This window comes from Diadema antillarum, unplaced genomic scaffold (genome assembly GCF_040938485.1).
Source record: "Diadema antillarum isolate AM-2024a unplaced genomic scaffold, OU_Dant_1.0 scf00000008, whole genome shotgun sequence".
Lineage (NCBI taxonomy): Eukaryota > Metazoa > Echinodermata > Echinoidea > Diadematoida > Diadematidae > Diadema > Diadema antillarum.
The window spans coordinates 3,751,835-3,823,923 of NW_027270897.1; the positions used below are offsets into that span (position 1 = coordinate 3,751,835).

General features: G+C 39.3%; 2 protein-coding genes across 2 annotated transcripts; both read left to right on the forward strand.

Moving 5' to 3' along the window:
• Nucleotides 1-22,932: 22,932 nt before the first annotated feature.
• LOC139718634 (C-signal-like) lies at nt 22,933-28,642 on the forward strand. The gene is made up of 5 exons (XM_071630097.1): nt 22,933-23,058; nt 24,339-24,390; nt 25,177-25,364; nt 27,198-27,344; nt 28,409-28,642. The coding sequence occupies exons 1-5, from the start codon at nt 22,933-22,935 to the stop codon at nt 28,640-28,642; spliced, it is 747 nt and encodes a 248-aa protein (XP_071486198.1).
• Nucleotides 28,643-48,229: 19,587 nt separating this feature from the next.
• Nucleotides 48,230-61,881, forward strand: LOC139718084 (4-hydroxyphenylpyruvate dioxygenase-like). Its single transcript, XM_071629579.1, has 10 exons — nt 48,230-48,397; nt 48,870-48,921; nt 50,048-50,130; nt 52,022-52,111; nt 52,967-53,070; nt 57,733-57,810; nt 58,650-58,812; nt 59,189-59,377; nt 60,077-60,199; nt 61,650-61,881. Exons 1-10 carry the CDS (start codon nt 48,272-48,274, stop codon nt 61,722-61,724), a joined length of 1,083 nt encoding a protein of 360 aa, XP_071485680.1. The 5' UTR covers nt 48,230-48,271; the 3' UTR covers nt 61,725-61,881.
• The last annotated feature ends 10,208 nt before the right edge of the window (nt 61,882-72,089 follow it).

The following is a 72,089-nucleotide window of genomic DNA, read 5'->3' on the forward strand; positions in this document are numbered from 1 at the left end:
ATCGTCTGCTGCCCATCTCCATCGATCGGGGTGTCCTCGTTATGATGACCCTCAGTATCTGCGTTGATTTCCCGGTCTGGCTGGTGGTGACCCTCAGGGGCTGGTACCGTGGTGATTTCCCAGTCTGGGTGGTGGTGACCCTCAGCGTCCGGTGCTGCGGTGGCCTCTCGGTCTGGTTGGGGCTGGGCGTCTGGTGGGGGTACTGGTTCTGGCTCGGGTTGTACCTGTTGTACCTGGTGACGGGTTTCAGTGAGGGTCTCTTGACGGCCTTCCTGCTCTCCATACCCACGGCTGTACCATTCATGATGGAGATCATCGTCAGAGCTCTCCTCCATGCAGGCATCGGAGGGATCTGGGGTCTCATTTCGGTGTCGGTCAGGAAGGTGTCGTTTTTGTCGTCTGCTCCTCTCCGGTGCTCCTCTCCTACTTCTCTCTACAGCCGGTCTTACAGAGGGAGTTTGTCGGTCGGCGAGTAGCGTGTCGCAGGGGAACAAGAGACTGCGATGAAGGGTACGAGTCCTACCCTTACCATCGTCTGGCTGAATGTCGTAGACGGGGAGGTCACCCTTCTTGGACACAACCGTGTATACTCTGTCCTCAAAGTATGACCGTAACTTTCCAGGTCCTGCTTTCGGGGAGCAGTCTTTAACGAGAACCCGATCGCCCGGCATCAGCACCGTACTCGCTGGTCTCTTGTCGTGGTACTTTTTTCCTCTCTCTGAAGCCTTCTGTGCATTCTTACGTGCAAGGTCATAAGCCTCTTCCAGTCTGGTTTTCCACTTTTGAACATACTCTGGAAGATTCAGACACTTTGCCTGTTCTGATGTTGTCAGACCGAATGCTAGGTCGATAGGGAGCCTTGGTGAGTAGCCGAAGAGTAGGTAGTGGGGTGAGTAGTTGGTAGCATCATGTCGTGTGTTGTTGTAGGCATGGACGACTTTATTGATGTGGCGTTTCCAATCGTGCTTCTGCTCCTCTGCCAGGGTTCGTAGCATGGCTAGCAGGGTCCGATTGAACCTTTCCACTTGTCCGTTGCCTTGGGGATGATACGGGGATGTCCTGGAGGCTGTGATCCCAGAAAGTTGTTGTAGTCGGGTGAAGAGTTGGTTCTCAAACTCCCTTCCCTGGTCGTGATGAAGCCGTTTCGGGAACCCGAACTTCAATATGAAGTCATTGAAGATTCGGTCTGCAGCGGTCTTGCCAGACTTGTTCGTAGTCGGGTAGGCCTGCGCAAACCGCGTGAAGTGGTCCATCACGACCAGCACATACTCTTCACCTCCTCGACTGCGTTCTAGGTGGAGGAAGTCGATACACACGAGTTCAAATGGTTCAGAGGTGGTGATGGGGACTAACGGGACTTTGGTGTTCTGAGCGGGTTTCTTCTGCATGATGCATTTACATTGCCTGGTGATGTATGCCTCGATGAAGCGCTCCATGTGGGGCCAGTAGAACCGTTGCCGGGCGAGGTCAACTGTTCTGTCAGTCCCCAGATGGCCCATCTTGTCATGCAGCTCGGTACACACCAAATTCCGCCACTTCAAGGGGAGAACAAGTTGTGTTTTCGTCTTCGTTCTCCGCCTGAGAATTCCATCATGTCCAACCTCTAGTCTCCTCCATTCATGCATCATTGCTCTGGTTTCTGGAGATTCGTCTGTGCGTTCATCTGCACGTGGCCACCTTCCCTTTCGCTTGTATAGGAGCACTCGTGAGATGACTGGGTCTTCCTGCTGGGCTGTTTTGATGTCAGTCATGGAGAAGGAGGTAATGGATTCGGGAGACATGTCTGTTTGGGTGTCAGCGGGCTGTATGAATAGTGCCTGGACCAACGCCATTTCATCCTGGGTCTGGTGAAGGGAACCTCTCAGTGCGGCCTTGGTAGTCATTGTCGTGATCTCTTGCGTACACGATTCCTGTCGTTGGGTGGGGGTCAGGGGCATTCTAGATAGAGCATCAGCATCGCCGTTCTTCCTTCCTGGTCTGTACTTGATTGAGAAGTTAAAGTCAGCGAGCTCACCAACCCATCGATGCCCTGTGGCATTGAGCTTTGCCGTGCTGAGGATGTAGGTCAACGGATTATTATCCGTATACACGGTGAAAGACTCAGCATAGAGGAGGTAGTTTCGGAATTGCTCAGTAATCGCCCACTTTAGCGCCAGGAACTCAAGTTTCCCCGAGTGGAGATGGTAGTTTTTCTCCGCGGGTGTCAGGGTTCGCGATCCGTAGGCGATCACCCTGAGCTTCCCATCACTCTCCTGGTACAGCACCGCTCCCAGTCCCTCCTGTGAAGCATCAGTGTGTAGGATGTACGGTGCACTGAAGTTCGGGTACATCATCACTGGGGGCTGCACAAGGTCATCGATGAAGGAGTTCACGATTTCCTGATGAGGGGGTGTCCAGGTGATTGGGGTGTTGGAGGGGGCTTGTCCGTGGTGCTTTGTCTTGTTTGTCCGTTTGGTAGGTCTGTGTGTCCGTGGTTTTGCGTCCCTTGTGGTCGCTGGTGCTTTTAAGAGGTTGTAGAGTGGTTTGGCACGCTTTGCGTAGTCCTTGAGGTATCTGCGATAGTAACCAGTCAGGCCAAGTATCTTGCGCAGGTCTCCTACCGTCTTCGGGGTGTGGCTCTTAAGTGAAGTGAGGGCCTCTGTTTCACTTGGGTCCGCCTTGTACCCTTCCCCAGAGATCACTTTACCCAGGAACTTCACTTCCTGCTGGAAGAAGCTGCACTTTGCTGGCTTCAGCTTCACTCCATTTTCCCGAAGACGCTGCAAAACTGTCTGGACATGCCTGAGGTGATCATCAAAGGTCTGGCTGTAGATAACAATGTCGTCCAGGTACACCTCACAGATGTTGTGGTTGAGGCCCTCGAGGATTGTCTCCATGCACCTTTGGTATGCAGCTGGTGCATTCTTCAATCCGAATGGGATTCTATTCCACTCGTGGAGACCCCATGGAGTGATGAATGCAGTCATCGGTCGGCATTCCTCGGCGATGAAACCTTGGTGGTACGCCTTACCCTGGTCAAGGGTAGTGAACCACCGGTTTCCTCCCAGTCCGTCAATCAGGTCCTGCATTCTCGGTATTGGTTGTCGGTCAGGTATTGTCTTTTTGTTAAGTCCGCGGTAGTCGATACAAAGACGGAGGCTTCCATCTTTCTTTCGCACACACACGACTGGAGAGGCATAGGGTGACTCAGATTTCCTGATCCACCCATGGTCAAGGAGGTCCTGTAGGTAGAGTTTCACCTCTTGGTAGAGTGGTCGGGGAATAGACTGGTAAGTCTTCTGTACCGGGATGTTGTCGGTGAGTCTGATGGTCATCTTGAGGTCGGGGATACATCCCATGTCCTGGTCACCCGATGAGAAACTCTCTATTTCCTGGTGAAGGAGTCCTTCCACAGCCTTCTTCTCCTCTGCTGCCAAGTGGTCAAGCTTGAAGGAGGGTCCTTCCATTTTCTCATCGGTACGTGACACTGAGGCGATGTAACCATCGGTTTGGGGTTGGTCGTTGGTGGGTTGTGGGTCACGTGGATAGTCAGGGAGTATCGAATGCATTGATTGTAGTCTTCCCAATTGCGTATACCGAGGGACTACAATCGTATTCTTGGAGTAGTTGTACACAGGAAGGTCTAGACGAGGGGACTGACCTTGGGAGACTTGTACAACACAGGAGGGAACTTCTACATCTTCGGGCAGGTTGCTGTTGATTCCTGGCTCGAACAGTAGTGTTTCTTCCCTCATGTTCCCAAGTCTCACCATTACTGTCACCTTCGTCCAGGACTCCGGGCGCAAGAGGATCGGGGAACGACCAGTTCTTACGGTGCACAGCTCTTCTGGTGGTCCTGTCCTCAGTAAGGAGATTACTTGGTCAGCTGCCCTAGGTGACACTTGCATTGAGCTTCCAAGCTGTCGTGTGATGCCAGGAAGGCTTCCAATTGGTGTTGCTTGGACCAGCTCACTGATCACATTGTACCCAATGATGGTCTCGGGCAGCTCCTCGGGTGTCACTAGGAAAGGTACGAGTATGGTTGATGATGTGTTGGTGTCAGGGTCGAGGCTAAACCAGACTTCTATCCAGCCTTTGTATGGTAAGGAAGTGCCGTTGGCCGCCTTGAGCTGGAGGTCAGTATCTAGTATTTCCTGGACTTCCCTCAGTTTGACTTGTGGAAGCACCTCTCGATAAATTCTCTCTGGCATCACCGAGACCTGGGCTCCTGTGTCCCAGAGAGCTGTAGACGGAATCCCATTCAAGGAGCATTTAACTAGACACCTATCACCAACAAGGTTCACAACACGTCCCCTTTGTTTTGATGTGGGGACATGGCCAGGGCTTTGTGGGAAAATCTGGTTTACGTTTGGTTGTCCGGGTCTGGTCGTGGTTGGGGATCCTGGTCTTGGTTGGGTTACACCCTGTCCCCGTTGGGTGCCCCCTGGTCGTTTCCCTGTCGTTTTCTGCATCCCCGAGCGAAGTGTTCACTGCTTCCACACTTATAACAGTGCTGACAATCATCCCCTGTCCCTTCTTGGCGGCATGATGGACAGCCCCTTGGTCGCTGAGGTGGTCGACGTCCGGATCCTTGTGGTCGTTGTTGTGGGGAGCGCTGAGATGTCGACATTTTCCCCTGAATAGCTTCAATACTCGCTCTCAATTCTGCAATCTGGGCAGCCATCTCTTCGCGCAGGTCTGGTTTCCGTTCCTTGGGGGTTTTGGGTGGGGGCTCCTCAGTCGTGATTGTGTTGATTCTTTGAGGTTTTACCCCAACCTTCTGGAGACGCTTTGCTTCTAGTGCTGCAGCCGTGGTCAGTTTCTCCAAAAGTTCTTCATCAGACACCCCTGGGGTGAGGGACTGCTTAATGTCCTGTCGGATGTTATCGTTCGTTAACCCCGTGACCACTGCATGTACAAACATGCTCTGGACGAGGTGGGGGTCATACCTCAACCCAGCGGTGGAGTCCTCAGATGCGAGGAGAACCCTTTGTTTCAGGTCAAGTGCCCTCACGACGAATGCTTGCGCTGTTTCGTTCTTCAGCTGGCTGATATTCGACAGCTCTTGGTAGACTTCCGTGGCATCCTTCTCCTGAAAATGGGCCTTCAAAACCGTCCTCAGAGTGACCAAGGTTAGGCGGGTGTGATTCTCAAGGTAGGACCTTAAGCGTAGTCCTGGGGTGATGGCCCTCACTACTGCCTCGATCACTTCCCTCTCACTGTAGCCCTTTGAGAGGGCAGCCTCGATCTGGTGGTTGAGGCTGGTGTAGGTTAAACGGTCTTTCTGGTTGGGTTCCCCGATCTGCCCACTGATCCGCAGTTCCTTCCGGAAAAGTGGAGGGACAGTCGAGGGAGTCGTAGTCGGCATTGCGTGGTCGGGGATGGTGGCAGCAGGTGGTGGGGTGGAAGGAGGCAAGGAATGCGGTTCATCTTTCCGATGCGTGTTCTCATCAGCCCGGGCTTCCAAACGACGTAACCTCTCCTGGAAGTCACTCTCCAGCTGGCTCATCCTGGCCTTGTGAGCCTCTATTAGAACCAGCATCTCATCCTTGTCATCACTGGAGCCTTGCTTAATCGCGTCAATCCGCGATTTCAAGGTCTCCAGTTTTTTCTTGTCTTCCTCCTCCTCCGAGCTTAATTTTCGAAGGGAAGACTGCACAATCCGTACCAGAGCTTGTCTGGTCCGATCCTCATCTGGTGTGGGTATGCCCAAGAGAGGACATACCTGCCGTAGCTCCTCGATTCGAAGACCAAACAGCTGCTCTTCTATTTTGAACTGAGATTCCTCGAAGGCTTCCATGTCGAAAGTGTCGAATCCTCGGATCTACAAGGTCAGGCTCTCCCGGCAGCTGCTTTGCTGATATCCTGCCCCTATCTGGCCTTGAAGACGAGTTGTCCTTCGCTTTCACCCAAGCCTTCGCCGTGGAGTCTCAGTACGTATAGCTGTTAGCCAATTCGTCGTCGCATCACGAGGTTAACTGCTCATACCAGGTTCAGTGTCCAAGGACAGCAAGTCTTCATCCTTCAAACCCGTTGATTTGCCGTCCTGGCAGGGTCGCCAGAAAATGTTACCCGGGTCTCGGGTAACTGGGTTGAATTTACACTCCAATATCACTCTTGATCTGTATGCAGAGAAAGATAACACACGTCCAGTCAAGATGGATGCAGGGATGAAAGTGTTTCTCTTTATTCTTGTATAAATCATATCAAGTTTCAATAATGATCATATAAATCGCAATCAAAATAATTATCAATACTTCTTTTCATCAACACAACGTGAATTACACATGCAAATTGTTGATATGAATATCTAATTCTTCTTCAGTGTAATTGATAATTTACCTTGCTCAATATTATGATGCTTGATTTATACCTCAAAGAGTCTCTAAAATCAAAGGTTAATTATGACACTTACTCGTAACAATTAATCTTAATATTCTTTTGTAGTAAGCATAATTAACTGTAAACTTCTCCTTTAACAAAAGCAACCTTATAGCTTAACATTAACCAGTCATTTAAAATACAATTGATTTAATCAAATAAACACAACTACATATCATTTGATTAATCTCTGTTTGTATCCACGAACCGAAACACAAATGATTAGATAAACCTAAACCTGGAATGCATTCACTTCTTTGGCAAGAATTGTTCTGAAAGCAAGCGGGAAAACTAGTCATCTTAGTACACTGCAAAACAATTCTAACTTCTTTAGTTTTCCTTTGTTTCTCTAAAAGCCAGGTTTTCTCTCTCTTTCCTGCTCGTTCCTATATTTTATTCCTCTCATATAAAACAAAACGCTTCTATAACATCTTTTACAGCATAAACTTTAACAACATCTGAGATGATCCCTGCCGTCAGGCAAAAGCGAAAGTATTTCGGGAATGTTACTACAGTCGCTCTGAAGACCAAACTTTGGGGACGATCCCTGAATAATTCCTTTTTAGTTTCTTTATACCAAGTGAGGGACTGGCCAAAAAGTGAGGAACTGGGGGGCTGGGAAAGTGAGAGAGACACTGACCACAACTATAAACACACCTTCCAGAGAGCTGGTGGTCAGAGCTCTGGCCGATAAGGTGCGGAGGTTGGCGTGAGTCATCCAAACTGTGTTCACACCGGCCCTCCGTCTCTATCTCTATTCTACCTGTATCTACAAATGTACACTATTATCATCATCCGTCACTGTTTCCATTCTGCACAATGCTACACTACTATTCCACAAGCATCATGCCAAATATCCATGTATTTACAATAAGCATACTCGTTAAGGCATTTGGGCTTTCAGTCAGAATAACATATACAATGTATGTCAGTCACTTCACAGTCATTCCCAAGATAGCCTAAAGGTCAACGGACTCTTACACGGCGCACGGCCTAGGAGAGTGTTTACACTGACCATTCTACTCTGTCTCTTCCACAGGACAGTACAGCCTATGGCTTGTTCACACTCGCACAAGCAGCACTTAATCCGGCATTAAATCAGCTTAAGTTGTAATTTCAACTCTTACATCATGAAAACTACTAAATCACTACACAAATATAACAGTAACACCATTTCTATTATTCACCAACACTGGCATACCAGTCTATCTAGCTGTAAGTGACAATAGGTTTGTACAAATACATGTACTTAATAACTTCACTGAGAACACCATTGGTGTTCAGAATTCCTTTTTTCTGAAGGAATAATTACTACATTCAACTACAAAACACTAAATGTCATAGAATCACCAGATTTACCAATAGGAAGGAATGATTTTGAATACAATTGTAATTGAAAAGGGGTAAAAGCAAGGTTTCTTACCTGTATGCAGAGAAAGATAACACACGTCCAGTCAAGATGGATGCAGGGATGAAAGTGTGCTCAAAACCACATCCATCTGAGTGATGTCATTTTTCTCTGAATTTCAAGCAGTTTGGTTAACTCCACTCCGGGCTTTAGGGGTGGATGGATCAAGTTTGTGAGGGTATGTTCTTTCTTTTAAATCAGTGCAATTGTCCAAAACTTCTAAAAAATGGGGGGGGGATCTATTTTCTTGGGGTATCACAGTAGTATAGGTTCTGAAATTTATAGTAGAGTACATAGTGATATCCCTATATATATACAAACATTTTCGTGAAATTAATGATTTGTTTAACCCCTAATTTAGGGGGGGGGGGGGATGGGACATCAAGCGGGGAGAAATGAGACAACCTGGAGAGAAATTGGATAACCATCATGACCAAAATAGGATTTACATGTGCCGCGGGGAGAAATGTAACACTGGCCTATTAAATTACTCTCAGTGGTAACAGAAACAGTAAGAGATCCCTGCGAATTTTTCATACCTGCATGTCTGTATCAATCAATTTTATTTTCAGAAGTTTGCACACTTATTAAAATACCTATAGGACCTACCAGATCTATAGTAAGTTTGATATTTTACTGACAAGATACCTGTAGAGCTGTATATAGTGGTTAATATGTCCATTTTCAGGTGTACCGAGGTTCATCTTTTCATTGATATAATTGGATTGTTGACTGGCCGAGCATTTTTCAAGTTACATGAGTGTCCCATATTTCTCCCCCGTCTCGACCGTGCTTTATTTCAGGAGAAGGCACGAAAAGCGCGTATTGCGAGAAAAGTGTCAGAAACATGAAGAAAAAAAAATCTCTGTCACTTTTACCTCGTCCTCTTGTATTTATACAACCAAATTATTAGCAATGACATTTTTATCTCTGGCATTTTGACCACTGACATTACGACCACTGACCACTGACATTTTTACCACTGACATGATAATTATTTACCTCTGACACTTTTACCTCTGACATTATTACCTCTGCCATTTTTACCTCTGCCATTTTTACTTCTGCCATTTTACCTCTTCCATTTTTGCCCCGGCTATTTTTACCCCTGCCATTTTTACCACTGCCATTTTTACCTCTGCCATTTTTACCTCTGCCATTTTTACCTCTGCCATTTTTACCCCTGCCATTTTTACCTCTGCCATTTTTACCTCTGCCATTTTTTTCTCTGCCATTCTTACCTCTGCCATTTTTACCTCTGCCATTTTTACACCGAACCTATTGAAGCTGGACGGAAGTTAAACCATTGAAATTAACACCACCAATATCAAATCAACACCATGCGGTGTCATTATTGAATTAACTCTAGCGCAGTTTCAAAAATATCACCAGCCACAGTGTCAAATTAACACCACGAAGTGTCAGGTGAACACTTTTTAACACCGTCACAATACATTTTCTACACCTGTTGGTGTGGTCCTCTATTGAAGTTTGTAAAAACATCGGTGTTAGATTTAACACCATGGGTGTTAAATCTAACACCGATGTTTTTACAGTGTATGGTTATTTATATTCACATTGCATGTATAGTCGTGATACTTTATCCAGTCTGTCTTTTAATTATACCTACACAAATCTTGACATTTTCTGTAGTTGCATGTTTTTCACATGACTTAAATAAAATGTATTACAACCGTTGCCGTGTGTCAGTATCCTAGCAAGATACTCGGAAAAAATGGATCCCCCTTTAAGGACCGCTTTGTTTTACTAGTAATTTGTTTTTGGATATTCAGCCATTTCAAAACCAATGGTTTTCATCATGTAAACTTTTGGTTCATCGTAGAATTGCATGCATTTGAATATGTTATATAAATGGTTTCTAATTACCTAAGAAAAAATACAATCTGATTCCCTATCTCAACCCAAACTTATATCATCCCTTTAACAACGCTTCTCGCAGTATCTCTTGACATCTCGTATCGTTTTGTATCCAGTGGAAAAGGCTCTATATGAAAGCACTGCCTATTATTTATAATTTAATCTATTATTATCATAATGATTTCCTTCTCATATGGGGGGGGGGGGGGGGTTGCTGCATAATCAGCCATGGTTATAACCATGGACCATACCTGTTGGGTCGTTCGTGATATTGTATTATTCGTAGCTCCAACCACACCACAAAGGACACCTGTACACCAAGCTGACTAGACAGACACGAATAGTGAAGACAAACATCGATTCCATTTTTTTAAACAATGTTCTGTTGAAACACTTTATTTATCAATAGATACCCCAACAGTTCACAAACCTCAAGAGGCCGGAAAGCGGGGCATTTCACTCGCGATATACAGTATATCGTAAAGTACATTTACAGTGTATTGTAAAATTATATTGTAATATTTCGAATTGGAGCCGACGGTCTTTTTCGCAGCATGACATTTTCGCGAATTGCCACTGGCATTCAGTGAACATAATATAATGTAGACAAGAACTTTCACGAGCATTTCGAGATTGTTGGCTACCTCGTTTCACAGTACATGACGTGTATTGTGTCTCCCTGGCCGGACGTGCCCGATTATTATGCACAGCTGTCATGGTTTACAGCGAACGCACTTTTTAATGTAGAATGGCGTTTTGACAGAAAGGTTGATGAAAATGGCAAAATAACAGGCAATACCATGTGGCTGTGTACATCAGTAGTACCGTTGCAGTAAACCTAACTCGACATTAATAGTTTTTAAAAAAGCAAACAAAAACAAACTAACAAACAAGCAAACGCCTAACATACACTGAAACAAACGCATTTCAGGTACAGCAAAATCAACAAGGTGATTTTGACAAAGTTGTATAGAGTCAGGCACTGCATTATGATCATCTGAATACATACTAGGTGTTTCAAAAAACATTTCCCACTTTTGATCATAAATATTTCAAAAACTATTCATTCGATAAAACTGTGATTGACATGAATAATAGCTGGATAGTGTACAATTTGGTTGAAGGTAATTTGCACGTGAAAGCATAAATCAGTTTCATTAAATCTAAGATTGATTTTGAAGTACGGTTTCAGATTTTGGTCAAATCCTCTGTACAAAAATTGAACTTCGCACAGGAACCAATGATGTGTATGTGAGTGTGTGCTGACAATAGCCCTGAACAATGGACATGCCTGAACCACCTGTTGACTAGGCGTCAGTCGGGCGCTCCCTGTCACTAGCAGTGCCCAGGGCAATTCATGTGGATTGCCCTGGGCACTGCTAGTCTGAATTCATGCACGGTAAAGTGCTTGCAAAGACCACATTTCATTCCAGCTGGCAACCATTTTCAAATTTTGCTTCACATATCACTAAATTTGGGATATAAATAAGCATAAATGATCTAAAGTTCCTTATTTTAGTAGAACTGTCTACTAATTAAATAGTCTGACAAATTTTTCGCTTTTTCGATAAAAAGAGATCTCTTTTGGTAAAGAGTTAAGCAGCATTTATCATTGGGGCGATTTGTTTCAGAGTAGATTTATTTAAGGCTCCATATACACAAGTGTATACTCTAATGGATTTTCTTTACTTCCTGTCACCACGTTTACCATAGAACAGAAGGTATTCATTGTAATTTTGTTTTTTCAGAAGTAGGGAGAGCACTGACGCGACTCAACGAGAGTATCGACAGGCGTTTGACTTTACACAGATACTGCCAGAGGCTGAATAAAGACTAGCTGTGATAGTGGAATTTCTCATGATATAATGAAGTATTCAAACCCTGGCCATTGTTCAGGACCATTGTCAGGGTGTTAACCACACACTCCCATACACACCCATTGACCCCTGTGCAAAGTGAAATTTTGTACAGAGGGTTGAAAATAGAGCAAAGTCTGAAACCTAGCTGTGAAATTAATCATGGATTTCATGAAACTTATTTATGCTTTCACATTTAAACCATCTTCAACCAAATTGTACACTATTCAGCTATCACTCATATCAATGACAGTGTTATCTGATATATAGTTTTTGAATTATCAAGAATCAAAAGTGGGAAATGTTTTTTGAAACACCTAGTAAATGCTGCTGAACTCTTTAACAAAAATGATCTCTTTTTATCGAAAAAGCGAAAATTTTGTCAGACTATTTAATTAAGTAGACAGTTCTATTGAAAGGAGGAACTGAAGACCATTTATTCTTATTCATATCAAAAATTTAGTGATATGTGAAGCAAAATTTGAAAATGAGGGCCAGCTGGAATAAAATGTGGTGTTTGCAAGCACTTTACCGTGCATGAATTCAGACTAGCAGTGCCCAGGGCAACCCACATGAATTATTGATTAAGCATTCACGTGCCAGGGAGCGCGAGACTGACGCCTAGTCAACAGGTGGTTCAGGCATGTCCATTGTTCAGGGCCATTGTCAGCACACACTCACATACACATCATTGGTTCCAGTGCGAAGTTCAATTTTTGTACAGAGGGTTAAAATTTGACCAAAATCTGAAACCTTACTTCAAAATCAATCTTAGATTTAATGAAACTGATTTATGCTTTCACGTCCAAATTACCTCCAACCAAATTGTACACTATCCAGCTATTACTCATATCAATGAAAGTTTTATTGGATGAATAGTTTTTGAACTATTAATGATCAAAAGTGGGAAATGTTTTTTGAAACACCTAGTACTTCATGTACAACGAAGAACAGAAGGTAATCATTTTGCTGAAACTGTTGACATTAAAAATAATTTCAAGAAAAAAAATCCAATGTTGTTGTGCTTCATTTATCTTTATCTAGATCAATGCTCAACTTACCCCAGATGTTGAATCAACTTACCCCATAGGCGGAGCAAGTTGAGCCATTTGACCTCTGTCTTTTTTTTTCAAAGGTCATACTGACCTTCTGTGTTGGCATGGGGATAGTAAGTAAAAAATAGCTACAAAATGTTTCCAAAGTATCAAATAAGATGGCAGAATATTAATTTCTGCAAGAAAATCAGTCATTTTCGTTGTAACACGCCATAAGCAAAAATTGACTCAATATACCCCGCCTTCCCCTATACCAAACAGAAATGGTAGGAAGTGACCTTTGACTCCAGACCACTGTCGTGCTGATGACCTGTGGATATGAACCTGTATGCTCTATGCACGACTAATATCAAGAAGTGGTTTCGTGTCCATAAGATATCATCACAATTTCAATTCTGTCAAAAGAAGATTTATAATGGGAGATTGATATATTCTCTTCCGTGAAATCAAAACTGTCAACACTCAGTACTAGCTCAGGAGAAGTCAAGTTTACATACTATGTTTGCATCTGTGTAAACGCGCCATAGTTTTACCAGCTCAGATTTACCCACACCATGGACCGTCATAGCATTTCTTAGGGAACATACATCATGCTTTCCGCCATAGTTCTTAAAGCCTTGATGATCAACGGGGGTCATTCCGATTTTCTTCGCTAAAATCCCCACGAAAGCATCTTCGATGTTAATGATGACGGTTGTCAAGGCTTCCTGAATAAGTTGTGGCACGACATCGGCGGATATTACGTAACTGCCTCCGCTACAATAGGGTGGGTAGAAGCGCCCGTAATACATGGTGTCGGGAACATGGTACCTCGAGTACAAATGGTGTTCCGGTATACTCGGAGAGAAACGGATACTGGCAGATTGCAATAAGCCAATATAAAATTTATCAAAACTTTCATTTCGATTCCTGAGTGATACCAATAGAGATGCGATGTTCCTAAAGTTGACAAACACGTCTGCATCGCCCTTGTAGACATAGGTGGCATGCGCGCAATACTTTGTCACCCATTTCAATCCTAGTATCACCTTGAGAGTGAGGTTTTTGTAAGAATCGACGAAATTTCCTTGGACGATGTCCCCGTATTGGACAAACTCCTGTCGGAGTCGGTCTCTCATCTTCTGCGAGTCGCGTCGCGAGACTCCCATGAGAAATACACACCGAATAAACATACCGAGAATGATGCGCTGTTTGCACCACGTGCTCCTGATCGCTTGTCGCGTTTCGCCTGCTTCTGGTGGAGTGTTGACCAAGGCAATGATGAAGATGCCCCTCAACTTGTCGTGGCAGATGTCATAGTTATCAAACTTGGAAGCAAGAACCCTTTGCAGATAGAGACGGTTGTCAACGTTGGAAGGTAGGACGAGGTCCAGGTCAGGGTCGATACACTCTCGAAGCCGACGAGTGTGATTGGTCCAAGCTTGCAGAAGTCCATCTCGACTCTCCGGTCCGTTCATTGTCACCATAGCTCTAAATGCACACGGGTGTTTCACGAACTCGGTGTCAGTGTAGGCGTTGTCGATGACAAATGTCCAATCTCTTTCGTGCGCTAAGTGTCGCAAAAGTTCCTGGGCTCTTGGGGTCACCGAGGGATCTTTGATCACCTCAATCAATTCGTTTCCCGCACCACTGTCTAACACATATCCATTTCTATCAGGACAAAAAGGATGACTGTCATCTGATTCTGCCATTTGAGGGGATTCATTTTTACGTTCAGAAAGCTTTTCTGATATTTTCCCTGTCCAAGAACACTTACTTATTATTCCATGTCTCTCAGAGTACTCCAACCGTTCAATCATTTTCTTGAAGTTAACCACAGTACTGTCAAGACCAAAATAGATATAGCGGTGGGTTAAACACATTTTTGTCGCCCACTGTATTCCAAGAAGAATTGGGAGAGTGGTGCATTCCTTATCTGCATGCAAAAAGGATCCACGCAAGATGTCCCCATATTCCATCGCCTCTGTCTCCAGTACGTGGTCAACAATTGCTGACCCGGTGCCTGTAACGAAGACCATTTTGACTCTCTGGCTTTGACGTGCTGTCACATGACCCCAAGTCTCCCTGATAGCCTTTCTCATCCCGACATCTTCAGGGAGTGATGCTACTAGGGCAATGATGTATGTGGCGTTGTCGCATGCCACGCGGATATCCCCATAAGACGTCGATTGGTCCTGCGATGGGGGTGGTGATATTATGGCAGCTTTGGAGCTAGGCACATGACTTGTTTTGCTTATGGTGACTACGTGGCGTCGCAGCGGTGGATACGTACTCCTGGCAAAGTCACCTGATCTGATATCTTCTCGAACGACTTTTCTAGGCCCATACACCACTAGTATGAAAACCACGTTTGTAACTCCAAGAAGAAACATTAATACCAAGACAGACTTGCGGTAGCGCTTGATGAAATGCATTTTGCCAAGCTACAAGATGCACTTGTTCTGTCACAGTATGCGACGAATGTCCTCGAGCACTTCGACGAGGGTAATTGTGAATCGCTCATGCATCCATGTCCACTAAGTAGCATACAGAATACGTAGTATCAAGGAACTCACTTACTATATCATAACATGCGTGTTGATTCTGCGCTAGATGCCGCTATTAGGGAATGGTTAATTCCTCGGCAAGGATGCTCCGTAATCACAAGTGAACGGATTAAAGTGTTTATCAGTCGCAGAAGAATAGGACGAAATTTCCTCGCTCACGTTTTCCAGGTCGCTCTTAGTTACCGATGAATTGTGGTAAGCGTAAACCCGTTAGATAAAATAATCACTGCTGGTCATAACGGATACTTTTTGCGCATGACCGACACTTCTTGGAGTTCTTTCATGAAGGGGAGCCCCGCTCCGTCTTAACACTCAACCGTGACAGATCAGCAGGGGTTGATTATGAGTGAGTAATTGCTCCTATCTGGGTAAAGAGGGGGCATCTGCCCGGACTGGTTGCGTTGTCGGATATGAAAAGTGCAGCTGTCGAAGATGACTTCACCTTTTATATGAGAAAAGTGAGAAGGGGTTTATACACACAGGCATACGTGCACATACTCGCATATTCATGCATTATGCATTATACATACGTATGTGTATATTTGATAAATAGGTGCGTGTGTGGGTTTTAATATGTGCGTATACAATTAGTAAATGTGTGTTTTTGTGTAACGACCACGACACAGGTCGTCATGTCTATCATTCATAAAACACTTCGGTTCATGCAGGGATGTGTTAGAAAAGGAGAGACAACTCCTGCTCTCCTTTGAAGTCATGCGCGGCACCGCCGAGAAGTTATGCGCTTAACTACAGATGGAAATCAGGTGCTTTGAGAAATGAGAGCATCAAAAATCGGGGCCAGCACTCTCACATCTAGAAATACTTGCCCCTACTGCATTTCGCTCTCTCTCTTTCAATGTGATGGCAACAATGAATTTATGTACCTTGAATTGGAGCAGCGAATCAAAATGCAGTGTAAAACTGACAATTTTAACAGCAAATAGTTAAAAAGCACGCTGGTGCACGCTTTAGCGGAGTACTTTAATTGAAAGATCAAAATATCCCAGATTAAAGGATAGAAAAATAACATGCGGAAATGTGCGCATTATAGAAAAATATTAGGTTTTTAAGATGGCCTAATTTTTACATTACAAAGAAACTAGAAATACATATTTATAATATAGAATTCTTTCCTAAACTACTCTTAATTAATTCGAGTATTTCATTTAAAATTTTACGGGGAAATAAAGCTTGTAATTCAACGAAAGGTGAAATGCGTTCTTCGTCTCCGAACTTCGCCTTGCAACTAGAGCGGTGCAGAGCATGACTTCAAAGCGTATAGTGGAATGCTAGACATCCCATTGTAACGCTTTGAACCAAAACGTGTTTGCATGAATTACGAAGAGTTGTATCTCCTTTTCTAACACCTCTCTGGTTCATGATTTTTTTTTGTGACTAAAATGTGACTGATTGTACACACTGATTCATACACAGCAGGCTTGTTATGCCGTCAAACTGTCAGTTCGCAGTCTTGATAAATGATAATGTTCCTCGTCCTTAATTGATTAAGGCATCTGATGACAATCCCAGATACAGAAATTCTTTCGTGCATCTTAATTATCACATCTGCCTAAAAGGTACAAACGAATTCCGGAAAACCTGAGAATTTCGCTATAGGTGTTCTGTGCATTGACAGATATAAACCCCGAGGTACACAGAGTGTCTTGCCTTTTTGTCTTGCGTCTTTCTATGTTTCTTTCTTCTGTCCTCTTAATCTCTCTCTCTCTTTCTTTATCTTCTTCTTCTTCTTCTTTTTCTTCTTATTATTGTGTGGCCGATCACAAAAAAGTTCCCAATTTATTTTGGACAATATACACTGTAAAAACATCGGTGTTAGATTTAACACTACGGGTGTTAAATCTAACACCGATCAAACTTCAATAAAGGACCACACCCACAGGTGTTAAAAATGCACTGTGATGGTGTTGAAAAGTGTTCACCTGACACTTCGTGGTGTTAATTTGACACTGTACTGGTGTTAATTCAAAAATGACACCACATGGTGTTGATTTGATATTTGTTGGTGTTAATATCAATGGTTTAACACCCGTCCAGCTTCAATAAGAGACCACACCAGCTGGTGTTACTTTGGTGTAAATTTATTTTCACATTCTTTTAAAAATCTAGTATTTTAATGTAAAATTCTTGATCGTCTTGTTTAAATTAAAAATCAACAAGAAGTGCAGTTACTAAGAAACTCTTCAAAAAAAAGTTTAAAATTTGTAAATGACACCCGGAGGTGTTAATTCAACACCATAAATGAGCACCGAAAATTTAACACCAGCTCGGTGTTCACTATTTAACACCGGACTTTTTGCAGTGATACTTTCTAGGTACAATCTACTTCATTGTAAGTTTGTTATTGTGATTCCATGCGGGCACTCGGACGTGATATGAACAACACTATAATGACATACTTTTTACGGTTCTCACACGCTGTGATTGGTCTCCTCTTAGCTTCTTCACCCATGCATAGCGTTCTGTCATCGTTAAGAGTTGGCACCCTCTGCAATCCATATGGAGTTTTCCATTTAGACACCACGATGTGAACGTTTTCGTACTTTGCTTAAATTGAATTATCGTCGACGCTTCTGACCATTAAAACTCTTCTGGTCAGTGTGGATCCACATCATATTCACGGTATCTCTGTTCAGACAAATAGTTTAGTTTTCATCACCATTGGACCTAAAATAGTTAGATATTTAAGACTATATTAAAACTATACATATGTTATGTAAATTGAGGTAATGTATCAATAATGATGGAACACATCAACAAAATTGGAGGAAAATTGGACCGTCCCTTCAAAATTTATGAATGTTTAAAGTTTTGGTGGAACCATTGCTTGATGAGAAGGCTACAACACTTTGTGACGTAATGAATAAAAACAGTTATAAGGAGAAAAGACAATTCAACATAATCATTTTCACTTCTCTAGGATACTGAAAAAGCATCGGACTCCCACTTTCAGAAAAAAGGGAATGGTAAAACCGTGAAATTTCAAAACTCACAATTCTTTTCAACTGATTGTCCGATGTTCCTTAAACTTCACCAATGATAACGACACTAATGATGATAAAAAATAGTAGTAGTAGTAGTTGTAGTAATAATAATAATAATAATAATAATAATAATAATAATAATAATAATAATAATAATAATTATTATTATTATTATTATTATTATTATTATTATTATTATTATTATTATTATTATTATTATTATTATTATAAGGTCTTCTTTGTGCAGTGTAGCTTCCTCAGTGTTGTCCCTGCTCTACTAGAGAACCCTGCCATTATCAGTACCGTAGCGTTGCCAGGTACCCATTTGTACACCTAAGTCGAGAGGGACATGGTGGGTAAAAACATTTTGTCCAAGGACGTAAGTAGGGCGGAAATCGAACACGGGTTCTCCGAGTCTTACCCACTGTACCACAGCGCCCCCATTAACCCTATCAAGCCCAAGCTATTTTGACCCTTCCGAGGCCCAAGGGGGGGGGGGGGGGGGGGTTGTTATTGTTTTATGTTTCATCGTCATATTTGGCACATGGTTAGAGCAACTCATACTCTACATGATCGCATACTTAATTCTTTTCAAGGTCACCCATAGAGGGCGCTATTTACCAAGATATAAAGATATACATAGGAAATATGCTAAAAACATGATTTTTCTGTATAATTTCTTTATCCCCAGTATATATGTCTTATCATAGACCAATATTTTTCATATTTGCCACAAATGATGTGCAAGTCAAAGCTCATTATTTGTTATGGTTGAAATTTCTCAAGGTCACCACTTGGGGGTGCTATTCATAACAAAATAAAGAAATACATTATGAGACCTGTGATGTATTGTTTGGGAAAGGTATATGCATAGTTATCCTATTTCATATTCCATAATATTGGAATTTTAAGTTTGCAGATTGATAATGTGATTAACAAGTGATATTAGAGGTATAACTTGGGTGAAGAAAAAAAAATGACACAAAATAGAACAGCAACCTTAGGAAAATACTGGTTTTTCTAGTATCTCTATTATATATATTGTTTCATGCCTATGTCACAGAAAAACAAAGGAAATAATAAGAAAAACATTTCAGGGCTATAATTACTTCACATTTTGGTTCTTCAGCAAATTTCAGCCAAGAAACGCCCATTTTCATACATTATAATATTGTTAATTGGAAATGGAACAGAAAAATACGCAAAATCTGACTGACATGGTTGTCAGTTTATGGTTGCCATGGCAACCAGCAATATCAAATAAACCTATTATCAAAATGTTCGGCAGAAGATTTTGGGAAAAGTCACCAAATTTGGTTAAAATTGGATCAAGGGCGAAGGAGTGGAGAATGAAAATCTGGTAGGGGGGACAATGTGCCCCCCCCCCCCTTGGGCTTTAGGGTGTGCACAGTTCTGGTTGAGGTGAGGATTTTCAGAAATCACTCTATGAGATGTCAAAGAGCATGCGATTCTAAGGGGTATAAAAAGTTTATTAGATGAAAATCGGTTTTAAAATGGCTGAGATATCCAAAAACAAAGTGAAACAAAGAGATCCTAATAAAAGATGTGGCCTGTCGCCTTTTATTATTATCAATTCTGTGGATATCTCAGCCATTTGAAAACCAATTTTCATCAAATAAACGTTGAATCCTGCTTAAAATTCAATGATCTCTGTTGTTTACTGAAAAATACTGTATGTCTTATTTTATGTTTCTGTGTATCTACATTGCTCAATGCAATCACCTATGTGTATCTATTTATGTACTGTTATCGATTTATTTCACTGCACTTGTTATTCTTTGTCTTTGTACTTTTTGGAGTTTGTATTCAAATTGTATTTGATTGAATGCAGAAATAAAAACAAACAAACAAGCAAACAAAATGACATGCTCTTTCACATTTTATTAGAGGTTTCTCATTATCTCACTTAGGAATGTTCAAAACATGAATCCCCTTCTCAGCCAGTACTGTACAGCCCCTTTAATGACTCATGGGATATACTTACATTGTTGAATGCACTCAATCCACACATTATATTTATGTTTCATTTTCCTTTAATCATCTTTGCTCTGACATTGCGCTCGGTGTCTACGATTTAACGCGAGGGAAACATATCATCTATTTCATATCCAAGAGGAATTTTGGCGAAGATTTGCATACAGTTCAATCTGGGACTTGTGAAGTGACCACATCGCCACCTCTGAGATGGAAGTACAATGTTGCAATATACTGATCACGGTGTCCCTATAACAACCCGGTACGTTCTACAGTCATGTCTCCTGTGAGGTGCCCACATTGTACAAGCATAGTCTTTTGAGTGGGTACCTCCACTTTTTTTTCACAGAATGTGTAAATATGCTTGTATGAAAAATGCCTCATTTTGTAATGACTATTGACAAATGTTATTCTTTGCTATCTATGTATCATTCCTTGAAACGCATGTCGAATTGATACTTTGTGTACATTCTGTTGAAAGAAGTGAAAATAAAACCTTTGAATTGAATTTGAATTGAATGTCACACTTTGATAAAATCGCAATATTCGTCTCGGTTTTGATCATAATGATATAGCATTGCACTTAATGACGGCGCTCGATCCGTCATACTAAATTGACTCAATCATGATTCTGTGAGTAGCGATACTACAATTATAGGCTATATAGGCAGGGCTCAATCCAAACTTTTTTTCTTGTGGTGGTCCGTTTGGGCCACTAACATGTTGAACTTTGAAAGTTTGGTGGCCTCGAAAAGGAAATATACTGACCCGAAATGATAAAAAAGAAAAAAAAAGCATTTTAATTTCAGCTACCTGATCGCTCAGAAAAGATAGCCTTTTTGAAAAATTAGCGGCCCTGGGCCACCGGTTCACCGTTGATGTCGAACCCCGCTATACGATCTCGTTTTACCTTTTAGCTACTGAGTATTTGGTTTCTTCGCTCATGTTCTTTTATGTCCAATAATGCCGTTAAACAGATTATGAAGAATCCCCAAAGTGACGTTGTCTCGGTTGTTTTCACTATAATAATAATAATAATAATAATAATAATAATAATAATAATAATAATAATAATAATAATAATAATAATAATAATAATAATAATAATACATTTATATAGCGCATTTTCCATAAACATACATGTTCAAATGCGCTTTACCAGTGGATTATTGATATTAACGGAACAAGTGAGTTTTTAGATGTTTTTTGAAGGTGATGAGAGGTAGCTGGTTGCAGAGAGTTTTGGGCAGTTGATTCCACAGTTTGGGAGCAGCAGATGAAAATGCTTTATCACCAAGTGTGGCCAGCATCTTGGAAGTTGGGTGATTCAGTGTGATACCTTGTTAGGAGCGGAGGGTGTACCGGGATGGGTGACGGATGGTTATGAGTTCAGATAAGTAAGGAGGGGCAAGACCATGGATACATTTGAAAGTGAGCAGAAGTATCTTGTAGTGGATCCTGGACCTGATGGGAAGTCAGTTCAGTTGACAGAGGACAGGTTGCATGTGGGAAAATTTGGATGTGCCTGTGGCAAGTCTGGCAGCTGCATTCTGAACCCGCTGTAATTTCTCAATCTGGGTAGCAGTGGCACCGTAGAGCAGGCCATTACAGTAGTCGAGGCGGCTGGTGATGAAGGCATGAATGATGGTGAGTAATGATCTCTGGTCCAGATATTTGTGAATTCGACGGATGTTGTGCAGATGGTAAAAGGCTGCCTTACATGTCATTAGGACATGCTGATCCATGTTCAAGGTTGAATCGAAGATGCAACCCAAATTCTTGACATGAGATGCAGGAACAATATTAGCGTTGCCAATCGTGATGTTGGGAATGTTGATCTATACGACATCTATCACAGATTGCCACTAAGCAATCTCCTTAAAGGGTAAAATCCAGTCCAAATATAAGTTAGTCTGATAAAAAAGAGTAAAATCTTACGAGTTCAACGGTAAAAATTTGACTGAAATCGGATGAAAAATAAGGAAGTTTTGACATTTTGAAGTTTCGCAAATTTTTCAGGAAACAGTTCTTGAACGGTCAATATGATATGCAAATGGCAACGTGAGCATGTCATCCCCTCACAAGTTGCCATTTGTGATATAGTTTGTATATTAAATTTTGAAATTTCTAGTTTTTCATTCAAACGCAATTATGATCGATGATCAAATCCTGAGATATCTAATTGATCACTATTCTGAAGTTACTTAACTAGGAATAACACCTTGTTTCAGACTTCAATAACAGATACATTGAATTTTCGTCATTTTTTGTACACGATCAATGGAAAAATCTTAAAGAGGTTTAGTATTTCGAATGAATATCATACATATTCTGAAGTAAGGCTTCGATGATCGTAGAAACGAATCATGGAGATAGAACAGTATCTTCACTACGCCGAACAAATGTTTTAACGCACGGTCGAGGTCTGACCAAGGATCGAGGTATAGAGTAGGCGAGGTAATGTCCATCCTTTGTCTCTCTTCCACCTCCCTGGTCAGACTATTAGCTTCATGGTCAGGCCAGCAAACTATACGTCCCTTTAGTAGTTGTGTGTTCATAGAACAATCAGCGGGGTGGGAGATAAACAACCTTTTCATCATCCGAACCCATTGTGCAGCATCGCTGGGGAGAACGTCCGTTACACCTCTTATTGTTGTACTCCTCATGTCAGGTCATTGTATTAAAACAATCGTACTACCGAGAGAGAAAGTGTCATCCGTGAGGTCTATGAACATACCTGTTTGTGTGCTGCAAGGGATTTCCTAACTTTTGAATAATTTCAACTTTTTTATATATTTCATTGCATCGTCGACGACGTCTTCATCTGGTGCCATGCAGAGCGCGTTGGTGACTGGGGCGAGTAGGGGTATCGGGCTAGAGCTGGTACGTCAGCTGGCCAGCCGCTCGCCGAAACTCACTCACATCTTCGCCACGTGCAGAAACCCAGACAATGCAAAGGTAAACTCTTGTCATTGTAACAATTATATCGTTTTCTTTTCAATTTTCTCCAAGTCTTCCTCGGCGCAAAGGACATGAGACGCGAAGAGCACCTATATAGGTATAGGGTCTACCATTATGCGTTTACACGTACTGAACTTGCCCGTCATGGGCAAACTGATAAAGTGACTCGATCAATAATGAGGTCAAATCATGCACTTTTTTGAAACCTTTCAAATGTTGATTCTCTTGCTAGGAGATTGTGATTTGATTATCGTCAAGCAAATAAGTTTGAACCAATATAACACACAGAACGGCCCAATCAATCTTTGATCATTCAGTGAATACTATAATTTCGCAGTTTGGAGCATTATCACTAATCGTACAGTATGATTCGGGCAATTTTACATCCAATAGTAAGGGCCGATTAAAAGTGAAAAAAAAAATACACTGACATCATATCCTGTCAATTGCTGTAGGCTAGTTGATGTCATACCTACTGCTCAAGCCAACACTCGTTCTCGTGTCGTTGTCCATTATTCGCACAACAACTAGGACAGATTATTTTGACTGTTTTTCAGGAGCGAAAATGTACAGAGCAAATCAGAAACTTCATGCAGACCATTGGCTCGTCCGCATTCAACCACCGTTAGATATCATTGCTTCCTAGTACTCAAGTAACAGTGTGATCACCATTAATGATCGGACCTCAAAGAAATACGGCATTGCCCTGTAAATTGCTACAGATGTGCATTATAGGTAATTGATATAAGAAGTGGTTTGTTTGTTTGATTGTTTTTGCCCTGCGCAGTTTCTTTGTAGAAACGTTTTCGTTTATAACATTGCGCATTTATATGTGCCATCACTACATGTAGATGCTGAGACTAAACAACATTTTGCAAGTCATGCTGAATTGCTTTTTCGACATGCTCGAAAGGACTCCGCTTTATTGAAATGTACAGTGATTACGCAATTCGTATTTGCACATCGGCTTCACTGGTCGCTCGACACGCATCAGACAAAACCCAAGTCATCCAACATTGGGCTGGTCGTTATGCAAATGCCAGGAAAGAGACTTGAGGTTCCTGTCCCAAACAAGCGTTAGAAATGCTTAGAATTACGCCAAGAATCAACTTTTTATATATTCAATACTTTTGCAGATATGTAAAGAAGATTTATAAGGAGAAGTTCTGATTTAAGCAGCTACGTACGTAACAATGTTGACACCAAGCACTCACGTATAGGACCTATCGACTACGAACTTTTCTACAATGTAACCCCTATCATTTTCTTTACCGCAGGAACTGCAAGCTCTAGCAGCCCAAAACGACAATGTAAAGATTATTCAGATAGGTAAGCACATACATTCACTCTTTCTTTTCTTTTGGATTAAGTTTGCAAGTCCTTCCATAGTGCGTGTATATCATATCGATGGTATGGTAAGGATACCAGTCTTAAATGCAGTGCAAAGAAAAAAAAAACAGCGAGGGGAAAAAGAAATCCAGTAAAATCTAAAGGAAAATGTACATAGCGGAACCCAGGGCAAAGTGAAATATACTGTAGTCTGGGCTCATGCATCAAGAACCCTTCAGGGGTGGTGCAAATAGTTCAGTCAGGTAATGTATCTCCCTTTTCAGAAAATATGTTTTGTTTGTACATAATTTCGGTGTCCATGCTAAATCACCCTGTTTATTCTGAATTATCTCGAAAACACATTCAAAACATTCATACCATGGTAGTACATCAGGACTTATAAATATTTCATCGTTATTAGTTTTAATGTCTTGGTTATCATTTCTAAAAATAACAACATATCTCGTTTTCTTTATCTATATTTTCTTTACTTTTTTTCAGTCAAAAGTATTTAGTATTCCGCTGCCCATTGTGGAGATACGTTGTGTAGCTTTTAACCTACAGTTTACGTGTTCACGTAATCAATTCTGAAAAAAAATTTCCTTCAAGATGTGATAGTGTTAGGATGTATAATTACACTCATATGTGATATTGAGAGTTTGTTTGCACCATGACGACATGGAGCTAATAATACTTGGGAGTACAAACTCGCCAATCTGTTTGTCTGAGCTATCGGTTTGAATAAGATTTATATGTTTCCTCTTCGCGAATTGTTTGATTGCCCAGACGTCCAGAATGAAGCTACGGTCACGGCAGCTGTCAAGACGGTATCGGAGCACCTTGGCGAGGAGGGGCTCAACCTCCTGATCAACAACGCGGGCATGGCCACGCGAGAGAAGTACGACACGATCACCAGGAAAGAGTTGACCACCATACTGGATGTCAACCTCATCGGCCCTATGATGTTGACGCAGGTGTGACTTCAGCTTCTGATCGCCTTTATTTTTCTTTGTTTTTGTTGTTTTTCTTCTCATTTTCTATTATAGCCACTTAAAGGGATGTACCTAAGAGTATCGGTAGGGTGAGGATTCAGCTTTCAATATTTTGCGAGTTACGAAGAAACCACTTATGAAATATTACAAAGCATACCATTCTGAGAGGAATTCAACGCTTATATACACTGATGAAAATCGGTTTTGAAATGGCTGAGATATCCAAAAAGAAAGTAAAACAAAGTGATCCTAATAAAAACTGGATCCCACCTATTATCGAGATTGCTTAATTTTGGATATCTCAGCCATTTCAAAACCAATTTTCATCGAACAAACGTTGAATTCCTCTTGGTATTACATGCTCTTTCATATTTATGACATAAGAGATTACTTATTATATCTCACCAAAAAAAAAGTTTGAAAACTGAAGCCAGGTCTCAACCAAAACCATACCATTATCCCTCTAAAGACCCGGCTAGTGTTGGGATATCATAGAGTGGGAAGTCTGGCCAGGATCGGATACTAGTATTATACATTATTTGATAATCCCCATAACGAATTGTGTATAGCTAATATCATTGATCTCTATATAATTATAGGGGATGGCTAGTAACCGATCAGTGCAATGGGAATCAGTGGGAATGCTGGAGGATGATTGTTCCAATCCGTGTGGGATTCATTTAAGAGTACATTATATATCTACTGTTGTGTGAAAATTATTTGCTTCAGAACGGTCTCATATTCAAGTAATGTGCAGATTAATGCCCCGTCACTGACCAGGCACGCTAACCTGGAAACATTTAACTGCACATTATTTGAATATGAGACCATTCTGAAGCAAATAATTTTCACACAACAATAGATATATGATGTACTCTTAAATGAATCCCACAAAGATTGGAACAATCATCCTCCAGCATTCCCACTGATTCCCACTGATCAGCTGCTAGCCATCCCTAATCTTAACTGGAGTCGACCGTTACCGATGATCGTATGATATCGATAGGCCTCGATGCACACATTCGCTGACCGATGCTATCTCGTTTGTGGTTTTCGAATGTACCCTGGAGCAGCGAATAATTCGGGCCAGATATACATTCCCACTCTTCTTGGTCTTTAACAGCCAAACAACGACATGGCAAATGACCTTCCGCTTGTAACAAGCTATGATAAACAAAATAGATTGTAGAGGAAAATAACTGAGGGTGGTTCTAACAGGGAGGTCTCTTCCCACCTCCCTGGTTGTAATATACAAATTTTGTTCTCCCAAATGTGATATGGTTGTTACATCTATAAAGAGTGGTCTGCATCCCAAAGTCGACGTATCTTACAAGCAAACATTAATTTTTACGATAGACCGGTCTTTCAGATGTGACTTTTCAGCACAGAACGACGATTATTTTGAAGAACTGCCCTAAGTTGCTTTTGGATTCTCCTCTTATATTATGATACCGTGCTGATGACCGATATCAAAATATCACCGCAATTTCCTTTTAACTTGTCACTTTATCGATTCATTTTTTCTGATGCCTACGTAAAACCTCATCGTTGTCATGATTACTTATCCGTTTAGATTTTCACATCCCATTGACATTCCATGATGCTTGTTTCTTAAATGATCTTTCAGCTGTTCGCTTCATTCACCATTGATTTTTTTAAACCTCATTGGAGCAAGCGTAATTGTCCTCGCCGATGATACAAGTAGAAGTGTATTCTATAGCGCCATCTAGCGTCCAACCCAGCTCATTAATTTTTTGTAAGTTGTTAGAATTAATTGTCTCTTCTACATACGTTCTATTCTATTTCCACCGCAAGGCCTTTCTACCCCTGTTAAAACTGGCGGCCAAGCGGAGCCCGATAAAGAAGTTCAGCGTGGACAGAGCGGCCATCATCAACATCTCTTCCGGCATGGGCGGCATCACCGAGTGCTCAGGCGGTTTCCCCGGGTACAGGGAAAGCAAAGTAAATGACGACATTCATGAATATGCATTAGCCCATGAGATCTTATAATGTGCAATTTTACTGCAGAAATTATCATCTTGCCACCCTTCAAATTGGCAACTCTTAAATTTGCTACATGTCTTACAAATGGAAAAAATATGGAACTTCTTGAACTCGTACATCTACATTATGTATATCAGAAAGAAAATATAGAAAAATGCCAATTTGAGAAATAAACAGGAACTTTTATCTTCTCAAATGTGTTGTCAATTTCAGTTGTGTATTTAGCGATTAACAACTCTGCTTCCGATATGAACGACCATAACATTAATAACCAAGATAGGGTTCAGATGAAAAAAAAAGTTCTACCTCAGGAAATGATGGCAATGAGAGATAAAAAGATTCAGACCAAAACCAATGGTTATGATTTCTGTGACTTGATAGATTACGAGATGGATTACCGAGGGAAGTGCGGACTCATTAAAATCTGACTCCTTTAGATATGTATCAAACTAGATCGCCCAAGAAAATTAGATGGAAATTGCTCCGACTAGGTTATCATAGTTCAGGAAATTAACGCTTATTTAAACAGAGAACAGAATATTATCATACTTTTAATGAACTTGTTGCTACGCTGTCGAAGAATTTCAAAGCTAGCAGACCTGAGTGAGTACACAATACGATGATAAACAATCCATAAAATAGTTTTTGAATTTAGTATGGTTGTTTCATGAAATGCGTAAAAGATGACAATTCCACTTAATATTGCCTGCTGATGACCCAACAAAGCAACAGTTTGTCACGAAGAATTGGGAGATGACACACTGACTGCCGGTATTCGATTTTATGACCTTATTTCCCCTGGTCACGTGACGTTGTTACAAAGAGGGTTGACCGTGCACTATCAATACAGGAACTTTGTGATGCAACAATGTTAGATTTCAAATACAATGTGTGATGTGTTTTGTACATAATCTTTGAAATGTCGGATTTGGGGAATGTCAAAAAATGGCTATAATATCTAATCTGCTTTTTTTCTTCTTCTTCTTCTTTCTTGTACGTCCCATCGTGTCCAAATGATAAAGGCCGCCCTCAACATGTTCTCTAAGAGCCTGAGCATCGTGTTGAAGAAGGAGAAGATTCTGGTCTTTTCCCAGTGTCCCGGCTGGGTGCAGACCGATTTGGGAGGCAGCAACGCTAAGAAGACCGTGGCGGGAGCCGTCTCGGGTCTGCTGGAAATCTTCGCCACGGTCTCCGAGAAGGAACACGGACTCTTCCTCTCTAACCGCGGACTGCCTATCGTTGTGCTAGCTTTTTGAGAGAAAAGCAAAATAACAACACGTTATCACGCTTTATTCGTTCTTCAATTACAACAACGACCACAATCACTGTCAACCCGACATAATTCACAGACAGAATCTACAGACACAAGCCGGTCTATGCAAATAGTTTTGCGCTAGAACAGTATCATGACTTTGGGAAATGGAAAGACTTTTGCATTTCAGTTGAATTAATCAACGTATTTTCGTCAGAATAAAAGGGCAGTGGAGTACCGTCGTATGATTTTGATAATCAATCATACTGATAAAAAGTGAGGAAACATTAGATATCCAGGTACATATTTATCATACATGTTAATATAGAGCGTGTAGACACCCTTAAAAGATTTTTCCTCAATTTCATTCCGGTTGTAGGCCTACGCGTGTTGATATATCAGTCATGACAAGAGCCCACAAAAATACAAGCATAAGAATCGCTTAATTTGCATGATATCGTAGAGAGTTTCTAACAGAAAGAAAATAATGGTAAGGGTTTGAATAATGTACATTGTGATGTATAATATATTAATGTTTTCTATGAGGTAATACTGAAAATTCTGATTCATGCATGAAATCATGTAGAAGAAAATGAATCGAACAAATAAACAAACAAACATCGATTCTTTTTTTTTCCTTGAAATAAATGTAACACTGCATACATTTTATATCGTCTTTCTTTTAGGTATTACTCTGTAAAATAAATGATCGCATGCTCGGTTCGTCATTCATCATGAGCACCAAGTGAAAAAACAAGCATCGGATTCGAACCTGCCGGTACTTGATAGTGACATGATGATTTTTGAACGATTACCCAATGTCAGAGTTTTCCCTCCATTTACTCTCTTTTCGTCTATTTCTTACCTCATTCGCCACTAGTATAAAACGAGTTATAGGAAAGACAGGGATTTGTTTTGCGGAGAGAGTGTAATTACAGAGGTTTTCTGTTTTTGCTGTTATAAATACCTCTATTCTTATAACTCGCTTTACTGTACTACTAGTGAATTCTCGAATAAACCCAAGAGAGAACGAGAGAGAGATAGTGTGATTAGCGCCACCTTTAGTCGAGAAAATAAAAATCTGGATAAAACGCAATCGACTCCGAGTTACTGCTCTCCAAGATGGCAAACTTGGCATCATAATGTATGTATGTCTGAAAGAGTAGTGAATATAATCAACCTACCGTATGGAAATAAAGAATCGAAACATCCTCGCTTTCAGCTCTCTGCATAATGTGACAATAAACGTCTTATGTAAGTTAGAATGCTGTAGTTGCCAGACGATTACAATATCGTAAGCACTACGACTGGAATCCTTGAGTCAGTGGAGGTTTTATTGTTATAACTGGTATTTGTTTCTCTGAAGGATCAAAGCGTGTTCAGCAACTCTAAAGTGTTGTTCTCGTTGTTGTTGTTCTTGTTGGCCTTGATTTTGTTATGGCGTTTTAGATTCGGTGTGAATGAGTATGTAGGCAAGAAACATTGTTATTAATTCCCGATGATACAGCGCCGTTTACGTAATTTAATGAATAGATATTCATAAACGTACCTTCTAACGCTGAGGTTGTTATCTTTGCTGCGAGCTTCCTGATGTTGTTCCAAGGAGTGGTCTTTTTCTGTTCGACCAATGAATGTTTGTTTCTTAAACCAGTCTTCAATCCAGGATCAATCCTCCAGCCATTTTCCTGAGCAAGATCTTGGTCACAAACTCTGAGGGACAATGCAAGGATTTTATTTAAACCACTATGATTGTCTGCGCCGATATCTTTTTGCTAGAACATCTTCACAGTAAATTGCTCTCAAGTCAACCAGAGCAAGATCTTGGTCACAAACTCTGAGGGACAATGCAAGGATTTTATTTAAACCACTATGATTGTCTACGCCGATATCTTTTTTCTAGAACATCTTTACAGTGAGTGATTGGTCTCAAGTCAACCAAAAAAGAATTGTAAGAATCGGACAGAACGAAAAGATGAATAACGGTGAGGCTTCATCTTCTGATGGCAAGACTGACGTTAGGCCTACTGACCTAGAAATGAGTGAATGGTCACTCAGACAATGGACCCTACTATTAGAGTCCATGCTCGGACACACGGATTGGACTCCAGATAGCAGTGGCCTAACGTCTTTAGGGATAGTTATGCATAAATATAAATTATGAGATCTATGAAGGTTGTGCTATGGGGGAATGGGAGTATTGGGTCTCTGATTGAGATCTTAATGGCTAAACTACACAAAATCATCGATTTCTGACCACTTATCGCAATACGCTGTAATTACATTTAAATCGCCGTCCATGAGTATACAAACATCGTCCACTGAGGTGTGCATTGTTGTACTTCGTCAATGCAATTTTCCAAATTTTCGAAATAACCTTCCTGTTTCCAGGCTTGCGATATACCACCCCTAGCAGAACAGCTCTATCAGAAGTTACATACGTTATTTTGATCCATAACATTCCTTCGTAATTACATTTCAAGTTTCTCCTTTTTTTTCTCTCAATAATGTAACATGTAACACCACCACCTACACGTGATCGCTATACTGCAATTTTTTTTTGTATCCTTCGATTGATATAAGGTTAGAACGAATACTATCAGGCCAATATATAGATTTCACTATACGACAACGCACCAACGAGGATTTCATTTTGAGAACTAAACTTGTAACAAAATCAATCATTGTTTGTCAACCATATAATTATGATATAAATATGTGAGCGCGTTTTATTCCTTTATATTTGGGACAATGGGGAGGGTAAAACAGCCGGAAGTCACTATACAAACCTGAATCAGAAATTCAAAGTTGATATAAGGGTGTAATTTCAATTGAAACACAGATTTTCATTTTTTCCAGTTTCTTCCGATTTAATCACAAAATTAACTGGATATACTGTAATCGCTGTGTCATATTTTATATGTATTGGTACAAAGTGTATTGACAGCACGTGAGAAGCTGGATTACGCGTCTATAGCGGAAATTACGTAACCACGCCTTGTGAGGAGCAATTCCTGGTAACAAATATGCGATTGAAGTTCTAATACGGAATGACTGTCATCGATTACACAAAGAATGTGGAGACACCATTGTTGCGAGGGAATAGAAAGCACGAGTGCATGCACGCCAGCATGTGACAAAACGCTTGATAGCTGTAGGTGTGTGGAGAAACCTGACAATACTCCTGACGCCCTGCTCTTACCATATCAGAGGCTCCCTGCCCTTTCGCTGTGTGTGCAACCAACAGTGGCCAACTGGCGGATGTGCAATCACAGAGGAAAGTACTCGTGAGAGACAAGGTGAGTTGCTCATTTGACGATAAGGAAACCTAATGATGGGCTCTCTTTTGTAGTGTGTTCATGTCTTTCATCACAAGCTATATTTCTCTATCAGATCGCTCGAGAAAGTCGAGTGAGGCTTGCGAGCAGCGCACACATTGCAACCTTTTCGTCGCGGACCGAATCAAGGAGCGTAAAACTATACACGCCCCCTCCCCACCCCCTTCCATTGTAACTGTGGATCACAAGTCTTTTCATTCCACGACGCGCGCCTTTCTTCGATTGGTACAAGATGGTACAAGAGGTGAGAGAGAGGGGAAAGTCTTTCCTAGTACTCCAACACCAACCCAATCCCTATCTGAAGGATTCCGAATTGCTTGAGTGCTTCGTCAATAGAACCCCAACTCTTCTTCTCAAATCCTAACCATTATCGTGATCTTTTGGCTCGAAATGACTGTATAAGAACCGTATTGTGTGGGTTCGACGGTCGACGGGAACGTACTCATGAGATGGACATCTTGCCTATTTTCTACTAGGCAAACACAACAAACGCCCTTTAACAGACGATTTGCACACGCACGACTTTCTGTGACAGTTATACATCTCTTTTCCCGAACACGATGTAATTTTCTTTAAAGGTGCCATGTGTGAATATACCATCTTGTTGACATGTATCGCGAAGGCGATTTTCGTTTTGATGAATATAGATGAATCCGACTTCAGAGCACTGTAACTTATGGCAGCCATGACTGGCGGGCTTGCAAAAAACAAAACCACCTTCAATGGTTATGTAAAGAGTCAGGTTCGTTGATATGTCCGCGCATGATAATTAATTATCTTTTGTTAGGCATACTTGCCGCCACCTAGTTAGAAATTAACATAAAAAACCCCGGTATAGTCAAACATAATTGGTCTATACGAAAATAAGAGGTCGAAACCTACTTGAAGCCCTGTGTATTACTCTGTAAAGCTGTTATGCTGCAAGGTGATTACAGTAGGCCTATATATGGTTCCGTGTTATAGCTTTTTGATAACCTGTGTATAAAAGTAAAGTGTGCTCGCCCTCCCTCCCCGATATGATACACACAATATCATGGCTGCAGTCTCGTTAGGCCGGGCCATTACAACAATCTCACCGGGGCCCTTTGAGATGAACTGTTGTGAAAGCAAGAGATCGTTAAAAGCAGAAAGGTAAGGAAGTCTATTTTATGGGGTATTATGATTTTTTCTTCAATAGTGTCTTCCTCTGAACAATCAAACTTCGTAAGATTGCAACTGCTGATATACATTCTAATTTCCTGGCATGTTTGTTAAAAGAGCGTAGATCAGCAACTGCATGCGATCTTACAAATATTTGTTCAGAGGAAGACACGTTGTAGATCTCTCATACCCCATGTAAACTGTTATCATGCCGAAATCATGCAGACCAAATAAACTTGACATTCAAACCGTCGGAATTCAAACAACATCTTTCATTTCATTTCATTTATTTCATTTCCAACAACATTTTCATACACAAGATAACACAATATCAGTATAATGTAGTAACAAAGAAAATACATGACCTTAACAATAGTACGCATTACAAAATCAAATGAAAATTGAATTAAAACTAAAGTTGCAGGAAATGGAGGAGACATTTACGGACTGGCTGAAAAACAGCCTCCGGCTGAGCCCGGTACCGTGACAAAATAAAATGAATGAATGAATGAATGAATGCTAAAAAGCTAAGCTTGTATTTTGCAGTCTCCTCGTGGACAAAAAGACTAAATAACATAAAAAAGTAATTAGCTAGACAAAATATAAAACGTGCGCAACACATACAGACCTATACAAACAAACAAACAAGCAGACGGACAAACAAACACAAGTAACCTCTCTTGTAAAGAGAAAGATAGAGAGAGAAAAACAAAAAAGTGAAGGAAAAAGAGGAAAAGAGGAAATTATTCTGAAAGAAGAAACAGAAAGAGACATGAGGACAGGAAAAATGCGAAAAGGGAGAAGAGATGAAGGGTCTATACCGGCACACGCGAGGCACATGGTGCGATGGATCACCGAGATATATGTACGTAAGGTAGGAAAGGAATAGATAAAAGAAAAGAATGAGTATTGTATTGTATTGTATTGTATTGTATTGTATTGTATTGTATTGTATTGTATTGTATTGTATTGTATTTATTCAGACAAATCAAAAACAACATGAGTATGACGAATAAAAAAGAAAGCTCAAAATTAAGGCTAATTAAAATATAACTCATTCAACTATATAAGAATTCATAAACAACTTCTTCAGTTTAAATGTGAATGTGTTTAAACTTAAAACTTGTTTCATACTATCATCAAGAGAGTTCCAAAATTTGGGGCCAGTAAAAGAAAATATCGCGTCACGTTTCGTCAGTGTAATTGTAACAACAACAATAATGTTTTCATTTTTTTAAATCGACCAACCCTCACTCCCCCCCCCCCCCCGAAAGAAAATAAAGTTTATCGGGACGGTCCCAGCAACATGACTTCAAGCCAATCAAAACACCCATGGATCTCCATGCCTTTGAAGTCGATTTTTCAATGTTTAAATAATAGACCTATATTTTTGTTGATGTATCTGTCCAAGTTCTAGTGTTCGCGTTAAAGGACAAGTTTACCTTGATATACACAATGATTGAGAGAATGCAGCAATGATGGTAGAACAAATCAGTGAAAATTTGAGGAAAAGCAGACAATCTGTTTAAAAAGTTGAATCTTTGAAGTTTCATTGCGGCCATCGCTGGATGAGAAGACATCTACAGCTTTTGAAGTCACATGATTAGAACGATATAGAGGAACTATAAAGATCAATTCAACATATTTTCACTTTTTGTCTCTTTCAGAAAGTAGGGGAAATAATACACGTTTTACCATTAACATAAGTCAGTAACAATTTGAGGGAATATATACTCTTTTGAAAAAAAAAAACACCCTGGAATTTTGTGGTATTTCCTATCATTTCCTTTATATCGTTTTACGCATGTGACGTCATAAACGGCAGTAGTCTTCTCATCCTGCAGTGACTGCACAGAAATGTTAAAAATACATAGGCCTATCTTTTGAACGAGTTATAAAGATTGTTTGGAATGTCCCTTTTAAGCTTTTTAATGGAATGAGGTTGATCCAGCGAGTCTCCCATTATATGACTCGAATCGAGACTGACGAAGCTTGTCATTCGCCCTCAAGAATTCATTTTGATGGCTCATCGCTTTTATCATCCGACGGGTGTTTTTCTTTTTCCCGACCGATAAAACGAAATTGCTTCAATGAACAATTTCTAGCTGATGCTCTTAAAGGGATTCTTTAGTTTTGGTTGAGACCTAACTTCTGGTTTCTAACATTTTTGATTAGATAATGAGAAACCTCCGATCAGGAAGGTGAGTCTCACCTCCCTGCTCCGATCAAATGTGAAAGAGTATATAATTACAAGAGGGATAACATTTATTTGATGAAAATTGGTTTTGAAATGGCTGAGATATCCAAAACAGAGCGATCCTAATAAAAGATGGGATTCACCCTTTATTAGGATTGCTTTGTTTTTACTTTGTTTCTGGATGTCTCAGCCATTCTAAAACCAATTTTCATCCAATAAACTTTGAATTCCTCTTAGGATGGTATGCGCTGTATTATTTCATAAGTGGTTTCTTGATATCTCGCAAAAACTTACAAGCCCATGCAATTTTCATCTCCGCCAATACTATATTATCATCCCTTTAAAGACACTCAGTCGTGGCGAGTGGTTTGTGCGGCACGGAGACGAACGCAACACGCTGCCTCCCCCATTCTGTATCAAATGTAGTGACCCCCGAATGAGAATAGCGCTGGCTCAATGGGTCAGCGAAAATACGGTAGGCTACAAGAGAGCTCCCTGTGCTTATCTCCTAACCCAAAATGGCTGTCCCAGCGAGCCACGAGAGCTTCCGAATGGACGCACACTCTCAGTGCGCATGCACATGAAGAGAGGCCGAAAGAGCCACGCGTCTTCTGGCCTCTCTCCTCCAATCACCGCAGCTCGCGGTGACAATATTTGTGTATGATGCGTACACACACACGCACACACACACACACACACACACACACACACACACATACACACACACACACACACACACACACACACACACACACACACACATGCCGCAGCGTCTTCTGGCCTCTCTCCTCCAATCAGCGCACGCAGCTCGCTGTGACAATGTTTGTGTATGATGCGTACACACACACGCACACACACACACTTGTCTCAGTGGTAGCATTGCGCAATTGCATGCACAAACTTCGGTCGTTCGGAGTTTACGTACCATTAGGGATGGCGATCGGCTGCCTTTAAAGGACAAGTTCACCTTCATAAACATAAGGATTGAGAAAAAGCAACAATATTAGTAGAACACATCAGTGAAAGTTTGAGGAAAATTGGACAATCGATGCAGAAGTTATGAATTTTTTAAATTTTTGTGTTGGAACCGCTGGATGAGGAGACTACTACAGCTTGTGAGTCATATGCGTACAACAGTATAAAGAAAATGTAAAAGAAAATTCAACATATTTTCACTTTTTTCGCATAATAAAAGAGCACTTGACTTGCCTCTTTCTAAAGGCAGGGGGAATAATATTACCCATAACATTTGTCGGTAACGAGTCAGGGGAATGTGTACTTTTTTCAAAAGATGGAATTTTGTGAAATTCTCTTTATATTTTCCTCATATTGTTGTACGCATGAGACATCTAAGTTATTCATACACTGCAGTAGTCTTCTCATCCAGCGGGTACTGCACAAAAACTTCAAAAATTCATAACTTTTGAACGGATTGTCTGATTTTCCTCAAACTTTCAATGATGTGTTCTACTAATATTGCTACATTCTCTCAATCCTTATGTTTATGAAGGTGAACTTGTCCTTTAAACTCTTCGAGCCGAGAATGGTTTCGAGCGTAATGAGCTCTGAAACCAACCGGGTACAACAGTTACTGCTATATAAACGTCGTATATACAATAGTGTATTGGTAGCTATATTGTCATTGAAGTCATCACTGATGATGTATACAAACTGCGCTAACGATTATCATAATTTATGCAAGGACGTTTTTAGTGTGTTTGGGATGGAGGTGCTCCGGCGGGGGGATAGGCCTAGTGCTCGTGGTTGGTTTAGTCACCGCTTCTTTGCAAGTTTATCTTGTATATACATATAGTATAGATATACAGATTTGTACGCATATACACAATACTACATACTTTTCCCTATAGCATAAAGATTTAGCTTCTATTCGCACTAATAATCTTCATGTAACGAACTAATTTATACCCTTTGCTGGCATTTTACATCACAGGGGAGGAAATGCCGCATGATAATTTCCCTAATATTTATAGACCTACAAAATATCAAAGTACATGTATGAGATAGCACCCTTGAAAATAGGCTCAGTACCGTATGTACGAAGTTGGACAAATTCCAATTTGTGTGTTGTTGTTGGTTTTTTTTCTCTCTGTCTCGCTGCCATCTTCACATTATGGCAAAACGAGTTGACCAATGATTACTTGTGATTAGAATGAATATTTATCATCACTTTTTCAAACTCCTTATCTTTTAAACTGATAATCGTTTGCTGGGTTACACCATGAAGAAGATGAAAAGCATATATAGTCAAGTGTTTTTCTTTTTCGACAGGCATACTGCAATCCAATGCAATGTTATCACCTTGGTCTTTACTTTTTAAAGGAGACCTCCGGATGATTTTCAGACTTTTACATAATATGAACAACTGTAAATTGGTTATAGATACTGGGTACAGAGTTTCAGAACTTATAGTGATTGCCGGGTAGTCATTTATGCCTGGATCAAGAGGGACATTGGGGGTAAAAGATCAGGGTCACACACAGTAGACGGGATTCGAACTCGGGACCTATCTTTGTATCAATCATAACAAGGCGTGCTATTCTTGGAGGGCAGTAATAGCACTGTAACAAGTGTCTACCATTGACCCCTTATTTGCATTGACCCTTATCATTATCAATATCATTGTCATTTTAATATGTTCATCATTGAAATTTATCATCAGTATTCTAGGAGGGGCTTTGTTGTTTTCATCTTCATGCAACGATGATAGCTTCTATAATGGGTTTGAAGAAACGTCGGTTTTAAATCAAACACTTCGCATGCATGTGTCGGGATTGTCTCCCTTAAATCAGAATGTACTTTGGAGAAAGAGCAATGAATCCAAAGGCCCGTTAGAAAAACAAGAATAACAACAACAGCAACACAAAACAAAGCAAAACACAGAGCTTTAGTATACCAGGGTCACTCAAAGCATACAGCAATTACTTACTTCCGAACCTGATGTTACGGCAAGCTCATCACGCAAGTTATTCATGGACAGTTGGCGCTCAAGGTCCCATCGACCTTTTATAGCTATACGCTTCAAGGTCTCGATGTTGTACGTAGTATGACAGACAGTCAACAGTTTGCCCCCTTCTTTTGTAATTCATCCCGGGACCTTGACTGTTCGTCGTGAATTCACGATGACCTCATACAACAGGATTTTCTTGGCTCTTCGCCTCACCATGGAATTCCCCATAGAGTAATACATGTAGTTCTATGGCTAACCATATAATTATATTCTCCAACGCTGCACGGTATGTGTGTGTGTGTGTTGTTGTTGTTGTTGTTGTTGTTGTTGTTGTTGTTGTCTTCTTTTTTAAACACAGACTTGTTGTACTTCAAACTTCCGTGCTTCATTTATCCGCCAGTTATGTATAATCATAATCGGAGAGGTGAAGATGGTTCCACCTCTCTGATATTGCATACAAACTCGTGAATTGCTTCGTGAAGACCAGGGGAGGAGGGGGTGGGTGGATCTCTTCCACCTCCCTGGTAGGACACTGATTTACCAGGGGTCTCTTTCCACCTCCCTTGTTTAACCATGAAGTTATGCAACATTGACATTGTATGGTGACTCAAGGGGAAAAAAAGCCTCCACAAACAAAAACTGGACTTTGTTGTTGTTGTCGAAAGAGCAGTGAAATGAAGTTTCAAGACACAAGTTTTGAGATAATTTATTGTCATTTAAGAAAATACATGAAGTTTGTTTTGGACATTTCAAAAGTGCGGAGTGCATAAGCGTTACTAGCAGTACGATAGAATTCAGTATATAAGACGGCATACATGATATACACACAATAACATTCAGTACAAGATACATAGAACAACGACTACAAAAATACAGTTTTGTTGCTATTGTTACCCGGGTCTCGGGTAACTGGGTTGAATTTACACTCCAATATCACTCTTGATCTGTATGCAGAGAAAGATAACACACGTCCAGTCAAGATGGATGCAGGGATGAAAGTGTTTCTCTTTATTCTTGTATAAATCATATCAAGTTTCAATAATGATCATATAAATCGCAATCAAAATAATTATCAATACTTCTTTTCATCAACACAACGTGAATTACACATGCAAATTGTTGATATGAATATCTAATTCTTCTTCAGTGTAATTGATAATTTACCTTGCTCAATATTATGACGCTTGATTTATACCTCAAAGAGTCTTTAAAATCAAAGATTAATTATGACACTTACTCGTAACAATCAATCTTAATATTCCTTTGTAGTAAGCATAATTAACTGTAAAATTCTCCTTTAACAAAAGCAACCTTATAGCTTAACATTAACCAATCATTTAAAATACAATTGATTTAATCAAATGAACGCAACTACATATCACTTGATTAATCTCTGTTTGTATCCATAAACCGAAACACAAATGATTAAATAAACCTAAACCTGGAATGCATTCACTTCTTTGGCAAGAGTTGTTTTGAAAGCAAGCGGGAAAACTAATCATCTTAGTACACTGCAAAACAAATCTAACTTCTTTAGTTTTCCTTTGTGTCTCTAAAAGCCAGGTTCTCTCTCTCTTTCCTGCTCGCTTCTGTATTTTATTCCTCTCATATAAAACAAAACGCTTCTGTAACATCTTTTACAGCATAAACTTTAACAACATCTGAGATGATCCCTGCCGTCAGGCAAAAGCGAAAGTATTTCGGGAATGTTACTACAGTCGCTCTGAAGACCAAACTTTGGGGACGATCCCTGAATAATTCCTTTTTAGTTTCTTTATACCAAGTGAGGGACTGGCCAAAAAGTGAGGAACTGGGGGGCTGGGGAAGTGAGAGAGACACTGACCACAACTATAAACACACCTTCCAGAGAGCTGGTGGTCAGAGCTCTGGCCGATAAGGTGCGGAGGTTGGCGTGAGTCATCCAAACTGTGTTCACACCGGCCCTCCGTCTCTATCTCTATTCTACCTGTATCTACAAATGTACACTATTATCATCATCCGTCACTGTTTCCATTCTGCACAATGCTACACTACTATTCCATAAGCATCATGCCAAATATCCATGTATTTACAATTAGCACACTCGTTAAGGCATTTGGGCTTTCAGTCAGAATAACATATACAATGTATGTCAGTCACTTCACAGTCATTCCCAAGATAGCCTAAAGGTCAACGGACTCTTACACGGTGCACCGCCTAGGAGAGTGTTTACACTGTCCATTCTACTCTGTCTCTTCCACAGGACAGTACAGCCTATGGCTTGTTCACACTCGCACAAGCAGCACTTAATCCGGAATTAAATCAGCTTAAGTTGTAATTTCAACTCTTACATCATGAAAACTACTAAATCACTACACAAATATAACAGTAACACCATTTCTATTATTCACCAACACTGGCATACCAGTCTATCTAGCTGTAAGTGACGATAGATTTGTACAAATACATATACTTAATAACTTCACTGAGAACACCATTGGTGTTCAGAATTCCTTTTTTCTGAAGGAATAATTACTACATTCAACTACAAAACACTAAATGTCATAGAATCACCAGATTTACCAATAGGAAGGAATGATTTTGAATACAATTGTAATTGAAAAGGGGTAAAAGCAAGGTTTCTTACCTGTATGCAGAGAAAGATAACACACGTCCAGTCAAGATGGATGCAGGGATGAAAGTGTGCTCAAAACCACATCCATCTGAGTGATGTCATTTTTCTCTGAATTTCAAGCAGTTTGGTTAACTCCACTCCGGGCTTTAGGGGTGGATGGATCAAGTTTGTGAGGGTATGTTCTTTCTTTCAAAACAGTGCAATTGTCCAAAACTTCTAAAAAAATGGGGGGGGGGGGAGTCTATTTTCTTGGGGTATCACACTATTGTTCACAAGACTCGACGAAACAGTCGAAGAAAGCTCAGTCGGAAAATAATGCTGTCACTATTAAAATAATAAAAACAAATATCACCACACTATTAATAATAACACTTTCCAAAGTAGTTTATTCTGTGATGTTATTGATGCTTGTCACATTTCAACGTTAAGATCCAATCACTCACAGATATTGTACTTTTTTTTGTGTGTATATGTGTGTACAATGCCTTTTTTCCACAGCTTTAATTTCACACGAGATCAGTGAAGCTATATTGTTAGCATATCTAACTACACCTTAGAAGATACTGCATAATCTCGTGGAATGAGGTAAATATGTAGCCTCAGAGAAGTAAAAGATGGCTGTAGATAATAATGTTTACATTAAATATCACTTCATAGCCTTGGCTACAGTTTCTGTTAGTGTGTGAGGGAAAGACGATTATTTGCAGGTATTGATATCACTTTTATACTTGGGATTATACATGTACATAATTATGATGATCGACAAGGATACATGATAATGAGTACATGATTCTGGGAATCTTGCCAAGCCTTGAACCGTACTTCGAACTTTGCAACGAACTTATTGAGCTGAAATATGGTGTAATAAAACAGTAGTGGAAAAAAAAAAAAACCTCTCGAAGTCGCTATCGAAGAAGAGTGCGCAACCGTGAATAGTACGTTTTAGTGTTCTTTTTCTTCCCAATTCATCCTGTGAATTACTATGCGTACAAGGTGGTATCTCCAACATCGATTTCGGTTATTGATGACAGTCTGTGTGAAGTGTTTAATCATACCCTGTTTAGTTTGTTGCCCCTCCCGAAGAATTCAAACCTTACAAAATATACACTTGCCCTGTCTGTGAATTGCAGTTTGGGAGAAATATCTTTGCCAATATTGCATGTTCATTAAGTATTCGGCCTTGTACGTCAATGCACTCCTTTTCACGTGCGATTCCATTCTTTGTGCAAGTTATTAGTAACTTTAATAAAGAGAAAATATAATAACAGTCATGTTATGGTATGGAAATATTATTGTTCCCCCAAGTTTTCTATTGACTTGCATATGTAGGCCTGCAATGTGTCTATACTAAATATCGTTTGTCTTGTAAATGAGTCAAGAAGAGCAACGTGAATCCTTCACTTTGTAGCCTTGTACTAGCCAATCAATGGTGACTTGTCAGCATGTTTGAGGTAAGGGCTTATAGTTACCAGATTATTGCCCAAAAAGTGATTTTCCTATAGTTGTGTGCCCACGGTGCCCAGACCAGGGAGCGGCAAGTTGATGACATCATCACTCCTTCATCTACATTTGCATACTGTCGGGGCTACTTGGTTGTATTTAAAGTAGCTTAGTGTAAACATGTGAAACTCTCATATTTCATGAATGTTTAATGTATGTCCAACTTTGATGTTACTGCCACGATTAAGTTTGTTAAATGCACTTCAAAGGGGGCTCATGCACGTACAGGGACTTTATATTATACGCAATCTTATAAGGAACGTCCGGACAGACGGGAGATCAGACGTACGAGTATTTTCGATATTCTGTGAAACCGATTTAAGTCGGGTGTATTCCAGTATTCAAATATTCCCGTGCAGCAATGGTAGAGAAACCAGGGTTAGGAACTCAATTTGTTAAAATGGGCACCATGCCCCACCCAGGGGGCCCCCAGGGGGGCCCAAACCCCCCAAAATTAAGGAATCTGTAAAAATCTTCTTCTCTAGAACCAGAAGTGATAGAGCTAAGTTAATACTATGAGTTAGTACATTGATGACTGTAGTTTCAAGTTTGTTCATGGCAGAATCAGGGGTGCCCCCCTTGGGACCCAGGGGAGGGGGGTGGGGAAGGGTTCTAATGGGGCCTATTAAATTGTACATTTTCATCTTCTTCTTGAGAACTCCATGACCCATTTTCACCAAACTTGGCAGGTAGCATCCCTAGGGGGTTAGGAACTCCATTTGTTAAAATGGGCACCATGACCCACCCAGGGGGCCCCCAGGGGGCCCAAACCCCCCAAAATTAAGGAATCCGCAAAAATCTTCTTCTCTAGAACCAGAAGTGATAGAGCTAGGTTAATACTATGAGTTAGCACATTGATGACTGTAGTTTCAAGTTTGTTCATGGCAGAATCAGGGGTGCCCCCCTTGGGACCCAGGGGGGGGGGGGGGGGGGGTGAGGAGGGGTCCTAATGGGGCCTAAATTGTACATTTTTATCTTCTTCTTGAGAACCCCCTGACCCATTTTCACCAAACTTGGCAGGTAGCATCCCTAGGGGGTTAGGATCTCAATTTGTTAAAATGGGCACCATGCCCCGCCCAGGGGGCCCCCAGGGGGCCCAAACCCCCCAAATGAAGGAATCTTTAAGAATCTTCTCTAGAATCAGAAGTTATAGAGCTGAGATAATACTATGAGTGAGTACATTAATGACTGTAGTTTCAAGTTTGTTCATAGGAGATCCAGGGGTGCCCCTCTTGGGGGTAGGGGGGGGGGGTGGTTGGAAGGGTCCAAATGGGGGCCTGAATTGTACATTTTCATCTTCTTCCTGAAAACCTCATGATGGATTTTTGTCAAACTTGGCAGGTAGCATCCCTAGGTGGTCAGGATCTCAATTTATCAAACTGGGCACCATGCCCCACCCAGAGGGCCCCAGGGGGCCCCAATTCCCCCAAATTAAGGAATCTTGAAAAAATTGGGCCCTTATTGTACATTTTCATCTTCCACTTGAGAATGCCTCGTCAAATTTTGGTAGAGCTGTGAATAATTTAGATTAGTGACTGCGTAAAAGGTGAACTTGCGATACTCAGGTGAGCGCTAGACCCGCGGGTCTCTTGTTCATTTGAGTTTGTCATTATTGATTTTTTATGATAAGAACGATGCCACAAGGCATTGTTTCTTAAAAATGCTTCAACTGCTCCTTCAGGTCCAAAATCTACATCAATATATATAATTTTCCTGATCTCCTCAACATTTTCCAAAAATAAAGCATACACCTTTTATGCATTGAGTCCTCCTTTTTGTGGATAATTACAGGCCAAAACCCAAAATTAGTGCTTGAAAATTATTCTTAAGAGTGAGTTACGGATAGAAAGAACCTCTGTAAAAAAATGAATCTGTATAATCAATGTTAAGTATTGTTAATAACACAAAATATGAACAATATTTCTATGATAACATGTTTCCAGACTAAACCGTCCGAATTTATGCTTTAATGAGAAAAATACTGATATCTCTTTATATGTTTGCTTTGATTGCAAAAACTGTATATGGTAGGATGTCTTGTGATACAACAGCTGGGGGGGCATTTCATGAAGTAGTTTGGTCAGATATTTTTCTGACAAACTGTTACAAACTACAGAAATCCTTGCATCTGATTGGCAGAGAGCAAATTTGTCCGACAACTTGTCGGACAAAATGCTTCATGAAATGCCCCCAGACCTACACATATTATGCATAAAATGTGATATCCTGAACATTTTTTTCAAGTCACTCTCCCAAAAGTGTATATATAGGACTTTAAGTTTTTCTTGTGTTTGTTCCTGGCAGATTACTAGTACACAAATGCTCCAATCCATGATGACCTAACGGAAATTAAGGAAATCAAAATGAATATACTGAAAACCAAAACTACAGATACTAATAACTTACTTCATTCTTCTCTCCCCACCCCACCCCTTCTTTTTGGTTTCTTGATATACTAGTAGATCTAGCTGACTTTGATAATTGTCATTATGTAACATCATCTTCAATTGACAATGCGATAAAACTTAACAATCATTTCATTATGCTGCTGGACTAATAGGGTTAGTTGAACTATATTGTTTTTAATGTACTATACTTTTTCCTCCTAACAATCACATGTATTTTGGGTGGAATGTATTTTGACATAAAGCATCATAGAATCAACCGCCTTTGGGGTCGGGAATTTTGTCATATTATATTGTGATTTAGATTCTGCTCTATGCCAATTTTGTTTTATTTCTATCAACTTTTTAAACTTCCCCATAGACTTTGTTCACCAGCCAACTACATCCCACCCTCTTTGGATAATGTGAACCAATCAAACATTGCTTTTACTTTTTAATAACATGTCTATACATAGCTATCAGAACAAAAATATTCAAGCCGCTTTAAGTCTTTATGAGTGAAATTACAAATATCAATATATTTTTAAAAATATTCAAATTGTCTAAATTCAACTTCATCAATGAAAACAAACTTTTAACCTTTTTAAACATTTGAATAACCCCCATAAGAAATAAGAAACACATAGAGAGGGGAAGTGCGGACTATAAAAATTGCTTACGGGAACCAGGTAATCCCTGCGCTAAACCTATGGAATTCACACAATCTTGGAGGAAACGGGTTAAATTTGTTAGGAAATAGGGCAATACCCAAAACCTTAAGTTCTCAATGGAATATGCAGCTCTTCTACTGGTAAACTAGTAGTTCTGGGAGAGAAAATGAGCTGTGACATAGTCCTACACCTGGCTCAGTCATTGCCCAAGATTTAAAGTATCTGAGCCAGAGTCACATGTCACTCTTTGCCATTTCTCTACAGGAGGTAGACAGTACTAAAAAGATCCTTTACCAGAAATTATATCAAATTATTTAATGAAAAGGTGCTTAAGAAAACTGGACTATTCCAACACACCTCCTTCAGGTCTGCAACACAGACTAACCACCTGTTACCAGAGGAAAACCAGTATTACTGTAAACATGCACATAATATGTCGTATTATGGGTCTGAATTTTAAGACTAGCAACCATGTACATTGCATTGCATTGTACAGAAACCTGGCGAATGCCCTGTGTATAGTCTTTGAATTCAGACATTATTGTTATGTACAAATTAAGGGCATTTTCTCATTTTTTCTGTTAGCGGATTTCTTGGAGCACCCCCTAATTTTGATCCTCATATATATACAAATGTCTGAGGAAAAAATGACACTTTTGTCCGGCGTGTCACGATTATCAGTATATTTGTCACTAAGCCACCCCACTATTATAAAAGGGTCAAAAGTCAAGTAAAAATCATCAGTTCCCCAAATACTTGCACTCTGACATTTTAATCATTCATCCAATTGAACCTAGTTCTAGGAAAGTGAACATTCAGCACATTTGTGTCAAACCTGTCATTTTAATATTTTGCCACTTGTGTGAAACTGTCATCACACATTGTCAAGACATTGTACTATAGACCTATTAGGAGAACCATGCATTATGGCGGAGGCATATCAGTAGCCGTAGCGATATATCTAGTTTATACAATATATTTGCCTGTGCATGTGTGGGTGTGTGTGTGTGCTATAACCATTCATTATAGTACTTATAGATATTTCGTATTTATATTAATCAAGACACCGTCTTTGCAATGCCTTTGTCAGTTTTTTATATATTATACAGTATATCTAAAAAAAAATTACAATCGGATTTTGCGTTGATAACACCCAATATGATCAAACCGTCTAAATGCTACTTCAGGGTCTTAAAACATCTTAGATATATTTTGCAGAAAACCCCATTCAATTTGGTTAAGCGGTTACAAGGAAATGTGGATTGTTGTAAAGCATGTCATGAGTCTGATTCTTCCCAGTTTAGCACTTGGATGCTCTTGGAACTGCATGTGTAAACACCATAGACAGAGCTTGGAGGGAAAGGATTCCCGACATGCTGTTCAAAAACCCTCATTTCTCTTTTACCACTGAAGCAAATTGAATGGGGTTTTCTGTAAGATGTGGGCAATGAGTTATAGTTTCATACCCTGAAATTGTGTTTGAATTGATTCACTATTTTTAAAGTTATCATTGTGGAGAGTACTGTTATAAAATATGGGGGGACATACGGTATATTATAATTGTATGTACAATGTATTGGGTTTTTTTCTTCTTCTTCTTTTTTATGCCAGTGGAGGGCGAATTCCTGTATAACATGTATTCATTTAAACAGACAATAAAGTAGGCCTACCTTGTCTCTTGTATACAATATGTGGTATCTTTTCTATTAAGTAGCTGATCCTCAGACAGGTTCCTACAGATAAGGAATAAAGATTGTCTGTGTCTTAATGATCTGCACTTGATTAATTTTTTTTTTGTGTGTGTGTTTTAACCTTTTTAGGGAGGAGGTAAACATATACCAGTTTGGGGGACCCTTTGGCACATGAGCAGAAAAAGGGTCACTTGTACCAACACATCATGTACATGTACTAGATTTTTTTTTTTAACTTAATGAGTATGATGTAATGATTGAAAAATTCAAGTAGTCCTTATATGGTGCTTGCTGGCACAGCCATCTGACATTTAAAGTTGTATATTGGCAATATTAACAGAAAAAATGATTGTTGATACATTCAGTGCAAAATCACAAAATAATGCTTCCCCAAGTGTAAATTTATCGACCATGTCCTTTGTCCTTTGTTTGAACATGAGTGATGAATTCCATAGATTGTTACATCAGGCAAGCCTACAGTGTCTGCATAATTTCGCTTTTCAAACGAGTGATGAGCCTAACCAACTGAGAAAAAGAGAGGTCACTTGTACGCATGTGCACCATGAGTAATGGTAACTCCCAACTGACTTTATTGCTTGTAAATTTGCATGACTCACATAGTGAGCTGTAGGTAGCCACCATTAAAAGACAAAGCATAACAAAACAAAAAACAGAAAACAAATGACAACTACAAACAAAACCAGACCAAACTTTAAAAAAAATGTTTGATTTGATTGCCAACAGGAAACTGGGATGAATATCAGAGACAAAGTTTTGCCAGAATGATTAATTGTAATGATGAATGTTGACAGAAATATTGCAGCCAAAATAATGAATGCAGGCAACATAAATTCTTTCCAGAGTGGTGATGTTTCTAGATGCAAACTTTGGTGATCACATAATTGTCTTCTTTATCAATTTGCAATGTTCTTCATTTTCCAGGGGCAGATTAGCCAGCCAAATTTCTCTCTCTCTCCCTCTCTGTCTATCTGTCTCTCTCTCTCTGTGTCTTCAAGCCTTACAGAGCTCTTTTTAAAGTTCACAAAGGTTTATTTCTAGGTTCACAAGCTCAGTCCATTTAATGACTACCAGTAAATATCAAGTCTTCCTGTTTATGGTTATTGATATGACTTATGTGTCTGATCTCACCACAGGCGGCCACGTTCTACTGTGTTCGAATGGGCTTCCAGCCCTATGCTTACAGAGGCTTGCAGACTGGGAGTAGGGAAGTCTGCACTCATGTTGTGCGTCAAGGAAAGGTACAGATGCACCTGATTTTTGCTCCCAAGCCACTTTGCATGGATGCAAATCTATGGATTAAAAAAATAATAATAATAAAAGTTGCTTTGTTCCACCCATTACCACTGGATCCCTCATTTTGATAAAGAGGCCATGAGGCTTGCTTCAGTGAAAAACATGCAATTCATCATCCATAGAGCCTTTTGAAATTACTTTATGTGACAGTTAGGTTAATGGAGAGACATTTGATTGCCTTCAGACATTTCGTTTTTCATTTGCTTCTATATCTTTAAGCACGACTTGATGCTGTTGTGATTAAAAGGAAAATGTTTAAAGTGATTAGCTGAAGATTGTCTGATAACTGCAGTTATAAGCACATCGGTTGTATAATGTGCAATAAGAATTAGAAGATCAAGAAAAGTCCTCAAAAGCAGAAATGAAAAGTTTGATGATGGCACATTTACAAAATTACTCTTTTTCTTCCAACACCAGGCCATGTTTGCCTTTCATTCTCCACTCAACCCCTCTGGAGCTGTCTCTGAAGGTAGACACTTAAAGTTGTTGTTTTCATATTGCTCTGTGTGTGGGGGTGTGTGGGTGGGTGTGTTTGATAAAATCTTGGCTACCCAGGGTAGCCTCTTCAGTGTAATCATTGTCTGTGTATTGCCCCCTGCTGTTGTCATTGTCAATAGAGATAGATACAATAGATAGATATACACTGTAGATAGAAAGGTAAATAGAGAGATAAAGAGAGGGATGGGGGGGGGGGGGGGGAGAAAGAAAGAATATGCATATTATATGTCTTGTGCATCAGGCATGAGAGCTCATTGAAAAAAACAACAACAAACAACAAAAAACCCTCATAGTATGGATGTCCTTTATCAAAACACCTGTGGTTTTTAAGTAGATTAAAAACACTAGAGATCACAAAAAAAAAGTTAAAAATCATATCAGCTTATTGTGCTAGTGTTCATTGAACACATGATTTCAGATGCAATGCTCTTGTACAATTTATGTATTACAGTGTATGTAATCATTTGTTTACATCAAGTATTTTTTTCAAACTACAACACCCCAAGATTATTCTGAATGTTTAAGTACACACAAAGCAGTGTACATTTGTATTTAACTTGTTTGTATCAGTGTGTACCTATGTCAGTGATAAATACGTCTGTTGAGAATGAGAAGGGCGTTAAGTGGTCGTGAACACTATGGGTTTAGTTGCAACTTAACGCCCTTATCATTCTCAGCCGACGAATATCATTTTCTTTATCAAAGTTCAATAGACATATGACAAACAAAGGTTTATACTACAAAAGTATGTTAAACATCCTGTTTGGATCATACTAATTTCGTGGACATTTGCTTTATTTTACAATTACCAAGCCAATACACCAATAGGAATTTGAATTACCTCAAAATGACTTAGATTTTAAAAAAAAAAATGAAAAAGAGAAAAACATAATTATCTAATCAAACATCCATTTATGTGCTTTTACATGAAAAGTACCTGTGATTTAAAAAAAAACAAACAAACAAAAATCAAATGCATTTGGAAGAAAATAAATTGTGCTTTATGCCTCTCTTTGTACCCCCTCCATCCCTCCTTTGTGTATCATCCAATACTGAAAAATATTGATAGTCTGTTGTGGCTTTTTTTCTTCCACCAGAGATGGGTCGTCATCTACAGGTCCATGGGGATGGTGTGAAGGATATTGCCTTTGAAGTGGAAAATCTGGCTGCCATTGTCGAAGTATGTGGACTTTTGTTGTTTTCTCATGTCTTTATTTTTTCATGACAATGTGGCTTGATTTACCATATTAGATTTTGTGTTTTATGCTTTGTTAGGTTGACTTGATTAGGCACTTTAGGTTGATTCTGTCTCTGTGGGGTAAAGGAAATACACAGCATGATTACCAGCATTGCACACTAGTATCCTATTACCATACATGTTGAAGCAACTGATTTGTTTAAGTCAGGAGAGGGGATAAATAAATTTACTGCTTTGATAAGTTTGCAGTACCAGATAGTGTACATAGAATCACCATCAGAAGATCAAAAGCACAGCAGAAAAGCTGGAGTTGAAAGTTGTCAGCTAGCAAGTGTTTGTGTGTATAGTTTTCATACCATTTTGATGCACTGTGTAAAATGTCCTATCAAACTTACACTTTAACTTTGGTGTACTGTATGATAGTGTATGTTCATGTGTGGGAGTGTTTGGGTACATTTGGTTAAAGCATCTCATCACAAAAGGAATCGTCTCTTCTTGTCAATTTTTTTTTTACACAGATTTATTGCAATTGCCCTCAAATCTTTCATTCAGTGTCTAAGTATGTTACCCTTTATACACCATGGTCTGCCACTTGTTAATATCAAAGCTCTTGAAGCAGTACAGTGTATTTACTACAGTGTTTAGGTAATTTTGGAAGCAGCTGCATTTATTGCTTAATCAAAGTACTTCTTTCCATCACACAAATGTGTATGATCAATCATATTGATGGCACAGAAGGGGGATATAAATTATGTATCAGAATTACTGGTACCTTTCTGTCATACAGTTTGTAAATATGTAATTCTTAGTACCGATCGCATGGCAGTGAATGATACATGTACAATTGTATGTACTATGCACACCAAAAATCATGCGGTTTGCATATGATTGTGAACAAATATCAACAACTGGCAAACAAACATTGACACACACACATACACACATATTAGCTCACATGTATGCAAATGTGCATATCTATGGCAAGAATTCATTAAGCTATCTTAAATACCATAAGGTTCTAACCTGTTGTAAGTTAACAGAGGTTACTTACAGTTGTACACTGTAATTGCAGTGGATGAATTTTTATGTGTACACTTCACTTCTCTGACTGCCGTGAATTTTTAGTCTGCAACATCTGAACTCTTTCTCAAGACTGGTGCTATCTTACAGCTGTCAGTGAATATCTAACAATACAAGCCTTTATTTGTCTTCCAAAAAATTTGTGTAGTTATCTTTGGCAGACTGCTGTTGTTTATTTAGCCGTGGAAAGTTTCCTTATGGTCTCTGCTTTCTTTCTTTCTTCACTCCTGGATTTACATTTGTACCTCTGCCATGGAGATTTTGTTTTTCTATTTTCTGCCAATGCTTCTCTGTTTGCATGTAAATCTATTGGCAATTTCATGCAAATTATAATCAGATTTAGTTAACATTCATAGGAGAGGTTGGAAATCTTCCAAGGCACAAGTGTTTAGGTTTTGGCAGTAACCTCTGACCTGGATCGTCGTCTGAATCCAGGAATGTTTTGAAGGATTTTTTTCGTGACATGATAGAGATTTAAACAGCTCTCAAATGTACCTAATCAAAATATGACCAGGATGCTTAATCAGAGAATAGAGGGCAACCTCAATGAGTCTTCATGACACTGCTAACTTTGATGCAGATATTGACAATATGCTTGAGCTCATGGTCCAGAAGAGTTAAATTGTGAGATATGTGAAAAACTTGGCAATAAAGTTGCAGCATAACATTGGGGAGGGGGGGGGGGGCATTGGACAAAGCTGCCTCGAAGGGAGTCTGTTCTCTTGAAGCACTGTCAGCTGTGGCATTGTGACAGTGAGTCTAAACTGTGTTCACCTGTCTGCTTCCCATGTAGAAAGCCAAGGAGAGGGGTGCAAAGGTACTCAAGGAACCCTGGGAGGAGGAAGATGAGACAGGAGCAGTCTTGTATGCCCAGATCAACACGGTGAGATGTATTCAAATTAATGAAATTATTGCATTGAGTTGTTTTTGAATTGTTACTGATTGACAAAGTGCCATTACATTGATGTGAAAAAATAATCTAAAAAAATAGCACTGAAGTAATCAGTGTTTTAATTGTAGCCATGGTGAAAAAACATAGACTTACATACTCAGACTTCATTCAAACCAACAACCTCTTCCTACTCGATGGACAGGTGTCTTATCCACTGGACGAGCAAGCTTCTCCCTGACAGCCAGTGCTGGTTCTAATCTTTATACCACGCAGTGGTTACTCACTAATTATTCAAATCAAAGAATGCCTGTGAGCTTTGCAGTCGCGTACTGTGACTACCTTCTCTCTGTTAAAGGTTTTAAAGTGCCAGTGCAATTGAGATGGATACCAATTCATTTATTTTTTATGTTAATCTATTTTGTTAGCTGTGTCTTAAATATTGAAATGACATGATTTGGTGAGATTATTCCAAGGCTTGTACAGTGAGGGTCAGCTATTTGGAATTTTACACCGTAGTCTACTATTTTCCGTGGGGTATGATATCTTTCCTTATGTACATCCTGATAAGTAGTGAGTTGAAATCAACTTACCCACATCAAAACAAATGAATTCACAAGTAAGGAGTTTTGTTATTGATATCAAATATTTTCTCAGGGGAGAATATGGATATTTTGTTTGGTGTTGAGTGTCTTCAAGTGTCGAGCCACTGGGAGGCCATTGTCCTACTATATGATGCCTTTAATACATCCATCCTATTTCATGTCTATGTTTGCATCTCATTTTGGTGAATGTGACTGACTTTGCCATTCCCCCCCCCCCCCCCAAATTTATATCTTATCCCGACAGTATGGGGAGACAGTGCACACTTTCATAGAGAGAAAGGGTTTCAATGGCCTCTTTCTGCCTGGTTACAAGCAGCCTCTATACCAAGACCCTCTGCTAAAAACACTGTGAGTATCTGTCACTCTGTTTTGTTTTTTGGATACATTTCTAGATATGAAAAGTTTTAATGCAAAACAAGCTAACTCCATTCTTGTTAGGTTGAGATATCTGTGATTTAAGCTGCTAAAACACAAAGAAAATAATCAAATAATATGGGATATTTTTAATCATAACTTGTAGAATATTCCTTGTTACACTGTATGTTACAAGTGAGGTTTCATTGGAACAGTTCTATTTTGTTCTATCTGAAGATGGACACACTTTGAAATGTTTGAAAATGGCGCTTAGCCCATTTTACCATGAAACTCTTCATATGTATCAGATCCTAATGACAGGCATCAGAACCAAAAGTGTCTGAGAATTTGTGTGCATACATGTGTATTTGTGTGTGTGTATTGTGTGTATGAGAGTGTGAGTGTATCTGTGGATCATCATGTGGCGTGGGCTGCTGATGCATACATTGTATTTTGGTTAAGCTCTGCAAACATTTTGTAAAGGTCCCGTCACGCTAGAGCGAATGCCCAATGAATGCCCAAAGAATTCAGAAAATATGAAGATACTTTTCACATCCGTTGCTAATACTAGAATAGTTTGTAACATGTTTAACATTCTTTGTATTCATTAGCTATTTATAGGGATTCACGGAGATACAGTGGAGATTTTGGACTTGTTCAAAATTAAAAATTGGCTCCTTCGTATCTGTGCAAATCCCTATGAATAGCGAACGAATATAAAGAACATAAAACTTGCTAAGAACTATTCTAGTATTAATATTCATGAAATTCCTGACATTCTAATATTAGCAATGGATGCAATATATCCTCAAATTTTTTAATTCGTTTTTGCATTCGTTTGGCATTCACACCTGTATGACAGGGCCTTAAACAGCAAGGACATGTGGGAAAATGCATACCTCTATGAATATTGTTGAATTATAATTACTACTTGAGAATAGCAAGTAGCCTACGTGTAGGTTGTCATGCATATCATAACGGGGGGGGGGGGGGGGGGGGGGGGGAGAGACACACCTACACACACACAAACAAACACACACTCACACACAGTATGCACAGACACAAAGCAGTAAATGTATTGCTTGGATGACTTGGAATTCCCTACTCTTACTTCAATGTCTTCTGCCATTGCTGTTTGTGAAAGTGACTGGTACATACCAGTATTTTTTTTCTTTCAGAATGGATAGAATGCTGGTATATGCAGGATTATTGTCAATACAGTGACCCACCTTACATATATGTAAGGGGAACAGGGTAACCTGCGTATGACATATAATCAATCTCTCTGCGATATTCATGACAAGACATGTGAAATTAAGCAGCTGTACAGTTGAAATAGTTTCATTGTGTATTGCCATTTCATGCATCTTTTCATTACTACTATCATTTTGCTGGCAGTCTGTGATAGTTTTATCAGGGAGGTGGTTCTCTTCCCACCCCCCTAGTTTTATAGCCCTCTTTGTCTCATGACCACAACTATGTTGGGGCTTTGGTAGAAAATTTTTGGGCTTACCAAGTATGTAGAAAATCTTAGGTCTTTTGCACACTCAAAAGAAAACAATCACACACACACACACAAAAAAGCCCTACCTCAACAACTGCTGAATAGTGTTTGCTCGAGCATGAAACTGTGCAAAGGATTTGACTTCTCGTAATGTTTGGAATGTGCATATCAATATTCATGATATCCTCAAGGTATTTTCAGCAGGGGCATGAATGAAAATTGACTCTTGTAGTTGGACCAGAGAGGTGTTAGAAAAGGAGAGACAACTCTTTGTAATGATGGCCGGCCCCCTTGTGATCTCAGCCGCAATGCGCGTGTTCGTTACAAAAACTGGCACACACGTCACTCATGATGCAATCTATAGGGCTGTGTTGTTAAATTTCAATAAATCGCTTTATTTTATTTCATATGAATTGATTATGTGAGTTTATGCATAAAATTAGAATTTGGCTGGAAATCATTAAATAAAGCCCCCAAACTTCAAATTTTTTTGCTTGAGGACTGTTTGGTGAATTCTGATTTAATTTAGGTCAAAAAAATTGGTATCAATTTTGATTTCTTATGTATTTTATTGTTTTTATAATTTCTTATGTATTTTGTTGTTTTTTTATTTTATGTTTTTTATTGTTTTTTCAATGGGAATCATTGGCAACACTATTTCAATCATAAGAAACATAAAATCAATTGTTTTTAATCACTAAAAGTAAAAATGATACAATTACGAATTTCAGATGGAAACCTGATTTGCATTGGTTTTGTACACAAAATCACGTTTTTGAGCAATTTTCAGTCTGACATGCACTTACATAATGTTGCGTAACTTCGAAATCGTGTACCTGGATGTCGCAAATTTGGTCTTAAAAGTTGCGCAAGGCTTCAAGGTAAATAGTCATGAATTGCCATGTGGATGCGTTCTCGCTTTGCGGAGATGTCGCGCGAAGTGTCAAGGGGGGCCATTATGGCCTCCTCCCCCCCGGTAAGTTAGGGTTAAGCAATAAGTGTTACATAGCCACATGACCAAAACAGCCCCATTTTGGTAAATAGTAAATTAAATACCTTGGTAGATAGCTTTAGGATATTGAAATAGTCACAACTTTATCATATTTTCCTTCAATTTTGCTCAAACTGCTATTGATCTCATGCATCAGAATCACAACATTCATGTAAGGAATGGCTTTTACCAGGTACGGGCGTTTGGACTGTAAACATATATGATTTCCATGTACAATCAGAAGAAACAAAATGAATGTAAAGTAATTTGATTTGATGAAAAACAAAGTCTATTGAAACTGTTCAGTGTAAAAGATATTAGTTCCCTGGTACATAGAAGCATATGAGTTGTTATTACTTTACTACTCATACATACTTACAGAATATGAATATATACACAAATCATATATTGTATGAACTAAACATGCATAAAGAAGTAAGTGCAGATTGAAGAAGAAGAAGAAAAACAGTGACAGAAAGGGGATTAAGCTTGTTAAAGGCGATGCATGAGTACAAAAATTTCCTTGTGGTAGGCTCTCCCTGGAATGCATGAATGATCTGCACACAGCATAGGAGCCAGTGGAAACCATGGAAGCCATCTCCTACATTGTACTGTATACAACAACATTATCTAGCAAGGGCAGTTTGTGGTCAGTGAAGTGGCTTGATAACAGGGAGGTGGGAACAGCACCTCCCTGCTTGATAATCACAGCAGGTGACTGCTGTATGACCCTGAGTGCCATGTCACACATGACTGCAAACTGTTCATTTTCTCAACATAGGTGCATAGATAGATTCAAGCATCATAATATTCAAAAGAGTATTTTATGAGCGAACTCTCCACCACGTAATGGCTTTTATAGCATACTGTCAGCGAGACATCACAAATGTGCTGGTATCATTTTTTTTCCCCTTTCTAAACTGCCTTTGTGCAATCATGGTCTGATGTTTAATACCAGTGTAAAGTCTAAACATACATGTATAGTTTTTGTTTTTTGATGCAAAGTCAACTAATCTGGAATAAGTATGCACCCCCTTATGCATTACAAAAGTAGTCATAAATGCTTTGAATGGACCTTACCAAGGATATAAATCCATGAACCGTGTATTCTTATCCACTGTTCTTAACGTTCAGTATCACAAATGCAAATATGTAGGTGTGGGCCTTTGGACTTGAAAATATCCTGTCTGTCTATCAACTCATGGGAAGAAAGAAATGATAATTTATTGCCAATTGATGCAATCAGGAATGAAGTGAGACCACTGAAACTGCAGGGCGATAGTGATGTAGTCCTTCATTATGTAGACATTCATTCAGCATTGTTGTTTTCACATTTTACGAACACATAATCTGTCACAGTTTTTACACCACACACACATTTAGATTGTTACATGAATCAGACAAACTGAAATCTTCAAACATGGCCACGCAAACGAAAATAGACACCACTTGACAATGATTATGTGCAGCTGTGGGAAGATATATGCCTTTAACAAAAACAAAAGCTGTTAAACAAATGTACCAGGTAACTGAGGTTAAAGGCATAATTTACCATTTGCAGATGAAACAAAAACCCAGCATTAGTGCTTTAGAATAGTTCTAAAATGTGAGTTATGGATAGAAACAACCACTGTAAAAATTTGAATCCGTATAATCGATGTTAAATATTGTTAAATACACAGAATGTGAACAATAATTATAATAAAAGTGTTTCCAGACAAAACTGTCTACAGTTACGGTTTATTGAGAAAAATGATATCTCCGTATATTTTAGGCTTAAATTGCAAAATTTTATTAGGGATGTTTTGTGATACAACAGACCTACACATAGATGCATCAAATGTAATATCTTGAAAATTTTTTAAATCACTGCTCTCAAAGGTAAACAGAACCTTTAAGGTAACATCGGAATGTCACTCAGTGAATGGCAGTACCAAGCAGGATGATGGTCACACTGGCAATTTCATGCAGAACTTTACTGCTCGAGCATTTCAGCCAGAGACAACACGCGTGGCAGTGATAGAGGGAGACGGGAATATTGGAATAGAATGGTGATATGTTGACATATTTGCAGAGGGAAGCTGTAGTACTTTTTGAGTGCCAGGTCAAAGGTCAGCCTGTAGTGATGGGTTTATCACTAGTCTCTGTCACTCTCTTTCAGTCCTGCCTCTAACATCGAATGCATCGATCACATCGTTGGCAACCAGCCTGACCTGGAGATGGACAATGTCGTTGACTGGTAAGCTGCCAAACCACAAAAAAAAATACATGAATGAATAAAATAAGTAATTAGATGGATAGATAGATAGATAGACATATAGATAGATTGATAGATAGATAAACAGATAAATAGATAAATTAATGAATGAATGAATAAGTAAATAGATACACTGTAAAAAGTAGAATAAATAGATAAGATGGATAAAGAAATGAATAAATAAACAAACAAATGAATAAATGAATAGATAAATAGATAGATAAGTAAATGAATTCAATCATGAAATGATGAAAAAACTGCCAAAGTCAAGCAAATATGTGGTGCTATGGTGTGAAAAAAAAAAACTTCTTCCATTGTAGGATTTTCATTATGATTGTACTTGTACTGTTTTGCAAAATTTTTTGATGGTGCGGTGCACATAATAAATACACTAGTAATCATCGTGTTAACCTGGGGTATTGTAGGATTGCCTTCTGATTGGAAGCCTGTGTTGTAGCAACAACCTCCCAGAGGAACAAGAAGACTTCAAAATTCTTTCCCTCGGTCAGAATAATTGATCTCATGTATTCCGTTGCATGTTTTCTTTGGTGGGAGTACTGTGGTTTAGTGGACAAGGCTCTAGATTTAACATACAGCAGGTGTGAGTTCAAATCAAACCTGGTGCTAGCATTCTTGGACAAAGCTTTATTTACCCACTATGATGCTCTTCACACAGATATCAAACGTGACTGACAATGCTTGTGCCATAAAAATTTCAGAGCCATCTTGAAGAGCATCACTAACAGTGAATACACTTTTAAGGACAAGTGAGATAATACTATCAGAATTATTTTTCACACAATGTCTCCAACCTCTTTCAGGTATGTGCAGAACCTGATGTTCCATCGATTTTGGTCCGTGGACGATTCCCAGATCCACACATCGTACAGTGCCCTCAGATCAGTCGTCGTCACAAACTTTGAAGAGACCATCAAGTTGCCGATCAACGAACCAGCCAATGGCAAACGGAAGAGCCAGATACAGGTAAAATTCTTGCCAGCCACTCTTTTCTGCTCTCAAGTTTGTCCTTATACCTCACTCTCTGCAGTTTTTCATTGTTACATAATGTGATCATTTACCCTAACCCCTTTCCCGTGACATAACAAGGATAGTGATCTTAAAAACAGTCAGTGGTATGACTGCCTCAAACACAAAAAGATCCTGCGTCAAATCTCAGTCGGACAAGCTGACATAAATATTTCAGTTTGGTTTTATTTTTTAACTCTGCCGCATCTCCTGAATTTGGAGGATCCACCATATGCCATATGTACAGAGTAGGTTTGACCAATTTTTGCAAGGTTGATTTTACTTGCATACAAATGTTCATGTGTGATGAAATGAATCTTGGTTGCCCTACCAGGAATACGTGGATTATTACGGCACCGCTGGAGTGCAGCACATTGCCCTACACACATCAGACATCATCAATGCCATCAAGGCGCTGAAGGAGCGTGGGATGCAGTTCCTCACCATCCCCAACACCTACTACACCAACCTGAGGGAACGGCTCAAGTCCTCCAAGGTCCAAGTTACCGAAAGCCTGGATGTGGTGAGTTGCTCACAGCTCTAGGGGGTTTCTCTTTAAATAGCATACACAGCAGTGGATCTGACCAGTGCTTTGCATACCATGCTGTATACACCACGCTGTGTATACCATACACTTGTACTTTCTACACCATGCTGTGTACACCATGCTGGTTACACCATGCTGTGTACACCATGCTGTGTACACCATGCTACGTACACCATGCTGTGTATACCATGCTATGTACACCACTCTGTTTACACCATGCTTTGTACACCTTGCTATGTACACCATGCTGTGTTACACCATGCTGTGTTACACCATGCTGTGTTCACCATGCTGCTTGTACTACTGGTAATTATAAATTGCTCTATGCCATGGATACCAATGTACATGTGCTGCAAGTACCACATTTAAAAACAAAGGCTGGTGAGTGAATGCAGTTTCTTATTTTATGGACACATGGTGTAGGATACATTGTTATAGGAACTCTGCTCATCTTTATCAGTGCCTATTTTAAAAAAGAAACAATGTTCAAATTTCAGGGGATTTGTGTTTGTTTTTTGAGGTTTTGACAATATCATTATGGTAAGCAGTGATCAGTGATAAAGAAACGTGCTGTTTAAACATCAGTATATTACCTTTTATTATTCTTGAAATCATTATTATCATCGTCGTCATTATAAACTCTTGATTGTCTCCCACACACACACATACACACAGCTGCAAAAGCTGCACATTCTGGTGGACTATGATGACAATGGCTACCTGCTCCAGATCTTCACCAAACCTGTCCAGGATCGTCCCACTGTCTTCCTGGAAGTGATCCAGCGCAAGAACCATCAGGTAATAATGAGCCCTGTCTTCTATACCCACTGATCTCTGTGGGAGGTATCTGGATATCTCGTAGGCCCATTCATGCTGTACAAACACAAGTGAAGCTGCCATGCCACCATGTCACCAGGCACACTCTGTTGGGATTTGCACACATTTTCAAACAGAGACTGTGACCAAGATCATGTGATGTCGTGAGCTCCATACACGTATGTATGGATGATGTTCGTGGTAAGATGGTGGCGCAGTGGCTTCAAAGCGATTGGCTAATGAGATATCTTGATACCTCCTGTAGAAATCAGTAGTCAAACCCCTACGTCTGTGTGCTGAGAGTCAACAATGAATTGACCTCTGATGAGCTCTGCTCTGCAACAGGCTGCAGTGATATTCAAATTAATGATTCATCTGTCCTGTTGTTGTTGTTTTTTTCTAGTGCAACTGAATGACAGATTTATTTACGTCGATGAAGGGTAATTAGTCAGTCAGTTGCAATGATATTGTCTGCAGTGAAAAAAAAAAGAAGGAAATGAAACTTGTCACAACAGATTACGTATGTGTAAAGTGCCATCAAAAGGAATTAGTCATTCCAACTCAACCTAGAAGAAAGGTCTAATATTGACTAATTCGCAGCAGGTAAATGAGAAAATCAAGTGAGATACCACTCCTTGTTCAAAATCACCTTGTAGAGCAAACAGAAATTAATATTATGTTAGACAAACACCAAAGAAACTTAACAAATGTTACAATTTCAATGCATATTCACACAGAATATATGAGATCAATTCTTTTGACTGAGGGAGAAGAATTTTGAAGTATTCTTGTTCCTCTGAGAGGTTGTTGCTACAACACAGGCTTCCAATCATGAAGTAATCCTGCACTTCCCCAGGTTAACATGTTGATTATCATTGCTCCTTAATTATGTGCGACGCACGATCAGAATATTTTGCAAAACAATACAAGCACAACCATGATCGAAATCCTACAATGGAGCAACGTTTTATCACATCAGAGCACCATGTCTTTGCTTGAGTTTGGCAGATTTTTTTATCATTTTATTATTGTATTTATTTCCTCATTTATTTGTTTGGGTAATTTATTCCTTTATCTACATTGTATTTACTTATTTACCTCTTTATCCATCTCTCTCTCTATCTATCTATCTATCTATCTATCTATCTATCTATCTATCTATGTATCTATCTATGTATCTGTCTATCTATATATCTATCTATCCACCTATCTACGTATCTATCTATCTAGTTATATATCTTATTCATTCATGTATTTTTTTGTGGTTTGGCAGCTTACCAGTCAACGACATTGTCCATCTCCATCTGTCATTGTGTTACGGCTGTTTATCTAGGTAGATTTTTCCTTCCTTGAAGGTTGGGGGGAATGCATAAATTCTATAATATTCTGTGTTAATGTTGTTTTATGAATCTGGCTGTGTTTCCAATGCTAGGGATTTGGTGCTGGGAACTTCAAGTCCCTGTTTGAAGCCATCGAGCAAGACCAAGATGAGAGAGGCAACCTGTAGGGAGAAGGGCGCCCCCAACCAGCCGAGGGATGCCAATCTCCAACACCTCTGTCATCACAGCGAGATGGTGGCGTGAGGTGTTGTCACGGCACTACACACAGCATGATATTACTGTGCTCTCCCGTTTCCCCTTCCATTTTGTTCTTCACCTCTTCCCCTCTCACTTTTGGGTGTTTAGCTTCACTAATGGCTGCCACACTCAGATTGGCTGTATCATTGAATCCCATTTAGTGTGTGTGTGTGTGTGTGTGTGTGTGTGTATGTGTGTATATGTGTGTGCCTGTGTGTGGGTGTGTGTGTGCGCAATCATAAGACATGTTTAGCAGCTCTCAATGTGCCTCAATAGGCCAAGTGCATGAAATGCCGCAGAGATTTTAATGGGTATATATTATGGTCATATGTGTACATATTCATGGAAAGAGTTATCAATGTTAACTTTAAAAAGTGTATTTTATTTCCCCCTTATTTTCATGACTAGTTCACTCGAGTGTGGACTTTGCGTCTGATCTCTCCAATTGATCGATAGTTATCTGTCTGAGGGTTCCCAGAACCTGAAGGCTGATGATTGGCAGCTGCTTCATGAAACATAGAATGCATGCATGGTTGTACCAGTTGTAAGTTGTTGCATTCATTATATGCTACTGCTCTCTTTGTTTGAAACTGACTCTCTTTGTGACACATGCAAGTTTTTCAAACTATGTTGAAGACTGGTACAGCAGTACTCATAGTTAGAAACTGGCACCAGTCTACTTGCAGGTAGTTTCTCAAAGAATGACCAGGAATGATTAGTAAGGATTATTCAGAATTCTGGTCAATTTCTCCTGTGTGGTATTCACAATTGATTCACTTCTGTATGGTCTGGGCAAAGAGCAATAAGCATGTACTGATATGTAGAATAATTCCAGTGCCCTCCCATGCCACTCAGTAGGCATTATGTAACAAATTAAGTACTGTACAGATTAAACTGGAACAACATATCATCGTAATTAGCAGACAGCATACGCATGTTATGGTGTTGGTTTCACATGCAAATCAAAATCAAGTAATTACATGTATAATCTTAGAATGAAGAGGTTAGAACATAAAGGTCTTGTTTGATTATGACGTGTAATTTCTTGGTCATTTTGTGCGCCCAATATTTGCTGTGTGTGGAAATGATCTGTCTCCCTCACAGTAGTGTTTGCCACTGAATAGAACAATCTACTAGTACCAGTAATCTCTGCATTGCATCATGTACAAGTTTACAGTTTATGAGTTTTTGCTGTTGTAGTGTTTTGCAATATAATTATTCTCCTTCTTCGGCTTCTTCCACATGTATTCAAAAGTGTTTGAGAACATTTATTGTTCATTCATTTGCTTTCAAAACTGCACATTTGTTAATGTTTTTAGCCCAGTGAACTTAGCCTGTTACTGAAATACAAGAAGAATTGTTATCAGTAGTTCTTTATCTCATTCTAAATCATATATCTTTATTTTATTTTATTTTATTTTATTTTATTTTATTTTGTTTTATTTTATTTTGCATAATTTAATTTTTAAGTTAATGGCTGACTAGCTTGCCTTTTGAGATTCATTGCAGACAAAGCAAAATAAGAGAAAGTTGGTTTTTTTGTGTGCTGTTTATGGACATTTTTTTCCCCCTTGGTAAGGAGATTTCTGTCTTTTGATAAGGCAGCAAGTCCTGTACACATACTTTGTTAGTAATTCTTCAGTTTTCTCCGCATATATTCCAAGTAAAATATCACCTCTTTCTGTAGTTGGCAACTTTAGTGTTGATTTCCCTCAGGCTGAAACAAATAAAGAGGCACACCCCCTTGGTCTGGAATAAACTGTAAAGCTGTGCCCTCAAGTTATTTCCATGTCATGTTTTGTGTAGTGACATTCTGCAATATCAGCTTACTGTCTCAGCAATCTGCTGTGTAACATGTAAGGCATTCAGTCATTCTATCTTTCACATTTCTTTCTTAATGGTTACCCCTTGTTTTCTCTGCTTCTTAAATGTTCTCTTATCAGAGTGTTTGGTTCTATGGTGTCATGTATTCTTTTGGGCCAAAAATGAAGCATCGTCTGTAGGATTGACTTTAGTGTCATGTTTGAACCCTGATTGGATGGAAGAAAGCAAATCATGTCACTCAATGTTTGCCATGCCAAAGAAAGTGCCATCCTGCCCATTTTGGTCCAGTTTCAACCTTAATTTTCCTTGAAATGATTCCTGCTTTTAAAAATCACCAAAGTCAGTACTGTAAGATATTTATGTAATGTTAAATCAAATAAATTCCCGATGACTCTGTTTCGGGGGTGGGTCATGATATTCTGATAGGAAATACGTTTATCGAAAAATGTGGCACTACATCTGTGAAGAGATCCCATCTAGCCAAGCATTTTTTAGGTCCATCTGAATATTTCTTGGTGTTTAACACTTTGATATTTTTTGGTGGCAAGGATTGAACTTGTGTGTCATTAGGGAGCATCAAATTCTACGAACAATTTTTCAACAGTCTCTAGCTTCCCCAAAGAATTGTATTGAAGTTTTTGAAAGCGGCTGGGTAATTAAGTGAATCCCTATCTGTTTTACAATATTTTGCCAATACTTAGCATCTAGCACAGATGTATTAAGTTTTCTTGACACAAATGGTAGTGTAAGAGAATCAGTGAGCTAGTATGCTTGATTGGGTGACAGGGAAGTTTTGTTTAGGTGTTAACTTGTTGCAAATCTTGTATGAAATCATTTATAAGCACCTAGGACTCTTCATCAGAGGTTTTTATTTTGTTGGTTAGCCACTTGGGTATCATGACAAGGATAATTGATGTAGTGTGTTCTACCCTTTATAGGTAGAAGTGGTCAGATCACACTGGATTTTTCTGACTTGAATCAACTATTGTTCTTCCTGTTCTTATTTGATATGTGGCTTGGGTCAAATGCAATGTCTTTGGGACGTATTTGAGTTTGTTGTTTGCTTATAATGTAGTGTGACTATAGTGTGACCATCTTCCTGAGCATTACAGTATTACATGCCCCTCAGTTTAGCCACTTGTAATGAGTGCAGATTGGCAAAAAGTTTCTCTTTTGTCCTGGATGGTCCAGGTTATGTGGGAATAAAAATCTTTGTGTACACATAGAGATTGAAGTAACCAATAAAGTTCATGTTCTTGAGAAAGATATCTGTTTTTGTGTGATATACATGGAGCCATGTTACTTGATATCGCTACGTTTCAAATGAAAGATCAATGCATACCTAGTCTGGCATGAAGACCATCTGCCTGTGAGCTGGATGGTCCGAGATGCTGTGTCTTTGGCAAAGGCGGTGAAGGGTGCATTTTGTGGAAGGTACTAAAGTTGATAAAGGGTCTGGAAACCAGACTAATGCATAACTGATAACTGGTCAGTGCATGCATGTGTTGTGTGTGTGTGTGTGTTTGTGTGATGGCCGTTTTATTATATGGTATCAGATCTGCCCGGGGGTATCTGTGACTGTATTATGTGTGCAGTGTATTTATGTATGCAGTATGTTGTGCTTTCTATTTGTGCAATCATGTGAGGTGATGACACAAAGACTAATTGCCTTTGGTTGGTTGGTTGGTTGTTTGGTTGTTTTTGCTTCTTTTTTTTTGGGGGGGGGGTGTTCTTGTTTTGCTTCCATTTGAAAAGAAATTGAGGTCTGTTACAACTAAAATTAAAAAAAAGATTGGAAGTCTGTGAACATGTACAGTATCATGCTCTTTTCCTTTTTAATCATCTTCATCTTCTTTTCTTCTTGTTCTATTCAATTCTTTGTGTGTGTATGTATGTGTGTGTGTGTGTGTGTCATTCTTGTACATCTATCAATTTCATTCACACTGTTGTATCAAAGCATCCTAACACAAGTTGCGCGTTCTGTGTAACTTCTCGGGATATGCCGTCCGTACTGTTGGCTATCGTGTGCCATGTAAATGTACCCTGTATTTTGTGATTGATCTGACTTGAACAAATATATCTGAATTGAATGGAACTGAAATTTTAAATTCTCCAGCCTAATGGATGATGCATTAGTTTCCAGGTAGTTCATCAATTCAGACACTCATTCGCAAAATAACTACACAACCACTTGAAGCACATTTTTGCGTGCACAGTAAAATGCCCGCTGGCAGTCAAGGATTTTTACCCCGAGAATGAAAATGATGTTCCCTGCCATTTAACATTTGTTTTTGTTTGTTTGTTTGTTTGTTTTAGTTGTCTGTTTTGAATTCGTTGCAATCAAGCAAACTGTCATTATTATATAGCGCCATCATCGACAAAGTTAGTCCAAGGATGTACCTTGGCGGTCAGATCAATACCACAGAACTCTACACACGGTGTAGAGTTCTGTGGTCAATACTGATCTCTGTACTCTATTGAGTGCAAAGTGTCGACATCGGTGGCCTGGAAGGAGCGGCTTGGTCGGTCCATTTAATTTGACTCGAAACGGTCTGAATGATATTTCGCAGCGATCCCGATTCGAGAAGAAAATAACGCTGATGAAGGGATGTAATGATTAGCGCCGTCAATTTCTGCCCGTGTGAAACAGCGGTCCGTTGCGTCGTGTCCATGCATCTGGCTCTGGTTTCGTTGAACAGCTAGTTTACTTATGTTTCAAATGATATGATGGGTGTTTTTTCTTTAAAGGGAACGTAAACCCAAAGAGCAATGTGGATTGAGTGAAAGCAGTAATATTACTAGAACACATCAGTGAAAGTTGGGCAATCGATGCAAAAGTTATGAACTTTTAAAGTTTTGGTGTTGGAACTGCTGGGTAAGGAGACTGTTGGAGGTTATGACGTATGAGTGGACAATATAAAAAAATATAAAGGGAATCCAATAAAAATTCATTTTCATGAAAATTACATATTCCATCAACTTGATACTGACACATGTTAGGGGTAGCACTTATTCGCCCTGCTTTCTAAGAGCGGCTAGTCAAGTACTCTTTCATTTTGCTAGAAAAGTGAATTTCTGTGGAATTCCTTTTATATTTTCGTTATAATTGTTGTCCACTCATACGTAATAACCTCTAGTAGTCTCTTCATCCAGCGGTTCCAACACCAAAACTTTAAAAATTCATAACTTTTGCATCGATTGTCCGATTTTCCTCAAACTTTCACTAATGTGTTCTACTAATGTTACTGCTTTTACTCGATCCACATTGCTCTTTGGGTTTGTGTTCCCTTTAAAACCTTAGTAACAAGTTTTAAAGCTATCCTTACATCCAAACTTCTAGTCGCACTTTAGACGTCTTAATTGTTGCCATGTCAGGCAAGCCTAGGGCAAGCTTTCTGGTTATAGGTTTATCACCTATTAAAACATTAAAGAAGACCTCCAAATGCTTTTTACATTTGAACTCTATGATTGGTTACACTGGGTGCAGAGTTACAAAATCAATAGTGATTAGGATAAGGATTAAGAATTTGCTCTCAAAATTCATAGCAAATTACAGTGAAAAAGGATGAGGATTAGTGATTGGGATAAGGATTAAGAATTTGTTCTCAAAATTCATAGCAAATTACAGTGAAAAAGGATGATGATTAATGATTGGGATAAGGATTAAGAATTTGTTCTCAAAATTCATAGCAAATTTCAGTGAAAAAGGATGATGATTAGTGATTGGGATAAGGATTAAGAATTTGTTCTCAAAATTCATAGCAAATTACAGTGAAAAAGGATGATGATTAATGATTGGGATAAGGATTAAGAATTTGTTCTCAAAATTCATAGCAAATTACAGTGAAAAAGGATGATGATTAGTGATTGGGATAAGGATTAAGAATTTGTTCTCAAAATTCATAGCAAATTACAGTGAAAAAGGATGATGATTAGTGATTGGGATAAGGATTAAGAATTTGTTCTCAAAATTCATAGCAAATTACAGTGAAAAAGGATGATGATTAGTGATTGGGATAAGGATTAAGAATTTGTTCTCAAAATTCATAGCAAATTACAGTGAAAAAGGATGATGATTAGTGATTGGGATAAGGATTAAGAATTTGTTCTCAAAATTCATAGCAAATTACAGTGAAAAAGGATGATGATATCGCAGCTTCACTTCAAGAATGCATGATTGTGTGCTCATAGAAGCACAACAAAAGGAATAGGGCATGCATAAATTCTGCGCAGGTGAATTTGTTGTGCAAAACAGTATGGACTTACACCAGGTGCTATATTTCTTTAATATATGTGGGCCTGCTATGTCATCATCCATGTTCAGTGTAGATGGTATGCTATGCTGTAACATGCCAGGAGACACTTATGATGATAGCCGTGTGCATCTCTATAAACAGAACCTGGTTCTTCTTGAAGAGAAGGTTATAATTTATTAAAATTATCAGTGATATTTGCCCCTTCTTAATGAATACTGATTACCAAAAAACAATGTCCAACCTTGCATCGCACTTTCCAGCGATATCTGTAGGACCTTGCGGTGTTACTGTTTTAGTACTTGTCATTATTTTACAGAAAAGGGTAGGGACCCATACTAGCATACCAACACGCCAAATTCCCAATCATTTTTCCTCCCCATCTACGCCCCCTTCCAGGAAAGGATGTGACAGGTCAATTACTGAATATAAGATTAGACCCGAGGATAACGACATGGTTCAAGGTTCATTTTTGATCTGTTGAAGAGGTTTACCACAGTAATGTACTAGTGGGACCCACGTTGAAGTTTTGCGATCACCATTGCGACAGTGAATCAAAATAGGACATTAATCTCATCGATTGCCGCTGAAGGTGCTAAAGGTACCACGCCCTTTGTGCCCGGCATCGTCGTGATTTAATAAGTATACAGTTGAAGATGCATAGGACGGAGTGAACCCGGTGGGGTGCTGTTCGTTATTCCGAAGGTTCGCTATTCCGAAGGTTCGTTATTCCGAAGGGTCGTTAATCCGAAACACGCAAATTCCCTATACCTATAGAGGTTCGTTAATCCGAAAATGAAAAAGGGTTCGTTAATCCGAAAATTTGTGGCGTTAATCCGAAGGTTCGTTATTCCGAAGATTGGTTAATCCCAAAATGAAATTCGGAACAATGAACCTTCGGAATAACGAATCTTAGGAATAAAGAGCCTTCGGAATAACGAACCTTCGGAATAACGAGCTGTAACCGGATCGGTGAGACTTGGATGCGCCAGTTTACTGTGGAACTCTTTAAACCCACGAACGCAGCGAGTGCACTGTTTCCAAAGTTGAACGAAAGCACCCAATTCTCATCGATCCATGAAATAGGCCTGTGCATCATTCGTTTTGTAGAGTGGGCCCGTAAAATAATTCATGAAATTCAACATTTTCCCTATCATAGGTTAAGTACACCCACAAAGCTTGAGCCATGATTTTACCGGACGCAATGACCAAGTTCATTGCCACTGAGGTAATATGACTTGTAACGTCAAAAATTGTTGTAGAATTAATGTCATTTTCATCGTGTTTAATCGAAAAAGATCATGGGAGCAGTAGGGACCTAGAGACTCAGTGGTACAGTGACCCTTTGTCAGTTTGCCGTAAGTCAGTATGGTCCTCTGGAAGCGTATGGGCTGTGTGATTACATAGTCTTCGTCCCAAGGTTGCTCGCTCATGCAATCTCAAGCACGGCGAATTACGTTTTAGTGCAGCTGCAGACGAGTTGTCTTTTTCTTTTAAGTGTTAAGTGTTATTGAATACTGACAAAGGGGTCTGGAAATGTGTAAAAGTTACAAAAACAAACAAATAAACAAACAAACAAACAAACACACCATCAATGCGGATGATTTCATACCACGCATCAGCAAATGTCAATATTATTTCTATTTAGATCAGGTATATAAAATGAGGTGGGGACACATTTTCGTAAGTTATGACAACGGGTCCTTCCTTCAATATAAACCAAAAAGCATAGCCGACATGCGTTTGTGATCAATCTTATATTTTCCCAGTATTTAAATATTATCGATGTATTGAATAGCTCTCTATTACGTCATCAAGGAAGACATCCTTTAAATTTGAATACTGCAGGCGTATTGATAACTTGGTGCGAGTGGAAAATGAGCTACATTTTGTATCTCTATTGGCCATGGGATGTGGCAGGTTTCAAATGGCATGTGATTCATCATATCACGCTTTCAGTCTGTCAGAGCAATTCAGATTTATATTGACCGTAATTGTGTATTGTTTAGTCTAATTTTTGATTGCATCTGTATGGATGTTGTATGTATACGCGGTTATAGCCAGCCTATTGCAGAATGAAAGAGAAGGACAAACTATTGAATTGTCCTGATCGAGCACATCGTGATAAATCAATGCGTTCAATCGTGACGAATTAGTAGTTTTCTCCTGCATCTGAAAGACTGCGATAAATATCAGGGCTAATTTTGTGTTTCATTTGTTGTTGGTTTTTTTTTTCGGGAAAGTATTTGAACTATTTTATCTAGGGTTGCGGATCATTAATGTTTTCAAATAGAAGGCCTTCTACACTAATCTTATGCTTTAGAGATAAGCAAACCCACGTAGACCGTAATAAAAATGAAGGCTTTATAATACGCCTAGGTGTATCATAAACTTCAGTGATTATTACATAAGTCTGTATTTTTCTGTAAACGTCATATATACCTTTAAATAGTGAGTCAGATGTGATATATCTTCTCAGTATACGGACACTTCTTATAAAGATGATACGATGTTTAACTGCGCTGGCTTTAGATATTTAATTGTCTTCTTTTTAACAGGGTTTTCCTCATGAAATTAATCACTTTGTAGGGATTTTTGTTTGGTTTATTCTGCTCATCCCTGCTGGTCTTAATTAGGATTGCAAACACAAGCCAGGCATCGCTCAGTCAATTTAAACAGTTACTTTTCTGAAACTTCGCCGAAAATAAAGCACCGCAGAGCGATGCCATGTCGCCATCAAAAGCCATGTATCGTAACTGTGCGATAAACATCTATATTTGGTTTGTATTATGGGCGCACACCATCAAAAAGCTCGCTTTGAGGAACTCTACCATCTCGTCGCGCTTAAGTGCAGCCGCCGAATGGCCGCTATATCAACAGCTTGTGGTGGTGTCATAGTTGGAATCTAAACCTTCACAGAGATAACATTGAGACACTCGGTACATAAAATCAGAATAGAGCGGAGCGCGTGTAGTTATATAGATAAAGATTTGTATTCTTTGCATGCAGGTGCTAGCAGTTTAACTATGATTGTGAACCCTTCCCATGAGCTGTACTGCAGCTTCCTTGAAAATTATTCCAAGACTTCGCTGGGAAAAAAAAAGAACAATATGAAATTAAAAGAACTTATGTTAAATTTACAGCTTCAAATTTCAAATAATGGTACGAAGCAACATCAGTTCCAGTTCAATACAATTTTCTGAAACAACTGATCTTTTTTATCCTTTTGTTACCACAAAATGTACCTTCTTTTGATGCTTTCAAAAAAGAACCTCACAACCTAACTTTTTAATTCAAATTGACAATATGTTATATCTTACACTCTGTTGTAACGTAATACATGTAATCTGTTTCCACAGTGCTTATGAGTATCTTTTTAGTTGGAATGAGCGCTTTATAAGAGTCTCTCTATTATCATATTATAAAAATGTGATACTTGAGAGTGGAATAATTGCAATTGAGAGGGATGATTTCAATTCAACTATATTTTATTTCAATCAAACAAAAAGTATCATTATATTTAGTATACATTTGTCATTTCATATTGTTGAACAATATTAGGAAAAAGTCATGAAAATGATACAGAATATTTCATTTGTTCAAGTTACTGAAATATGATAGGTCCCTATATAGACACATAGGCCTATACATTTGTATAATATAGGCCTACTTTTTTTTAAAAGAACATAACAACAGTTTATTGCTTCCAATTACACTTATCACAGTCTACATGACGGTCTACGTAAAATGTTTATCTTATGATGGGACATAGATATCGCCCGAGTAAAATGTAATATGTGAAACTTTTTGTACACACCCTCAAAATATTTACAAATTTCTATGCGTGAAGCGAGGAACGTTTTACTCAATGATGAGCTATGAAATCAAATTCCAGTGCAGAAATAAGTTTATTCTCCCATCAGTATACATATAGGCCTACATTGTAGAACTTAACTAACGGTTCATCTTCTATTGTGTGTTTGTGTTTGTGTGTGTGTGTGTGTTTTGTTCTGTTTTTATCTCTATAGATCTAAGACTGGCAAATACTGAAGATGAGTTATCTCGGCCTGAGATCGTGAATCAAAATTTGGCGTAAAGATTTGGTGTTGACACGACCCCGAAACGTGACGCCACAGTATAGGATGGGCACAAGCAAGCTGGTAAGTTCTGTCTCAAAGGGTCTGCTCTGTCGTCACTACCATACTACTCCGACACCAT

Bases quoted from the DNA above. Each gene is read 5' to 3' on its own strand.
- LOC139718084 (XM_071629579.1), top strand. From the start codon at position 48,272: ATGTGTCTGATCTCACCACAGGCGGCCACGTTCTACTGTGTTCGAATG. The intron at 59,378-60,076 runs GTGAGTTGCTCA...ACATACACACAG, and splicing joins TTACCGAAAGCCTGGATGTG to CTGCAAAAGCTGCACATTCT. The intron at 60,200-61,649 runs GTAATAATGAGC...TTCCAATGCTAG, and splicing joins TCCAGCGCAAGAACCATCAG to GGATTTGGTGCTGGGAACTT.
- LOC139718634 (XM_071630097.1), top strand. From the start codon at position 22,933: ATGCAGAGCGCGTTGGTGACTGGGGCGAGTAGGGGTATCGGGCTAGAG. The intron at 25,365-27,197 runs GTGTGACTTCAG...TTCCACCGCAAG, and splicing joins GCCCTATGATGTTGACGCAG to GCCTTTCTACCCCTGTTAAA. The intron at 27,345-28,408 runs GTAAATGACGAC...CAAATGATAAAG, and splicing joins CCGGGTACAGGGAAAGCAAA to GCCGCCCTCAACATGTTCTC.